The following is a 68480-nucleotide window of genomic DNA, read 5'->3' on the forward strand; positions in this document are numbered from 1 at the left end:
GGAGCAAAATGCTGGCAGGATGGCCCCAGGCCTAGTCTCTCCACATTCTGTAGCCCTGCCATTGGGCATAGCAATAGCCTCACAGAGAGGCAGCTATGCAGGTTTCTATGTCAGCTCTCTGTTCTGAGTGTTTCCAAGCCTGCTGCCTTCCTCCAGACCTCCTGTTCAGTAACCTTTCCTTCAACCTGTCCCACATAGCCAAATCCTCCATAGCACAGTCAGCTCCCACCCCTTCCTACAAATCTCTCTCGAGCTCACTCCTGTCAAAACTTCTGCTCATCTCTCACCTTGCCCTTCATTGCCTTTTCCCTGGGCTCCTGCAAGCCAGTGGAGCTGATTCTTTTCTTTCCCTAGTATCTAGCATGATGGGAAGTACTCAGTGATGTTTTTCTTAAATATATGAATATGACCTAATTTAGTATGCTTCAAACTTGCTCACTTATAAGACTTGCCTGGAGCAATTGTTTAAAATGTGCATTTCTTGGAAACTAAGACCACAATGAAATATCACTCTTTACCTGTTGGAGAAGCTGTTGCCAGAAATAGGAAAGGTTCCTGATAGCTGAGATCCAGCAAAAAGGAAACTCTTGCACACTGTTGATGGGATATAAATTAATACACATATTTTGGGGACAAAACCTGGAGATTCTTCAAAACCAAGAAGAGAAATTGCAATTTCTTACTTCTAGATGTGAAATTGTATTTGGAAGCTACATCTGCATCTCTTGTTCATTGTAGTTCTATTCATAAGAGTTAAGACATGGAACCAAACTAAGTGTCCATGAACTGATTCATGGACAAGAGAAAATAGTACTCATATACAACACAGTGTGGTTCTGCCTTAATAAAGAAAGAAATCCTGTCATTTGTGACAACCAGGGTGAGCCTGGGAGGTCATTATGTGATATGAAATAAGCCAGGCAATAGAGATATAAATACTGCCTGATCTCACTTAAATACAAAATCTTAAACAGTTGAACTCATAGAACTGGAAAATATAATAGCAGTTAACAAGTCTAGGAGTTGGAAACATTAAAAAGATGCTAGCAAAAGGATGCAACTTTCTATTAGAAAAAGAAAGGTATTGTTTCATATCCTGGAGTTCATTTTGTTTAGCCTCATACCTGATAAATGTAACTGTAACCCCTCTGTACAGCACCCAAACAATAAAATAAAATTTAATTAAAAAAGAGAAAGGTCAAGAGATCATATATCACTATGATTATAGTTAACAGCAACACACTATGTGCTTGAAAATTGCTAAATGAGTAGACTTTAGAGTCCTCATCATAAAAAGTGATAAGTGAGATGATGGTTTAATCCCTTGATTGAGACAATTCCCAATATATAATCAAAGTGTCATTACAACATATCCATATATATGTCATTTACTTGTCAATTAAAAGTAAGTGGAAAGATCCATTTCTATGTCAGACCTGCTGACTCAGCAAACAGGAAGTGGAGCCAGGGACTACATACCAAGTTTTTCAGGTGATTCTTTGATCAGAGAATAAGTTAGTCCAACTCCATAGTAACCAAGGGTGTATAACCCAATCTCCTGGAAGCTTTTCAAAGCAGGCAAGTCTATTTTCCTCTTCTCTTCCCTCAGAGATTCTGATTCATATAATTCAGGGTGTGTTTTCTTTCAACTTTCATGATCCTTACAGTTCCCTTTTCTATGCCTGCTTCCTCTTGAAACTCATTTCTCATTGCTTCATAGTTATGTACTACAATAATCCCCAACTTCCTGCTCTCACCTCAGAAAAGAAGTAACCAATCGTAAATACCCAGTCTTACAATTGTGAACCCAAAACAATGTCAATGACATAATGGTGTCTAGCAGAATTGTTCAGTTGAATCAAAAGTTCTATTCTCTTATCCATATTCATTTCCCCACCAAAGTAGTGTCTGGCTCTGCCATGTTTCCAAGCTTACTCTTTTGGTTGAATTCTCAGACACCTGTGTTCTTGTCCATCTCACACTGGAATCCACACTAGAATCCACAGAGTAAGCATTCCCTGGCGAATGACAGACACCCAATAAGACCATTTTTGCTGAAGATGAATCTTTGATCTCCTTTGACTGGATACGTGAACACTACCCTTGCAGAAAATACTTCCACAGCACACCTGCTAGGTGCCTAGTATATTTTCTAGAATACCTCTTCCCTCAGAATATTGCAAACATTGCACTGGGATGTATTATCATAGGTAAACACACACTAGTATATCTAGTTAACTCAGAACTCTGTAAGAGTGAAAGAAGGGAGGGAAGACGAAGAGAGGTGAAAGCAGGGTGTCGATAAGGCACTCTGTAATATGAGGGCAGAGATAGCGGACCAAGCCAGGAAAGGCAGATCTATAGCTTAACATGTAATGCTTTCGCCAAGACTAGAGAATGGAATTGGACATTTGATTCACATAATTTCCAACTTCTTGTTCTTCCTTAACCTGATCATATGTTGATTATTGTTGCTTTTTGAAATTAAATTTAATTTTAAAGGTGATGTACAGCAGGATTATAGTTATATAGGTAAGGAAATAAGTACATTTCTTGTCGAACATTGTTACTCACTCCCTTGTCTTTCCCACTCCCCCTCGTCCTCAGTCCCCCTCCCCCATTGTTATTGTTTCTTTTCTTTTTTATTTTTTTTTGCCAGTCCTGGGCTTGAGCTCAGGGCCTGAGCACTGTCCTTGGACTTTCTCAAGGCTAGAGCTCTACCACTTGAGCCTCAGCACCACTTCTGGCTTTTTTCTATGTATGTGGTACCAAGGAATCAAACCTGGGTCTTCATGCATGCTAGGCAAGCACTTTAACCACTAGGCCAAACTCCCGGCCCTGTTATTGTTTCTTATCCTTGCTCTTCTACGGCCCTTCATTCACTCTCTCAGAAGTACTGTTTCCATGATTCTTTTCCCTCAACTATTTTTTCCCTTAGGATTTTCTTCACTATTCAAACTGTCCTTGGCAGAGAAGGAAAGGGCAAGAAAAAAAAAAAACTGTGATTCATTAATTGTCAGTTCTGTCATTGATTTGTGATTGTTTGTATCTATAAGAGGAAGAAACAGAGTTGGAGAAAAGGGAAGAAGGGGGAGGGAGGGAGCAGGAAAGGAGGGAAAAGAGAGAGGGGTAGGGTGGAAAAATCAGAGAGGTCAATTCATTCTATCTTTTCCTTATAGACAATTAGGAGTTTGTTGTTTTATGCAGTGACATAAAAGGGGGCTTGGATTTACTTCTTTCCTTTCTCTTTTCCCTTTTGTTTTTTCCTACCTCCCTTTTCTCAAAGTCTCTTTGAATTGCAAGAAAGGAGAAACAATCTGCCATTGTGTTTAATTTGCACACAAGCTGCCAAGCTGGCTGCCAGCTTTAGTCCTAATGTGATCAAAAATGGTTGCGTTACAAAGCCACTGAAAAAACCGGTTTTCTACAGGAAATAGAAATTTATTAAAATCAGACCTCCCTAAATACCCTGGCTGTTAGGCAGGCAGTTTGCCAGATCTGCCAGGCTGGCAAGAGGAGGTGGCAGGCAGATGGGGCAGATGTGATCTCCAAGCTGGGAGGGAGGTGGGAGCGCTGACATCTCCCAGGCTGAGGTAGGGAGGAATAATGCAGCACTGGAGAGGGGTTAACACACACACACACACACACAGAAGAGTCCACTGAGTCCTCTAGAAGCACAATTGCAATTCCTACCCATGCCATGCCTATATTTTCTGGCAAGAGAAATTTGTCAATGCTACTACAGGCTTCAAAGTACACTTCTATTTATCTCTGATTGTTTCTTACATTGTTTTTCCTTGAGACAAGAAGGGTCTTGGGACAATCATCTCAGCAGAGCATCTTAACCTCTCTGTGCTTCTTCCAAGTTTTTATTTTGTCTGTCACGGGGCTTGAACTCAGTGCCTTGGTGCTGTCTCTGAGCTCTTTCGCTCAAGGCTAGCATTCTGCTGCGTTGAGCCACAGTTCCAATTCTGGTTTTCTGGGTATTAATTGGAGATAAGAGTATGATGGACTTTCCTGCCTGGGCTGGCTTTGAACTGAGATCCTTGGATCTCAGCCTCCTGAGTACCTAGGATTATAGGTGTGAGCCACCAGCACACAGCTTTGGACTGGTTGTTATCCCACAAAATTGTGAACTGGGGAGATTCCCTGAAAAATCTGGCCATCGTCATCTTCTCTTCCTTGGGATGGCACATCAGAGCCACTGGCTGCCTCTACATAACGATGAGATCACTCCTGAGCATCAAGCAGAAGGAGCCCTGCTTTCCAGGGAAAATATCCAGCACTCACTAGAGACTCACCTAAACCACAATTGCTCTAGGTGCTTTAGGTTGTTAATCCTCACACATCCTCTAGGACTGTTATCTTCATCTCACAGATTAGGGAGCCAGGGCACAGCAAGGCCAAGCTTCTTGCCCAGTGTCAGAGTGGGATGGTGCTGGGCTGTCAATCCAGGAAGTGTGACTCCAGAGCAGTGCTATACAGCCTGAGTGCTGTCTTGTGGGAAGGAAGGTTTGAAAATTTGCTTTTCAGAATATTAGTACCTAGCAATATATGAAAGATAGATGCACAAAAGTAATGAGGGACAGGGAAAAGCAATTAGATTTCTATTTTGGGGCCATGAAGAATCATGCTTATGATCAAGCCTCTCACTGAGATAAAAAAGGACTCTACTGCCTGGGTTTGGCTTTGAACCATGATCCTCATATTTCAGCTTTTTTTTTTGTCAATTGTGGGACTTGAACTCTGGGCCTGGGGTTGTCCCTGAGCTCTTCAGCTCAAGGCTACTTCCCTACCCCTTGAGCCACAGTGCCACTTCCTGTTTTCTGGTGGTTAATTGGAGGGAAGAGTCTCACAGACTTTTGTGCCTGAGATGGCTTTGAACCGTGATCCTCAGATCTCAGCCTCTTGAATAGTTAGGATTACAGGCATGAATCACCGCCACCAGCAATTTCAGCCTATTGAGTAGTTAGAATTATAGGCATGAGCCATTGGTGCCTGGCTGAATTTTTTTTAGTCATTTTGCCTGTGAAATCCTCAAATGACTAAACCACATTTCATCCCATCTCCAAGTTCTTAATTCTCCATTCTAATAAATGGCTCTGCAAACCCAGAAACACTGACCCTTTTCCTTGATTCCAATTCATTACCAAGTCTCCCCCAATTGGGCTTTTCTACAACCCTTTAGTCATCTTTCTGCCCACCATTGGCTGGACCCTATTACTCTACACCTGGGTGCTTATCTCAAGCTTGACCTGGCTTGTGCCTCTTTTTCTTACCTTATTTTTCTTATCTCTTGCTCACCAACTCTGTGACACAGTTATACTGAACTATTTTCAGCTTTTGCCAGGTGTCCTGTCACCTGTCTCATGCAGGTCACTAGGCAAGCTATTTCCTTAGTCCATACATTTTTCCAATTGTCCTCTTTGCCTGGGTAGCTTCTTCATGACTTAGCTTGAATACTTCTCCTCTTAAATCTGGATTCATGTCAGGACACCCAAGCCAGATTGAACTTCCTCTATCCCATGGCTTATCTTATTCCTCTGTGTTCCCTGTGAATTATAAACTCAATGAGGACAGAGATTACCTCTAGAAAAGCACTCAATAAATATGAATAAATAAGTGAAAAATCACTCAATAAATATGAATAAATAAGCAATCCAAAAATTCATATGAATAATAAAAGACCCTGTATAGCAAAAACAATCCTTAGCAGAAAGAACAGCACTGGAGGAATGTCAATATCAAACTTCAGACTCTTTTACAGAACTGTAGTAATAAAAACATCTTGGTACTGGCACAAGAACAGGCCTGAGGACCAATGGAATAGAACTGAAAACCCAGAAATCAACCCATAGACCTATGGCCACTTAATCTTTGATAAGAAAGCCAAAAAAAATAGGATGGAAGAAAGACAGCCTCTTCAACAAATGGTGCTGGCAGAATTGGTTAAGCACCTATAGAAAACTAAAGTTGGATCCCTGTATGTCACCCTGCACCAGAGTTAATTCTAAATGGATAAAAACCTTTAGGTAAAAGCAGATACCCTGAAAACTTTATAGGAAGGAATGGAAGATACACTAGGTCTTCTTGGCACAGGTTGAAACTTTCTTAATAAAGGCCCAGAAACATAACAAATTAAAGAAAGCTTGAACAAACCAATTGAATTAAACTGCAGAGTTTCTGTATGACAAAGGACATAGCTAGCATGTTAAATAGAAAGCCCACAGAGTGGGAGAAGATCTTCACTAGCCACACAACAGACAAAGGCCTCATATCTAAAATATACCTACAGCTCAAAAAATGAATCTCTCAAAAAACAAATCCTCAAAGAAACAGCCCATTAAAAGGTGGGCTAAAGACTTAAAGAGAGACTTCTCTGAAGAAGAAATAAGAATGGCCTATAGACACATGAAGAACTGCTCGACATCTCTGGCCATAAAAGTAATGCAAATTAAAACAACCTTGAGATTTCACCTCACTCCAGGTAGAATGGTCATTATCAAGAAATCTAATAAATAACAGATGCTGGTAGGGATATTGCCAGTGTAGCTTCACTACACTGCTGGTGGGAGTGTAAACTTGTTCAACCACTCTGGAAACAAGTATGGTGGTTCTTCAAAAGACTAAACATAGAGCTCCCCTATGACCCAGCAATCCCACTACTAGGCATTTACCCAAATGTCCAGAAACAAGGGCATACTAAAGTCACTAGCACAACGATGTTCATTGCAGCATTATTTACCATAATGAAGATATGGAACCAACTCAGATGCCCCTCAGTTGATGAGTGGATCAACAGATGTGGTATTTATATACAATGGAATTCTATGCTGCCATCAGAAAGAATGACATGGTCCCATTTGTAAGGAAATGGAAAGACTTGGGAAAAATCATATTAAATGAAGTAAGCCAGACCCAAAGAAACATAGGTTCCATGGTTTCCCTCATTTGTAATAATTGGTACACATCTAGGACTCTCCTAGCAGAGGATTACAGTAGCTCAAAACCTAGATACATATGGACATAGAGGATGAGGCTAAGCAAAATGAACTCCAGGATAGGGAAACAAGAGGTTTATCTTTGTGACTGCTATTCTTAATGTACTATGTAAAGTTATTTCTTTTCTCTTTTTTCCCCCTTATAGTTTATCTCATGTTGTTACTATATCTGACTTTGCTACCTGATGTATTATATATACATTTGTTTATTTGAAATAGGGAAGGGAGGAGAAAAATGAAGTGATTGGGAGGGAGTGCAGGGATTGAAAATGGGAGAAAAATTGGAGAAAGGGTATAAACATCCAAAAAGCAATATACCCATTACCTGATGAATGTAATTGAACCCTTCTATATGTTATCCCAACAGTAAAATACAACTTAAACACATGCATAAATGTTATACATAGGAGTGTGATTTAACATGAGGATGAGCTCATGTTTTACCATTGGTCTCCAGTTAAGTGAACACAGTTCCTTCTTCTGTGATCCCCTAAAGGTATAATCACTGGTCAGTACAGAGAAAGGAAGACATGATCTTTTACTTCCTGAAGAATAAAGTGTTCTTTATTATGCATTCTGTATTCTTTCCTTTGCAGGTACCTTTATTCAAATGCTGAACGAACAAAAGCAATTCAAAGGCCTACCTCAGTCTCATGCTACTGCGGCCAGAGCCAGCCATGGTGAGTTCTTCAAAAGACCAAACAGAGAGCTCCCCTATGACCCAGCAATCCCACTACTAGGCATTTACCCAAATGTCCAGAAACAAGGGCATACTAAAGTCACTAGCACAATGATGTTCATTGCAGCATTATTTACCATGGTCATATCCATTCCCATACATTTCCTAGTACAACAGCCCCAAAGAGCGACGTACCTGTGTACAGTGTACTGCAGAATGACTCGAAATCTCCCATGAAGAATCACGGCCATCTGCTTTCTTCTGTCTTCTGTCCACCTCACTTCACTGAAGAGAAAAATTTCAACCAACAGTCAAACACATATCAAATGTCTAGTATATGTCAAACTCTCTTCAAGGGAAAGGGACATTGCCATGAGAAAATCACAGTCTTTATAAAACACAAATTCTAGAGGGAGGGGCAGTGAAGGAACCATTTCTACATCTGGTTATTCTGATTATTCAGATTGATTTTTGCCTCTTTGCTATACTCATTTTAATATTTTTGGGTGTAGACCCAGTCACATACTTCTTTTAAACTGGAAGACAAACTGAATATGAAAGATTATATCTTCTTGGATTTATGTTTCTCAAGTCTCTTCAAGAAATTCATACTTTTACTATATTAATAATCTGTGCATTTATTTTTGCTAGAATGAGACAGGGAATCACTTAGATGCTTTGATCAAGACACCACTGTATGTCTTTGTCAGTTAAGAAAAAGTTCTCTGTTCTCTTCTACTTGACTAGATTGAGAGCTTGAGAACATTTTTTAGATTACCCTTAATATGAATCTTCCTTGAATTTTGGCCAAATTACTACACTCAACTCCAAGTTAAAGATGAAAGAAGAGCCATTGAACTCCGAATCTCTCTACACAAATTAGAGGTTTCTATCTGGATCAAGGGTGATAGATTTTAACTTCTGTCACTAGGGCTGCTGAAGGAGAACCAGAACTGGAGTGTCAGAGAGTTCATGGAGAGAGAGAGAAGGGGGGGTGGGATTGTTCCTCAGTTCAGAGATTCCCTAATACAATAAAGCCTTGAGGACTGAATCCTCTCACCATACCAGAGCTCCATGACGCAGAAGTTTACCATGTGTAGATAATTAGCCAAATTGTCCTGATATCATGAGCAACCTCAAGGCCCTGTCGCAGTCTCTTGTGCTCTGGTCCCGCAGTTTCCATTGGCTGCTGACATGAGGGCTTCTCTTTCTGGGGCTATCTGGGCCTGACCAGCCTGCTAGCTGCCATCTGTCTTCCTGTGGTGTGAGGATACTCTAGGAAGTGGTAACAAGCTGTCTAAGCCATCGAAGTCATTCTGAAGTACAGAAAGGGCCTAATCACCTTATAGTCCATTTGGTGCTATTTAATGAATAAACAAACAATTGCTTAGAGGAACCTTGTTTGAGAATCAATTCTTTTCTTTTTTGCCAGTCCTGTGGCTTGAACTAAGGGCCTAAGCACTGTCCCTGAACTTCTTTTTGCTCAAGGCTAGCATTCTTCTACTTGAGCCACAGCACCACTTTGGGCTATTTCTGTTTGTGGTACTAAGGAATTGAACCAAGGGCTTCACGCATGCTAGGCAAGCACTCTACCACTAAGCCACAATCCCAGCCCTCATTTCTATATTTCTTAGTTTCACAGAAAAAAAATTAAAACTCTGCTTTTTAAGATTCACTGGCAGTTTGGGGTTTTGGCATTAAAGACATTGAGTTACCTTAAAATGGGCCTTTGTGCCAGCGCACAGGTAGGTAGTAGCACTGTTCTCTTTCGCTTCTCTCTTTTCTTTCCATCTAGAACGCAGAGATGAAGTCTGGAGCTTTTACAGGCATCTTAACATCATAGGCCAAAGGCACAGAGACAAAAAATTGACACTAAAAATGATAGGAGATGGGGAAAAAAAGTTGTTTCTTTTCCTCCCAGTATTTGGGATCAAACTCATACATGCTAGGTAGGCCCCCTACCACAGAGCTCTATCCCTCACCCTTTCTTTTGTATTTTGTCTCTGAGATGGTGTCTCATTCAGTGTGAATGGACTTTGAAGAAAATCCTCCCACCTTTGCTTCCTTAGTAGCGGGGATTACAGGTGGGCGCTATCACACCCAGCTAAAAGGTCTTTGACAACACTGATGATCAACTAGCATAGCTCACCTTGTGGTTCCTTGTTTAGTGAGGAAAATGAGCTGCTGCTGCTTCCTCCTCCTCCTCCTCCTCCTCCTCCTCCTCCTCCTCCTCCTCCTCCTCCTCCTCTTCTTCTTCTTCTTCTTCTTCTTCTTCTTCTTCTTCTTCTTCTTCTTCTTCTTCTTCTTCTTCTTCTTCTTCTCTTAAACACTGGGCCTGAGCTCTTCACCGCTAGACTAGCACTCTAACACTTGAGCCACAGCACCACTTCCGGTTTTCTGGTGGTTAATTGGAGATAAGAATCTCAAAGACTTTTGAGTTTGGGCTGGATTTGAACCAAGATCCTCAGATCTCAGCCTTCTAAGTAGCTAGATTATAGGCGTGAGCCCCTGATGCCTTGCATGAGCTTCTGTTTTTTTTTACTGTTCAATTAGGTCTTCTCCTATTTTTAGCTTAATATAAGAGGAAGTCTTAGCAGCTACACAGAATTATTTAAATATTTGTGAACATCAAAGTAATACTATCTTATGTGTGTGTGAGAGAGTGAGTGGGTGCTACTATTGGGACTTGAACTCAGAACCTGGTCACTTTCCCTTTGCTTTTCTGCACAAGGATAGCATTCTACCACTTGAACCTCCACTTGTGGCTTCTTTCTGATTAATTGGATTAATTGGATTTAACTGCCCAGGCTGACTTCCTTGATCCTCAGATCATAGTCTCCTGAGTAACTACGGTTATATATGTAAGCCAGTGGTGCCCAGCTAATTAAAGGAATAATATCTTATTAACAGTCTTCACTGATGTTACTTGTGTCTATTTTAGACATATTCTAATGTAGTTGTCAAACAAACACTGAATCTGATCAATACTTTAGGCAATTTCCTTTTGAAATGGATAACAACTTGTGAACTCACCTAACAGTATGGATTTCTCCCCTGAGAACATTTCTATCCATGACAAATTGCTTCCACACATACCCTGAAAACTTTATAGGAAGGGATAGGAGATACACTAGGTCTCCTTGGCACAGATCAAAATTTTCTTAATAAAGACCCAGAAACACAACAAATTAAAGAAAGTTTGGATAAATGGGACTTTATTAAACTGCAGAGTTTCTATATGGCAAAGAACATAGCTAGCAAGTTAAATAGAAAGCCCACAGAGTGGGAGAAGATCTTCACTAGCCATACAACAGACAAGGGCCTCATATCTAAAACATATCAACAGCTAAAAAAATTGAATCTATCCAAACCAATCTTCAAAGAAACAACCATCTCATTAAAAGATGGGCCAAAGACTTAAAGAGAAACTTACCTGAAGAAGAAATAAGAATGGCCTATAGACACGTGAAGAACTGCTCGACATCTCTGGCCATAAAAGAAATGCAAATCTTGGCCAAGACATGTGAAAGGGTATCAATGTATGTGAATTAATGCACCTTCTATCTGGCAAATATCATGTAACTCTTTTATTAATTACAATAAAAATATAAAAAATAAAAGAAATGCAAATCAAAAAATGAATAAAATGCTTTCACTTCTAATGTTACTTGAATGTATGATTATCTTATAGCAGATAAATTTGAGGTTTGGGAAGTATTTGTAATATGTTTTGAAGGAAGATTAAAAAAAGACATGCAAATCAAAACAACTTTGAGATTCCACCTCACTCCAGTTGGAATGGCAATGATCAAGAAATTTAATAACAGATGCTGGTGGGGATGTGACCAGGAAGGATTGCTACTACACTGTTGGTAGGATTGTAAACTCATTGAACCACTATGGAAAGCAGTATGGTGTTTCCTCAAAAAACTAAACATAGAGCTCCCCTATAACCCAGCAATTCCACTCCTTGTCATTTACTCAAATGTCCAGAAACAAGGACACACTAAAGCCACTAGCACAATGATGTTCACTGCAGCACTATTTACCATAACAAAGATATGGAACCAACCCAGATGTCCCTCAGTTGATGAGTGGAACAACAAGATGTGGTATTTATACACAATGGAATTCTATGCTGCCATCAGAAAGAATGACATCACCCAGACTTGGAAAAATCATATTAAGTGAAGTAATCCAGCCCCAAAGGAACATAGACTCAATGGTTTCCATAATAATTAGTACACACCTAGGACTCTCCTAGCAGAAGATTACAATGGAGCAAAACCTGGATACATAAGGCCATATAAGATGAGGCTAAATGAAAGGATCTTCAGAATATGGAAATAAGAGTTTTATATTGTGTGATCGTTGTTCTTAATGTACACTAAGAACATTAATGTTTATTAATATACATCTTAATGTACAAGAAAAATAACATTATTTTCTTTTCTTGTTGCCCTTTGGTTAATCTCATATTGTTACAGTATCTGACTTTTTTAGCTGGTATAGTGTATATACATTTATTTGTTTTTTTTGAAATAGTAATGGGAAGGGGGAAATAAAATGATTGGAAGGGGGTCAAGGGAAGGAAATGGGGACAAAAACATAAGGGGTATCAATGTGTAAGAAGTAATGCACCTTCTATTTGGCGAATATAACTGTAACCCCTCTGTACATTACAATGATAATAATAAAAAGAATTGCTTTTATGAGCTGGTTATGGGTGGTTCGTGCCTATCTCAGGAGGCTGAGATCTGAGGATCACAGTTTTAAAGTCAGCTGAGGCAGGAAAGTCCATGAGACTCCTATGTCCCAGAAAACCAGTCATGGAGTTGTGACTCAAAGTGGTAGAGCCCTAGCCTTGAGCAAAAAAGCACAGAGACAGCACCCAGACCCTGAGCTCAGCCCCATTTCTGATGTGGAAAACAGTAAAATTGCATCCATGAATAAGTTATCCAGACATGAAAAAAAAATTCAGCAAAGCAAAAACCCTCAGGTAATCAGACTGGAGGCTGTAATTTTATTAGTTGAAATATAATTCAGCTTATAAATGGAAGCATTCTTGGTTATCAGATGATCACTTTTCATTTGGATTTCAGCCTAATCTCTAGAATTTGAAGCTTGAGAAGCAGAGCAGGTAGAGAGTTCAAACATTGCAGCTCAAAACCAGTAGGGCTGGGTTATGTGGGACAGACAGCACAAGGGCAGAAACACGTAACACTCACCCTCAGATCTACCAAGGGATATGGAGCAGCAAATGAATGCCAGCTGTTCTGATCTTTGCTGATGAAAACCTCAAATCATTTGCTTCTGCATCTGGGAATCAGATTAGTCCCAAAGTCCCTGCAAGGGTAGTTAAAGAGTGTCACTGAATATTTAGATAAGATTTGAGATCTCACTCTCTGGAGACAGCAACTTAATTGTAATCCTTGCTCTCAAGGAGAAAAAGAAGCAAAAAGAAAAAAAAAAACTGCAAGGCTACCCTTAGTTAACTGCCAGGCAAACATATATGCCATATGCTCACCTACCCTCAACTCATTTCACATGGCTCCTTGGCTCCTCAAGGCAATCCATGGCCTTGAAGTGAGAAGTAAGGGGTGAAGATAAGTAGGGGTAAGGCCCCTTCACCCCTAGAGAACTTCCTCCCTCCTCAGGCAGGAGGCCCAGCAGCTCTTGGTGAGGAACTGTGGTCTGGAAGTTATTAAAGGAACGCCAGCCTCTCGATCTATGGGGTAAGACGGGCTGTTTCTGTGTGGTTCTGCCCGGGCTATGGGGAGACCTCTGACTTCTCCAGTTTAGGTCTTTGCTTTTTATTTGTATGGATTGGATTATTTTCCTTCTCAGAAACCTTTTCCCAGTATGGACTGAGGAGGGAGAGCAAGTTGCCCTCATGAAAGACCAGTCTTGGTGCTTGGTTTCTTGAGCAACAGTGCCCCTTAGGACTTGAGCACGCAAAATGGCTAATTGGCGCCACCTGGTGGCAACGGAAAGGCTAAACAATTAAGGGGAATATTTTAAAAACCCTGTTCAGTCTTAAGACTGTAAGGTAAATCCAGACATCTTAGAAAATGTTTCAAAGTGCAGTTTCTTGCCTCTTTTCTCAATCTCCCTGAAATCATCTGTTCCAGGCACAATCTGGGGCCTCTGGCTTCAACTTTAGAATTGACTCTTGTACAACGCAGGTTATGCAAACAGTCACACAAAGGTTTTTCTACCTTGTGACACTGCCATTTTCAGCTGCATCCCTTATTGCCTGTGATGAGCACATGAGAAAAAAATCTCAGACTCCAGTGAGACTCTTGAGTCAGCTAGGTTATTTGGAAATCACTCACCAAGTTGAGTGATGGTGGTTCATGTCTATAATCCTACCTAATCAGTAGCCTGAGATTCGCAAAAACAACCAAACCAAACCAAACCAACCAACCAAACAAACATACAAAAACTAACCAGTAAGCTGGGCAATGGTGGTTCACACCTGTAATCCTAGCTAATCAAGAGGTTTAGATTGGAGGATTGAGGTTTGAAGGAAGAACAAGCAGGTACGTCCATGAGACTCTGTTCTCCAGTTACCCACTGAAAAGCCAGAAATTGAGCTGTGGCTCAAATGTAGAGCATCTGCTTTGAACACAATGCCCAGGCCATGATTTCAAGCCCAAGTACCGACACACACACAAGCAGCCACCACCAACAGCAACAACTTACACATTAATGGTCTTCAAGACAGGCCTCCTGATTATGAAGTTCTTTCACATTGTAGCAAATCAATTTGGGGGAGGAAGTAAAGTTTGTCTTTTATTGTTTGTTTTTCTTTCCGTGCTGGGGAACCAAGAACTCTGTGAATATTGGGAAATGCTGTACTATTAAACTATCTCTCACTCTGAGATGTGTTTTTATTTTTAGAATAGTGTATGTAAATATAAAACTATGTAAGTACAGAGCACTTACTATGAGTCAGGGACTATGCTTAGCACTTCATAAATATTAATGTACTGATGTGTTTATTTGGTTTTCTCAACAATAGCAGCCAAGGGGGCTATTATTATCTGGCCTTCACTTGCCGATACCAGTATGGAGGCAGGATTGAGTACCGTGTCCAGAGCCCCCAATTGTAATCATATGGCAGGTCCAGGCATTCTGGAGGCAGAATCTCCATTCCTCTTTACCTTCCCATGTGGTTACCCTCCAGCGAAAGAGAAGAACAGTCCTCAATTGGAGTTTCAAACAAACATTTCTCTTTTAGTCTACATATATATTTAGAATATATTTTGTTTGCACCTAAATATAGAAAACATATAACCATCGAAAAGGAATGAAAATGTTCTCTGATACACTAGACAAATGTTCTATTTCCACATGGAATTACTTTAGAAACCAAAAGCAGAAAGATCTTTGGAAAATATCCAAATATTTGGAAATAGCATAAAACAACTTCTCAATAACACATTGATCAAAGAAGAATCAAAGGAAGTTAGAAGCAATTTGAGATGAATGAAAATACAATATGTGAAAAATCAGTTGGGAAGCTGCCAGAGCAGAGCTGAGAGAGGAATACTCTCAGTTTTCCTTATCCAAAATGCCTGTATGTTTCTGATTTGGGATGTTTTCTGGTTTCAGACTATTGTCATAGACTTTATCAGTTGTGCTTCTCTGATAAGAAAATCCCCATCTCAAATGCTCTGAGATGCAACATTTTTGAACATTCAAAACATTTTGAATTTCTCTACTCAAGGGTGGAGAGAAATTCAGAGGTCAGGATGATCACTGCTTAAGTCAAGTCCAGGAACAAAGTTCAAAAGACCGCCATCTCAGCAAATAATCTAAACATGGTGGGCATGCCATCTTCCCAGCTACAGGTTTGGATAGGCAGGTGAACTGTGATCTAAGGCCAGCTCTGGGGAAAAAAGTATGAGGCTCCATTTGAAAGATAAGTAGAAGCAAAAGAAGACTGAGGTGTAGATCAAATGCAAACTATTTGCCTAAGCCATTGTGAGATGCTAAATTCAAAGGAAATCTTATTTCTGATTTTTTTTTTGGGCCAGCCCTGGGTATTTCGCTCAGAGCTTGAGCACTGTCCTTGGGTTTTCTCAAGACTAGACCCCTACCACTTGAGCCACAGCATCACGTCCAGCTTTTCTATGTATGTGGTATTGAGGAATCAAACCTGGGTCTTCGTGCACGCTAGACAAGCACCCTACCATTATAATGGGCCAAACTCCCAGCCTCTGATTTTTTTTTTTGATGAAATATATCAAATGAAGAAGGTCTCAAATCAGTGACATCAGGTTCTAGTTTAAGAAACTGGGGGTGGAGGAAAAGGGGAGAAAAAGCTGAATTGAAAGTAAACAAATATTACAATGGGAAGCAAGAAAATAGAAACAATAAAGAAAATAAGTAAAACCAAAACTAGGTTGTTTTTTTAATTTTAAAAAATCAGAAAAACTAAGCCTTTACTCAGATTGATGAAAAGGGGAAAGATGTTACTACAGACTTTATTGATATTCAAAGGAAAAGCCAAACCAGGTGTCGATGGCTCACACCTACAATCCCAGCCATTGAGATCTGAGGTTTATGGTTCTAAGCCAGTCTGGGCAAGAAAGTCCATGAGACTTTTATCTCCCCCCAAAAGACTAGAATGGCACTGTTGTTCAAGCAGTAAGGCATGAACCTTGAGCAAAAGAAGCTAAGGGAGAGTGCCCAGGGCTGGAGTTCTAACCCCAGGACCCACACCAAAGGGAGGGGGGAAGATGACCTAGCTGTAGTGACACATGCTAGGGATCCCAGCACTGAGGAGACAGAGACAGGGAGCCTGGAGCTGAAGGCCACCCTGGGTTACATAGTGAGATCCTATCTCAAAACAACAAAGACAGGGCTGGGAGTTTAGTCTAGTGCTAGAGTGCTTGCCTAGCATGCTCGAAGACCAGAGTTCAATTGTTCAGGGGCTCAAATAGTAGAGCTCAAGCCTTGAGAAAGCCTCCAGTTCAAGGCCCAGGACTGGCCACAAAACCCCAGAAAGACAATAAGGAACTATTACCAACATCATTATGTCAAACATGTTAACACACACACACACACACACACACACACACACACACATTCCCATTGAGTTACTGAGGGAGGACTTTGCTTGGCATGGGGGTATTTAGAGAAAAATGTGTGGGGCTGATGCAGCATAGAGTTCAGGAGGTGAACAGGATTTAGCCAGGCACAGATGGGGAAAAGTTCTGTAGGTAGAGACAAAGGTTGAGCAATGGTAGGGGGGTGGGGAAGAACAAGGTATGCGTAGCACGGATTCAACACAATGGGGTTCAGTGTGTCCCCACAAAAACTCATTCCTTGACATCCCCATCCCAAATCGATGGTATGTGGAGATGCAGCCTCTGGGGAGTTGTGGAGTGGAGCCCTCACAAATGGATTCTACATGGAACATTAAATGGGGGGGGGGAAAAGCACCCTCCCCCACTGGCCACAGAAGTTATAATGAACATAGCTCTTTATGGACCCAGATGTGATGTCATCTTGAGCCTTCTCCTTGAGTTTGGACTTCTAAATGTCTGGAGCTGTGAGAAGCCCATCCTTCCTTTCTCTAACTCTTCTGTTTGTGGCATTTTCTTCGGAGGTGCACGGATGGAGAGTCGTGGTAGAGGGCAGAGCGTGGGTGTGGATATTATCTAATTAGGCCTGGGTTCCCTAAAGAATCTTTTTTTTTTTCTGAAGAATTTTAGGAAGGTGATCGATGTCTTCAGAGTAAGGTATAATCTCATCTACAGACCTGAAACACTTCGGAGAATCTGTGGATGCATGAGTTATTGTATTGAAGCTACAAAACTCTTATTTGCTAAACATACTCATGCAGGAACTCCCCACGATGCACTTGTGATGTCTGAACTCACCAAGGCAGATTTAAGACATCTTAGTTACCCAGGGAAGTGCCAAGAGACTAGTAGAGTGTTTTTCTTTTCTTTTTTTCACTTGAGTTCAAATCGGTTAGCCTAGAAATAAGAGAGAGACCCATTACTAGATCCACAGTCCTGTCTGTAGGCTTGTGTGGTATTTATTCGGGGCTATCTGTGGGTAAAGAGGTCTAAATAAATCTCTCTGGGGGGTATAGAAATAGACAATCATAGGGCAAGACAGACAATAGACTATTTGAGTTTGGACAATATGGAAATTATTGCTTATCCTAGTAAATCTTAATAGAGTATGAGCAGTGTAGGTACAAAAGTGAGCGCAGCCTAATGGGAGAGTGCTGGCCTAACATGCGTGAAGCTCTAGGATGGATTCCTTGGAACCACATACACAGAAAACACCGGAAATGCTATGGCTTAAGTGGCAGAGCTCTAGACTTGACCAAGAAGTGTCCAAGGCCCAGTGTCCAGTACCCAGGCCCTGGGTTCAAGCCCCAGGACTAGCAAAAGAAAAAGAAAAAAGAAAAAAAGAGCATATGACAGATGGATATGAATAAATGAGACTGGAGAGATATGAGTGAGATATAGTCTGGCAGATATATGATATGATATGAGATATGAGTGAGATATAGTGAGGCAGAGCCTCAGGACCAAAGGCAGAATCATATTGCGGAATAGGAAACACTCAGGGACACTGACAGATTGAGACCAGAATGCATCAAGAGTGGGAGCTGAGGGGCTGGGAGTATGCCCTAGTGGTAGAGTGCTTACCTGGCAGGCATGAAGCCCTAGGTTTGGTTTCTCAGTACCACATACACAGAAAAAAACTGGAAGTGATGCTGTGGCTTAAGTGGTAGAGTGCTAGCCTTGAGAAAGCTCAAGGACAGTGCCCACACCCTGAGTTCAAGCCCCAAGACTGGCAAGGAAAAAAAAAAAGAAAAGAAAAAAAAGAAAGAGTGGGAGATGATAAAGCTGGATGTATATGATGGCACAGTTAGACAAGGTCAAGGAAAAAACGGAAACGAAGTATTAGTGTGTCATGGTTTTAGTCCTCGGTCCCTCCCGACCTGCAAGAGGGATAGAGAGAACACGCCCCAACCAGGACAAGCAGAGAAAGGAGAGGGCAGACTGACTGACTGCCAGCACCCAACCCTCCCTCGCAGGAGGACAATCAGATGCCTCAGGCAGACCGGTCAAGGCAGGAACTCGTTTATTGAGGAAGTACATTCAGCTAATATAGGATGCAGGAGCCTATCAGCACAAAGGTGGGCAGGGCAAGGGGAGGTAGGTAAAGAAGGGGAATCAGGTGCTGTCCCAGAGGGCGGAAGGGTTTGGGGCCTATCCCAAGGTAGCCTTACTTTATATCACAAACCACAGCCACTCCTGCCAACCGGGCAGGTTGGGTCCCAAAACCAGGGACTGAGCACTGGGCCATGAGTTAGGCCTCTTTTTACAGCATAGGTTTCCATTTCCCTGATGTGATGTGCCCCACATTGGTGGATGACAGCATTTCCTTCTTTACATGTGGAAGAGACCAGAGCAGGCCAGGATAGATAAACATACAGAACTCTCTATTTGGTTAGGAACTATGAAGCCATGGATCTCTCAGGGACTCCTCTCTTTTTTTTCTTTTTTGTCAGTTGTGAGGCTTGAACTCTGAACTTGGGCACTGTCCCTGAGCTCTTCAGTCACAGTGCCACTTCGTTTTCTGGTGGTTAATTGGAGATAAAAATCTAATGGACTTTCTTGTTTAGGCTGGCTTTGAACTGCTATCCTCACATCTCAGCCCCCTGAGTAGCTAGGATTACAGACATGAGCCACTGGACCCTGCAGTTGCCCCCCTTTTGACCCAACCCCAGCTGGCCCAGCCTTCTTCTGATCCAGCCTTCTCTCAACTCACCTCCTGCCAAGCACCTAAAGGAGCGTATAATAATACCACCACCAATGGGGATGCAACAGCAACAACCGAGACAGCCCCTGGCTGGACTGACTGAGTTCCAAACAAATGAATTTGAGCTCAAAAATGCAGAGCAGCCGAGCATCAGTAGCTCATGCTGATCATTCTAGCTACTCAGGAAGCTGAGATTTGAGGATCTTGGGCCAGCCAGGGCAGAAAAGTCCCTGTGAGACTCTTATCTCCATTTAACCACTCAAAAACCGTAAGTGGAGCTGTGGTTGAAATAGTACAGAACTATCCCTGAGCACAAAGAGGCTCAGAGACAGCTCCCAAGCCCTGAGGTCAAGCCCAATGACTGACAAAGAAAAAAAATGTGGAGTAAGATATTTACTGATACATACTTGTATTTTTTCTAAAATCAAGGTAAAACCAACATAAAACAAAAATCCAAGAAGCTGAGCTGAAAGTGATTCATTTTTTTTTTTATATCCTGGAGTTGCATTCTCATTCTAAAGAGCCCTCATCCAGGCTGGCACTCCAGTCAACAAGATCCTGCACTTCCTCCTCCCACCTCTCCTGAGGGCTGTCCCAGGCCTGGTCTTGGTTTCCTCTCTTCCTTCTGTCACTCTTTTGGTCTACTGTTTCAGAAGTAATGCCACTAGATGATTCTAATTCTGATGTAGAAGTATCTGTGGTGGGAAATAGAAAAAAAAAAAAGAAGCGAATGGAGTTAGCAGGAAAAAATGATGGAAAGCATGGTGGTAGCTGAATGCTGACAGTCATCTGAGTGATTTCAAGTAAGCTTTAGAAAGTTTTCCAAATTTCATGCTTACAATGATCTTTATCACAACTCATTCTTTCTTTGCTGCTGAATCTTTTCCTTCTTGGCTAATTCGTTCATTGGATTTATATTTACCACCTACCCACTGACTTGTATTTTAGGGAAAGATGTCTGTGAAGTGTAATGGCAAAAAGGTAGGGACTTCGATGCTGTTTTAGTAAAGTAAGTTATAAGGGTTCACATTCTAATTACCTTACATTTTTCTAGATCTTTCTCCAAGGCATATCCTAGAGAGTCCCTACTTTATAATGTGTTTAATTTTAATCCTGGAATAATCTGGATAGTAAAATCTAATATTAAATTTTGTCATGATCTGTAGGATCTAGGTAATGCCAAGGGTTTTTTGGTTGTTGTTGTTTTGTTTTTCTTTTTACATTTGTTTATCAGTTTGGGTTCAGTCAGGAAAACAGCATAATAAGTAATAAAATAGAGCTTTTAAGGGATGATGGCATGGCTTAGTGACAGAATCACCTGCCCAGCAAGTGCAAGGTCCTGAGTTCAAACCCCCTAGTACAACCAACAAGAAAAAAGTGAAGGATTTAATGGAGAAACTAAAGATTATTCAGATATGAGTGGACTCGGGGAAGTGGGGTAATGGAATGTCTGAGATAATAAAGACCATCTGCAGGTACATTATTCTGGTTCACCCACAGGGGGCTAGGAAGTCAGTCAGGCATTAATACATACAGAACTACTCAAAAATTCTTTCTTTCATTTTTAAATAGTTTGGTACTTAGCCTTAAATTTTAAAGCATATTTAACCAATTACAAAGGGAAGTATATTTGAAAGTATAAGAAACCCAATTTTTAGGGGTTTCAACTCTTATGTGAGTGGCTTACTAAATTAATTTTGATAGTTGAAATAAGCATTCAGAGAGAACATACATCTTAAGACTCATACATTCAAACTTATTTGAGCTGAATGAAAATTTCAATTTATCGTTATGAATCATAATTTAGTCCTAAACAAACAACAACAACCAGCACAACAACAAAAAAAATCCTCAAACAATCTGAAGCTAATTTACTTGGAGTTGGGCAGACAGATAATCTTTCGACCCTATAGCTGACTTCTTGAGGCATACTATTTTCTCTAGCAAGCCGATATTTGGTGGTAGCAAACCTGCAAAGAAAACAAGAAGAAAAATCTTAATTCCTAAAAGAATTTTAGGAAGCATGTTTTGGGACGTGTACATTCTATCTGAGCAAAATATATCAGCTAAATGCAATGGAAAAGATAACTAAAACGCAGGCTTTAAATAATGGGTTTAAACATGGTGAATTTCTCACTGTTCAATAATAGGTAGGATGATATTAGTTTAACATGTGCTTCCCAAAAGAATAGTAATCAAAAGGGCAAATAGCAACCTAGGGAAATTTCTTCAAAAGAAATCATATTTTAGGCCAGAAAGCAAACTTTAACAAATATTAAAAAATCGAAATAATTTCTTGTGCATCATTAGCTCATGCAGAATAAAGTTGGAAATCAATAACAAGAAACGATATACAAACATATGGCTATTGAACAATATACATTTGAATAATCAGTGTGTCAGGAAAGAAATCAGAGAGGACATCTTTAGAAATTGTAGAATCAAATGTAAAGGAGACACAGCTTACCTGAACCTTAGGATGCAGAAATTGCCTGCAGTTTCAAAAGAAAAGGCTATAGATATGAGTGCCAACATTAAAAATGAAGAGGCCAGGAACTGGTGGCTCACATCTGGAATGCTAACTTAGGAGGTTGAGATTTTAAGACTTGTGATTTGAATAAAATCAAACAGTGCAGATAAATCCAAGAGATGCTTATTTCCAATTAACTAGCAAAAAGCCATTAATAGAAGTACAGCTCAAGTTATAGAATGCTAGCTAACTAAAAGAGAACATAAGTTCTTGAGTTCAAGCCCTAGTACCAGCACAAAAACAAAATAAAACAAAATGTAGAAAGATCTCAAATAACAAGGTACCTGATGTTTTCTTTTTAACAAGAACAAGCAAAACCCCTAGTGATGAAAAGAAATAATAAAAACAAGGATGAAAATTAGTAAAACAGACACTAAAAGAATACAAAGGATCAATGAAACAAATAGGTTCTTTGAAAAGATAAAACAAGATGATAAAACTTCAGCCAAACTAGACAAAAGGAAGTGAAGACCTCCATCCATCTCGAATTAATTTTTTAAAAGAGATAATTACAACAAATGTCACTGAAATGCAGAGGTTCAGTAGGGATTTTTTTTTGTGTGTGGGTCACGGGGTTTGAACTTGGCCTCGGCACTGTCCGTGAGCTCTTCAGCTCAAGGCTACTGCCCTACCCTTGTGCCAAGCCCCACTTCCCATTTTCTAGAGGTTAACTGGAGATAAGAGTCCCAGGTCCTTTTATGCTGGGGTTGGCTTTGAACCTTGATCCTCAGATCTCAGCCTCCTGAGTAGCTAGGATTACAGGCCTAACTCATCAGCCCTCAGCTCTAAAACTCACTCTTTAACACAAATATTACTATGATATCAAAACCAGATAAAGAGACAACAAAAATGAATACTACAGACCAATTTCCCTGATGAACATAAGTGTCCAATTTCTCAATAAAGTACTTGCCAACTGAACTCCATAATACATTAAAAAGATAATACACCACGATCAAGTTAATGTTATTCCAGTCTTTCAAGGATAATTCAGCATATTTGAATCAAAATCCAGGACAAAAATCTCACGATCCTTTGATAGACATAGAAAGACTGTTGACTAAATTCAACATCACTTTACGATAAAAGTCCAAAGGAAACGAGGAATAGGAGGCTATGTCTTCTCATTATAAAGCCTATACATGACAAACTTATGAGCAACATTATACATATACACTAGGGGAAAACTTAAAGCTTTTCCTCTGGAGTTGGGAATGAGACAAGAATGTCAACTCTTACCAGTCTTGTTTAATTATATGGCTTGAATTCTTAGCTCCCTGCTTCTAACATCCAAGCAGAGACAAAATGAATTGCCAGGCAGAATTATTCTTATTTGCTTGTCACATTTCACTTTTTCAGAGCTTTGTGAATTCTAGGCATATGTTCTACCACCAAGACACCCTCATCCAGAAATTATTTTTGAAGGGATTTTAAAAAATCTTTGTGTATATTGTTTCTTCTATCTTTTATTTTTATTTTTCTATTGAATCTCCTATCATTGACCATAATAGAAGAAACTTCTAATGCTCTTTCTTTGACCACAAGATGGCACTCAAGGTTAATCTTTAGAGAATTAAAAAAAGCTAGCCTTTCTCTATGCAAACTTAGGAAAACAGTGTTTGAATTAAATTACCCTGAAAACATAACACAAATATACATTAAGTGAATGGAGTCAGACTATGTGACTGAATAGGCAAACCAAATATACACACATTAAGAGAAAGATTTCTTACAATTTTTGTAATCTAAAAACATACAAAATCAACCCTAAAGCATTTTAGAAATAATACATACCAACTTTCTATTTAAAAGACAGGACAGCTTGGCACTGGTGGCTCCTGCCCCTAATCCTAGCTAATCAGGAGGCTGAGATCTGAGGATCTCTGTTCAAAGGGAAGTCCTGGAGACTCTTATCTCCAATTAAGCACCAGAAAGCAGGAAGTAGAGCTGTGGCTCTCAGTGTTAGAGCACTAACTAGCCGTGAGCAAAAAGAGCTCAGAGACAGTGCCCGTATTGAGTTCAAACCCCAAGACTGACAAAAAAAGACATTAAGACCAAATTATATTTTACAAATAAAACAAAATTTTATATTAGTATTTGATATAGAACAATTTTTAACAAAGGAAAAAAAGAACATTGTTGAATAACAAAATGTAATACTGACATATACAAACAAATTCATCCACAAAATGTAGATTTGTGGGGACACCTGCATTTTGTACAAATGAGGAAGAACTTGCTTATCATCAATAACTCTGGGCAAACCACTTAATCCTTTTTGTGCCTCTGTGTTGATTTTTGGCAAACCAGAGATGATATCTATCTCCAGGTCTATAAAATACTTTAATGGGTAATGTCATGAGAGGCAAGCCAATGGAACAGAGCAGCAAGGAGCCTGATCTTGAAGCTGTGCCAGCAGTGCAAGTCAAGGGTGGTGATGTGGCATGGAAGTTGATTAGGTGTAGCTTTGAAGGCAGTTATGGCTATTTTTGTGTGTTATGCAGCAGGTGGCTAGCGGTACATAGAGTGGAGAATGCCTTGGGGTATGGTTGGTACTTCTCAGATATCTCTCAGTCAGCGTTCTATCACTGTGACAAAACACCTAAGGTACTCAATTTATAAGGAAGGATTTATTTGGGCTCACAGTCTCAGTGGATGGTCACTTGGTACCACAATTCTGGGCCTATGGCAAGGTCCTAGAACATCATGAGTGTGGAGAACTTCTAATCTCAGGAAGTAAGAGGCAGAAAGGAAGGGACAGAGTTTTGCCTGATGTCCCTTTCAACCGTATGCCCTAATGATCTTATGTTTTCCTCCTAGGCTTCACCTCTTAAACATTCTCTAACCGTCCATTAGTGCCAGGCCTTGATCACATAACCTTCTGAGGGGACACTGAAGACCAGGGTTATAACAACCCTGTATGAAGAAGAGAAATATACTTTTCTAAGATTACATTGAGTAGAAGGCTTCACCAGAATTAATAACTTTGGAAAGCACTCCTGCTGCCAAGGCTTAGACTACTGATACATATTTTTCTGTTATCACATAAAAAATTCACCATGGAGTATGACACACAGTTTTACATGTGCATGAACAAGAGCACTGAAAAGAACAACTGTCGTTACTTTATCGAGAGGAAATCAATGTAAACTATTGATTAGATTCAAGATTTATATTTTGCCATTTCTCAAAAATGTAGCATTTGCATGAACACCCAATCAAAATAATAGGAAAGGAAAAAGAGACCTTAGATGTAAACACTAAAACCAATGATTGGTTAATGAATATTTATGAGTTGATTTTGATGACAGTGAATTTCTATTCATAGTAACTCAGATGCGCTGAATTCAAGAGTTTGCATAAAATATTCATGATAGTCATTTAGACCTCAATCCTTATTTCTGACTAAAACCTAGAATTCTTAATACAGAAAAATAATTCCTACATTATCCTCAGAATGGATCTGAGCCAGGTGTCAGCATTCAGGAAGCTGAAATAGGAAAGCATTGAGTTCAAGACCAGCTGGACCCATGTAGTGAAACTGTGTCAAAAATTCAAGGGGCCAAGAGTGTAGTCTAGTGGTAGAATGCTTGTGTAGCATGCCTGAAGCTATGGGTTCAATTTCTTGGTGCCACATATGCAGAAAAAGCCAGAAGTGATGCTGTGGCCCAAGCCCCATGACTGACAACAATAATGATAATTATAATATTTCAAGAAAGAATGGACATTGAATGACTATAGCCAGCCCTTTTTCTAAAATCACCTGCTTTTGCATTTAATCCCTTCTTAAATGAGGAAAGATAATAGCTACGTATTTTCAGTGAACATTAACTGAATGCCTACTTTTTGTCATGGGCTATGCTAAATGTGGAGAATGCAAGGCTATACTAATGCCATTGCTCTGGGCACTTGAACTAACAGATGAATTTCCACATCGTAGGTGCTAAGAGAGAAGGAGCAGAGGACTGCAGGACAGGAGGAATACAGAAGCAAGAATAAGGACACAGGAAGGCAGGACAGAAACTACAGGAAGAAGAGGGGCTAGAGCTGAGCTGCTTGGGCACATGGGGACCGAGGAAAAGGAAAAAGCAACATTGGCACAATTGGAATAAGTGTGGGTCAAGGTGGAGAGTGTTTTTGAAACAAGGAAATTGTACATTTTTAAAAACATTTCTATCAGAAATGTTTAACCTCTGAAAGTTGGGAAATATGAGCTCATGTGCCCTCTCTTTGGGACTTAGTATTTGTTGAATGCTCTGTGCTAACATCGTATGATTTTAAATATATGATCTTACTCATGAGATTCAATGTCATACAACTTGGCAAAGGTAGGTAATAGCTTTGTTTGACAGATGAGGAAAAATGTTCAGAAAGGGTAAGAATTTCTTCAAAACCTCTGATTCTAAAGCCCCCATGTCTTTGTAAGCCTTTTTCCAAAGAAAGCCGCGGTAGAAAACACATGATTCACAGAGGTTCCTGCGGAGAATTGCTATATACTAGACATCTTATGAAGCACCTTGCATATTTGGATTTTTTTGTAGGCTCACAACCTCTTTGGGAGGTATGTCTGCTTATTAAGTGCCATTTTTTCAAATAACACTGCCACAGAGTTATGACTGGCCAGGATTCAGATCCAGGTGGTCCAGTTTCAGGCTCCTGACTTAAAGTCTTCTCGAGTCTGTCTCTTAACTCAAACCAAATCCCAACTCTATTCTACCAGCCATGGCCACAATAACAAAGATATGGCAGATAAAAAGCACAAGTGGAAAAGAGATCGTAAGTCCCTACATATTAGAGAAAACAATCAACATGGTTCAAGAAGTGACTGATGACAGCGGAAAAATGGCAAGGCAGTGAGAGGAGTGTGGGTCACTGGGGGAAGACAGTTTTCACACAGTGCAGAGTATTTTTAATGTGCAGCTGCTCATTTTGTTGAACAGATGCTGCAAGCACAGTATCTTCAAATATGGATTCAAAACAAATGTGTTGGGCGTAATGGGACATTCCTATAGTCCCTGTATTTGAGAGTGGCAGAAGCATCAAGAGTTCCAGACCAGCCAGAATTACATAGCAAATTCAAGGTTACCCTGAGATATATAGAAAGGACCTCAAAAAAACAAGGGTTGGAGATGTAGCTCGGGACTTGCAAAGGACATGCAATACCCTGGGGTCTGAGCACAGGCAGGCAGGCAGACAGGCAGGAAAAAGAAGGAAGGAAGGAAAGATAGGTGCATTATGTGGCAAATACATGTAGACAATTATTTGCTTATAAAGATTTCTAAGTATTTTCTACTTGAGCCAAGTGTTTTTATCTAACACTTGTGTTGACAAACACAAGAATTGTGGTAACTATCAGAAACCAATTTAGGTTTCATTCTTCATTTTTTTTTGGTGGGTGGGGCTTGAACTCAGCCTAGGCACTGTCCCTGAGCTCTTCAGCTCAAGGCTACTGCCCTATCCCTGGGCCTACCCTTGAGCCAAGCCCCACTTCCAATTTTTTAGAGGTTAATTGAAGATAAGAGTCCCAGGTCCTTTTGTGCCCGGGCTGGCTTTGAACCTTGATCCTCAGATCTCAGCCTCCTTAGTAGCTAGGGAATATAGGCATAAGCCACCACGCCCAGCCTTAAAAATTTTTTGTTATTATACTTCCACCTATTTGCACACTCAAATATTTATTCCACAACAAAATGCAAACAAATGTACATATTTTCTTAACCTTATTTAGAACGTGTTTTTGACTAATCAATTCCATACAAGAAGCCAGTATCATTGGACCCAAATATATTCTTGTCAGCCACCAGATGGCATAAGGTGTGAAAGATTTGCTCTGACAGGGTTGCTACGCACATGATAATTTGACCTACAACTTCAAAATAATGTCTTTGGAAACATGCTCTAGCACTCAAACCACTCACAATTATTTTAGCCAGATGCAGATAAGTTGAAAATGACACAGTTTCGTTTTGTTTTTTTCTAAATTTTTGGGTTCTATGGAACATTGGCATTACATAATTTAGCAACGATCAAACAAACAAAACAAAGCAATTCTGTTAAAGGTAATAAAAAAGGAAGTCACATTGAGGAAAAATTAACCTTATGGTCTAAGTAGGCTTCTCAAACTCTAAAAGAAACTTGAAGCCTGCCTTCCAAGGAGAAAAAAAATACTTGTATTCCTTTACATTTTACTTAATAAAAAAAACTTTTAGTCTGCCCATAATTTATTCTGAAAAGTTATCTCATGAAAAAGCTGTTTTCTACTTTTCTTACAAAAAAATAAAACAAGCCAGGTGCTAGTGGCTCATGCCTGTAATCCTAGCCTGTAATCTTAGGAAGCTGAGATCTGAGGATCAGAGTTCAGGCAAGAAAGTCTGTGAGACGCTTTATCTCCAATAAACTTCTCAGAAAAAGTAAAGTGCTAGCCTTGAACACAAAGAGAGACCTGAGCTCAAGCCCTAGGACTAGCAAAACCAACAATAAGAACAAACAAACACACAAACAAACAGTTGTAGCTGGGTGTCAGTGGTTTATAACTGTAATCTTAGTTTCTCAAAAGGGTGAGACATGAAGGTGGCAACTCAAAGTCAGAATAAAAGTGTGAGATTCACATCCAGTGACGCAGCAAAAGATGGAAGTGGAGCTGTGGTTCAACTAGTAGAATGCTAGCCATTGAGTGAAAAAGCCAAGTAAGAGTCCCTGAGTTCAGGCCCCTGTATCAACACATCAACACACACCACACACACACACACACACACACACACACACACACACACACACACACACACACACAAATAAATAAATAAATAAAAAGTTGCAGAAATAAAAGTAAGAACAATCAACTGAAGCACCAAATATGAAGTTGCAAGTTAAAGGGAAGGAAAATCTATTTTAAGAGTGACTTTTTCCAGACAGGAGCACAGCCTACTGGTAGAGTGCTTGCCTCGCATGCACAAAGCCCTGGGTTTGATTCCTTAATATCATATGTACAGAAAAAGCCAGAAGTGATGCTGTGGCTCAAGTAGTAGAGCTGTAGCCTTGAGAAAGCCAAAAGAAAGTTCCCAGGTCCTGAGTTCCAGCCCCAGAATTAGCAAAAAAAAAGAAAAAAGAGTGACTTTTCCACAAAGCACCAGCTGAGCAGCAAACTAAGTTCAAGGCCTCGAGTTCCAATCTCAGTATTAGGAAAAAGCCTAAGTGGGTTACCTGTAATGCCAACTGCTTAAAGAGGTGGCAGTGAGGAAGACTACAGCTCAAGGCCAGCAATGAACCAAAAACTACTGAGACTGACATCCCAACAAATACGCCAGATATGATAGAATGCATCTAGAACCCCAAATCCAATCAGATAGAGAAATAGGTAGGTGGATCTAGGTTTGTGGCCATTGATGGGCAAAAACCCATAACTCCCTCTGAAAAATAAGATAATAAAAAGAACTAAGGGCATGGTTCAAGTGATAGAGCACCTCTCTAAGCAAGATTGAGGCTTTGAGTTCAAACTGCAGTTAACACTAATTTTTAAAATATAATGAAAAGCTATGCATTGTTATTACCAAAAGTTCAGCTAGCTTATAGAAAGTCGAATAACAAACATTTCAAAGTCATGGAAGCAAGAGTCTAGGATTTCTTACTTCAACTTCCATTCTTTAGGACAATGCAGATCCATTTTCTTCCATTTGTAATACTTTCCAAGGAAATTTGGATCTTCAAGCACTGAAATTAGAAGATTGAGAAGAGAAGCTATAAATACATTCCTTAAGTTAGAAATCAAAAACAATTCACTTCTTATTGCGTCAGACATACGGCAATCACATCAAGTATATAGCTTGAGTCATGATTCACTGGGCAGAGACTTCCCAAACTTCTTCCTTTATATTGGAGCTTTGTAATATTTAATATTGCTTGAAATAAGTAGACTGTGACTTGGAAATTGTTTTCATTACAATGACATTCATTTCTATATCATTTATGTTATTAGATAACATTTATGGTAAACAACTATTTGGGATGGAATTCCTACTGGTTTAAATAGCCCACACTAAAATGGAGTCCATCATGCTAAATGCCTGGAAGTCAAGTAGAAACTTTAAGGAAGCAGGAAAATGCCTAAGCAGAACAGTTTCTCCCAATACAGGAAATTCATAGCATCCCATCAGAAGGGGCCTGCTAAAACTGAATACACTGCTACCTCTAGAGGAACACTTACTTATGCTTTAAGTGAGATGCTACCCAGTTCAAGAACTGATAATTAAAGCCAACAAGAGTTTTACATATGTCTATGTTTTGGTGGGACTTTTTTTAAGCAAATAGTAATAAAGTATTAGATAATTTATATTAAAACATAGATATTATCATTGAACAATTTTCTAATTTAGCCCTACGAATAGAAAAAGGTATTTGGGGATTGAAAGTCACATCACAGATTTCCTTTTTCTTCTTTGCTGAGGATAACCCCAGGGCCATCTACATGGGAGGCCAAGCACTCTTATGACTCATCTACACCAGGGAATTTTTATTGTCTCCTCAGGTGGTTCTAATGGCAGCCAAGACTGCCACTACAGTGGAGACAGACACATGGCCTCCTGCATCTCAGTGCATGTGGGGCACACTTGCCCTCCCTGTGGGCTCAAGGAGTCACAGAATGAAAAGTCTCTAAGGGTGAAAGCAAGCATCCTGGTGATGCTTCAGGCTGTCTGGCTTTTCCTGATGACAGCAGACAAACACGAGGAAGCCTATGCTCAGTCCTGCAGAGCACACTGGTGTGAGGAACTCTCTTCCTCTCACATAAACATTTCCTTATGGGGATCACATTCTGTTGTGAAGGAGACATTCTTATAACCATATGCATTTGTTCCTTCCCTGCCAGACCTTTTACTTGACCTTCGTTAGTGATGGCCAGAAAATAGTGCATTCATGGTGTGCTTCCTCACAGGAGGGCCTGTGATTGGGAACCAAAAATTGCCTGTGCATTCTTCGGTCTGAATGTCAATTGTGCACTATACTGAGATAATTTGTAGTCACATTATAAAGGCAAGATAGAATGATATAACAAATGTTGAGTTAAAAGATCTGGCTTAGGTTGGAAGTTTGGCCTAGTGGTAGTGTTTGCCTAGCATGCACGAAGACCTGGGTTCGAGTCCTTGGTACTACATACATAGAAAAAAGCCAGAAGTGGTGCTGTGGCTCAAGTGGTAGAGTTCTAGCCTTGAGGAAACCCACGGATAGTGCTCAGGCCCTGAGTTCAAGGCCCAGGACTGGGGAAAAAAATCTGGCTTATGTCCCTGGACTACAGTTTTGTTTTTTTTTTAATGAAGAATTGGCTTATTTCTTGAACTCTGTGTGCTAGATTATGTTCTAAGTACATTGACTCTGTGAGGTATTATGATTCTCTATGAGTTGTTGTGATTCTACTTGGATCTTATAGACAAGAAAATAGGGCCACAGATAGGTAAGTAAGGAAGCTTATCTCATTGATAAGCATGGTGATTTACCTATAATCCGAGCTACTTGAAAGGAAAAGGTTAAGAGGCTTATGATTTGAGGCCACCCTGGACAAAGAGAAAGTGAGACTCAATCTCAATAAAACAAGGTATGATGGAATGAGCCGGCAATCCCAGCTATACGCAAGGCTTAAATAGTAGGGTCATAATCCAGGCTAACCCAGGCTAAAATGGAAGATCTTATGAGAAAAATAAAGTAAAGCTAAAAGATCTGAGGATGTAGCTCAAGTGGTAGAAAACTCAAACTCCAGGTCAAAAGCATTAACAAAACATACTTTATGCCATATAGATTGTTAATGTCAGAGCCAGGATTAAACTCTAGCAATCTTGCTGTGGAAGTTATTTTCTTTACTAATACATGATACTCTTGTTCACATATATAGTCTTAGTTAAATTACATAGTAATCTCTGATCTTTGTTTTCCTTTCTGTAAAATAGGGTAATACTACTAATGTCCATGTCACAGGATTAGTATACCACTGGGCACAAGATACATTCTACATTCAGTAAATAGCAGTGGATAAATAAAATTATACTCAAGCCAAGGCACAGGAGGCTCATGCTTATAATCTTAGCGCCTGAGGAGGCTGATACCTGAGGATCTTGATTCAAAACCAGTCCAGGCAGGAAAGTCCATGAGACTCTTATCTGCAATTAATCACCAAAGAGCCAGAAGTAGAGCTGTGGCTCAAGAAGCAGCATGCTGGTCTTGAACAAAAAAGCTCAAGGACAGCACCCAAGCCCTGAGCTCAAGCCCCAGAACTGGCACCATAAAACAATTTCCCCTCCAAAAAGGAGAACCCTAAATGTGATCACATAAAAGACAGCAAAAGAATTTTTAACCCAAATCAAACATTAGTATTCAATGTTCATAAAACAAAATGATTTTGAGCCAGGTGCTGGTAGCTCACACCTGTAATTTTAGTTACTCAAGAAACTGAGATCTGAGGATCTCAGTTGGAAACCAGCAAGGACAGGAATGTCCATGAGCCTTTTATTTCCAATTAACTACTAGAAAACCAGAAGTGGTGCTATGGCTCAAGTGGTAGAGTGTTAGTCTTGGGCACAGTGTCCAGGCCCTGAGTTCAAGCTCCAGGACCCGCAAAATAACAGTAACAATAGTAATAATAAATATTTTAAAATATATACATTGAGTTTAATAACCTTACTGATATGAATGTAGCCATAGAAAATGAAGTTATTGCAAGTTTCCTTTTTTTAAATTTCTGAGTTGTTGAAGAAGCATTCTACAATGTAAAAGCTTCATCTTTATTACTGCCAGGAAATTAGCCATTCAGAAAGATAGTATTGGATTTCACCCAGCTGAGCTATCAAAAACCAAAATGGCCAGCAACACATGGGAAGTTTAATATTTAATATTTTTGAAAGAAGTATTGGTTATTATTGAAGGAAAGCTCTTGAAACTTTCCCATAACAATCCCAACAAAAAATGGGGCAGAGGTTGTGAAATCTGGCACAAAGTTTCAAAGTCTCAGAAATTCTTAGCTAGAGAATTACCAAGCTATTGTCTTTACAGAATGGGGTAAGCTCTGTGCTAGGTTAGTGACAGAGAAGCAACAAAACTAAAGGCTTTAGGACTCATACTCTTAGGGAAGAAACTATAGTTCATGAACATTATTTCCTTTCATTTTTTAATTACTCTGAATTGGAAGACAATCACTCCAAATCTCTTTGTCTTTAGGTAATGCTTTTATTCTTACTTTTTTTGGCTAAGAATTCAGTGCTCCTGCACTATTCTAATAAGTGCCAGCTTATGATAAGCTAACTGAAGGTTTTCTTTGACTCAGTTTCTAAAGTGTATCCAGTAATGTCACTGAGTTTGTGCAATGAGGGCCTGGGCTGGGCCTACAACTGAGCTGTCAGTGTCTCCCTTATAGCAGTTATTCAAATGTGTTTGCTGAATAGCCTAAGCGGTGCCCACCATGTACCTCTGAAATGAAAATATTCATGTATTCTAATCCTGGAAAAAAGGAAATTCTTTGTTCTGAAATAATTGCTAAAGTCTGTGTACCTAAAACATGAGCACATGTAACAATAACAACAACTGTTATAGGTAGTGCTGGGGTTCGAACTCAAGGCCTGTGCCTTCGACTCTGATTTTTTGCTGGTGAATTTAGGTATGAAATCTCATAGATTTTTTTTTCCTTCAAACTACAGTCCTTCAGATCTCAGCTTCTTGAATAGCTAGGATTACAAGCCTGAGCCATGGGCACACTGCACTTAGACTTTTGGTTGATCATTAATCTATAGTGAGAATAGCATAGCATAATCACAAATTTGACCTCCTGAAGGAACATGAGATTTCTTCTTTATCAATGTACATTAACCATACAAAGTAGAAGTGGAGGAGAAAGGTATTCCTAACATTGTGAGTAAAGAAAGCTTAATAAGAGAGACTAAAAGGTATAGAAAACTTCTAAAGGGTTGGCCTATTGAAGACAATGTCAAAATGGTGACCTATTTGTAATCAAAAGATGGGGTGGAAAGGACGAGAGAATGAAAGAATTCATGTGGGAATGCCTGCAATATGACATGCCTCTAATAGGTGTAGGTGAAATTTTCCGTGAACAGCCGTAAATGTGCATGCAGAATTCCAAAGAACCATCTGGCTGGAAAAGTACCCTTTAGTCTCATGGCAGGGGTAGAAAGGATTGGAACAGGACTTCTGGTTGTAATAGAGTGTTTAGGAAAAAAGAAGAAAAAGCAAAGCTGTAGAGTGTCATGTAAGTCAAGAACATAGCCAATGAGAACACAGGAAAGGATTGACCAGTCATCACTGCATCTGGGGATCACAAAGTTATGGCTCATTTCTGTTCACCAGCTTGCTGAGGCAAAAATCACATTCCAGCATAGCCTCCTGTGATCCATAGCATGAAATCATATCCTACAGATCAAGTCAACACAAGCAGCAAGTTGTCCCCTCTGCCATTCTGTCTTCATGGTTTCTGTTTCTAACACACAATGACAGTCACTTAGATCGACATGACTGAATGGCCCTAGACTCTTACATTTCCTGGCTCAGAGGACAACTTCAGCCATGAAGCCTCCTTTACAGGGTAAAGGGAGTTAAGTAAACCTTACAAATTTCAAAACTTCACCTTTTATTTCCCCAATTGCCTATTCTCTTTTCTAATTTTTAACCAGATTTCAGTCTAGGGCTTTAGCCAAAAGAGGATCTAAATTACTAGTTGTTGAATGACAAGTATGGCATCAACAGAGATGTTACCTCTCTGAAATAGCAGGTCTGTGTCTATAGTCTTCGAAAGCAACACAAGCTGAAGATGTTGCACAGATTAAAATATACTAAAAGTACATAGGTTGTGGCTAGATCACCTTACATGTATTTCTGTGGTGCTCTGTGGCTTTGGATGTGGCGATTTCAGACCACATCTTGTAGTAATCTTGAAATGTGACTACTGGAATGTTTCCGAAACTATAAACAAAAATCAGACAATAGGTACTTTGGTTTTTTTAATCATTTTTTTATCAGAATGGTCTCTTCAGTTAATATCTTGTCATGAAACATTTCATTGACACACAAATTCCAATATACTTTTCTTTTTGCAGAGACTAGGGCTTTAACTCAAGGTGCCATGCTCTCATCTGGCATTTTTGTTGCCAGTCCTGGGGTTTGAACTCAGGGTCTGGGCACTTTTCTTCAGCGTTTTTGCTCAAGGCTAGTGCTCTACCACCTGAGCCTCAGCATCACTTTTGGCTTTTTCTGTGTATGTGGTGCCTAGGAATCAAACTCAGGTTTTTGTGCATGCAAAGCAAGCACTCTTACCACTAGGCCACCCTCCAGGCCTCATTTGGCATTTTTGCTCAGGGTCAGTCTCTACCATTTATATCATGCCACCTGTCTGGTATTTTTTGCTATTAACTGGAGATGGAGTCTGGAAGACTTTTCTGCCCAGGCTGACTTCCAACTGTGATTCTCCAATCTCAGCTGGCCAAAAGGCTAGGATTACAAGCACAAGCCATCAGCACCAATTCACTAATAAGTGAATCCAACACAAATTCAACCTCTGATGAAGACAAACCAAAGGAAGAAAACCTGCCCAATTCAGTTTTCAGCAATAAAAGTAAATATTCTTCTATGTGTATATTATGAAAAGAAAAGAAAGTTTAGGATGTCTATCTTTGATGACCAACTCTAAAAAGAATGTTAACTTAAATGTTATGTATATACATTTCCTCATTCTATAAGGAATGATTTCCCTGCATTACCTGTCCAACTTTTTTTTTTTTTTTTTGCCAGTCCTGGGCTTGAGCTCAGGGCCTGAGCACTGTCCTTGGACTTTCTCAAGGCTAGAGCTCTACCACTTGAGCCTCAGCACCACTTCCGGCTTTTTTCTATGTATGTGGTACCGAGGAATCAAACCCGGGTCTTCATGCATGCTAGGCAAGCACTTTAACCACCAGGCCAAACTCCCGGCCCAGGAGGCTGTCCAACTTTTTATAGTATTACATTTTTTCTTTCTTATTAGGAGGAGAGAATAAAAACATGAGACTGAAAAATAATCTGTTTCTAATATCCCAGCTTCTACATTTCCTTCTCTTAATTTTTCTTACTATGTAATAATGAATAGAACAAAGGCTATTAAGTATTTAAAAAATGAAACACTGACTCACATCTGTAATCCTAGCTACTTAAGAGGCTGAGATCTGAAGATCACTGTTCAAAGCCAGCATGAGAAGAAAATCTAGGATACTCTTAGGATTAATTAACCAACAAAAATTTTAAGCAGAACTGTGGTTCAAGTAATAAGATACTAACTAGCCTTGATCAAAAGAGCTAAGGGATAGTGCCCAGGTCCCGAGTTCAGGCCCTGGAGTTCAAGCCTGAGCACCAGCATGCACACAAAATAAACACATATATTAAGAACTTAATGATTAAAAAAGAGAGCTTCTAGCCTCTTAAATGCATAGCAAGTATTTTTTTATCACAATTTTTTTTGAACACAGAGATTTTGAACTTTCAAGAAGTTCAAAAAGGTTACTTAGAGATATTTTTCAGACACATGAAATCACCAATTAACTGATTTAAACAGATACTTATGCATCAGAATATAATGAGCCTTACAGGGTTTCTCCAATTTAAGTTCCTTAGTCATAGGAAGAGCAGATCCTTTTTCAGTTAGAGTAAGTACATTAGCATTAATTTTTATGATCAAAAGAACCTTAAGGTAAACATTTGAAATGAATGTAGCAATACCTAAGGATCTAAGTACACTCATTTGTTTAAATAACAATTAAACACCTGACTTAAGACTAACATTTTTTAAAATGTGTCATTACTTTTTTCAACCACATTTAAGGAAAGCCCTAAAACTTCATGAAGATCAATGAATCATGCTATTATTGTTTCAAGAGCTGCCTGTGGTGTTTCACACCACTAAACGATATACTAAACTAACATTAATTTGCCATTGAGAAGTTTCTGCATTTGGCAATTCAGGTAACAGTATGAAAGGCAACATTGTATCTCCAGCATGAAAAAGCTTGTGATCAATTTGCTGTCACAGGTCATTTGGCAGACAACAATGACCTTAGAGGAAGGAAACTGTCAACACACTGTCTCCTGAAAAAAAAACCCACCATCTTCAGTCACAATTGTCCTCATTGTTTTTTGTCTGTTTGACTATGACCCCTGGCCCTCTCCTTTCCCAGGGGTATCCTGTTCAATTTCAAACAGCCTTCAGGAGCTTTCTTTTCTTTCTTTCAGAATAATTAAAAATATTACCCTACAAGGTATAAAAACTTTAGTTAGCTTGACTATACACAGCAGAATATCTTAAAGCCTTGAGAACACTTTTATTTTCAATTCTACAAAGGAAGCAGCCATTTAAGAGACTAGTGTTCAGAATAGCAATATTATAAATACTATTCAGCTTATAGGGATATATCTAGTATGAAATCCAAGTGTCTACAGCATCAACCATTAACAAAGATTTATTGAATGTTATCAGTGTTGTTTGAAATAGGAAAATGTAGAAGACATAATTCGTAAGTGAATATTAGAGCTTATTATCCTGTTGGGAAAATACATACCTAGATTTATGAAAAAGAGTGTCTATCTGAAAAAAACTGAGTGTTACATGGTTTAACATTTTGATATTGTACTACATTACCAGATACTTCTTCCACAGTGACAATAAGCAAAAATCATTGGAGGAGAGAATTACTTTCTAACTTTTATTTGGGAGGCAGCAAGGAAAAAGTCACGGGTACAAATCTGAAAAAAAGGAGTAGCCAGGTGCTCTAGTGGCTCACACCTGTAATCCTAGCTACTCAGGAGGCTGAGATCTGATGATCATGGTTCAAAACCAATCAGGGCAGAAAAAAAATCTGTGAGAGGGCTGGGAGTTTGACCTAGTGGTAAAATGCTTGCCTAGTATGCACAGGCTCAATTCCTTGGTACCACATACATGGAAAAAGGTGGAAGTGGTGCTGTGGTTCAAATGGAGCTCAAGGACAGTGCCCAGGCCCTGAGTTCAAGTCCCAGAACTGGCTAAAAAAAATGAGGCATCTTAGACAGAGGACCCAGCATCACCACAGCCTTCTCGGGAAGGAATAAGGCATGAGCAGGCATATACAGGAGAGGGTGTGTTGTGTTTATTGGGGGAAAGGATGAATGTGGAGAAACTGGAGTGAGTAGAAGGGGAGGGGTGGGGAGGGAAGGAGAATGGACAGGACAGGGGGAGGAAATAGATCTAAGATAGTGCTAAGGAATCTACACCTGACAGGGTATGAAGACCAAATAGTATTCTCAATTCCAAACACTAGGTTCACTGTTAATAGAAAGCATCAGGAGGGTCTGAAGTAAAATATGAGTTTAATTTTAGACATGGGCCTTACGTGATGAGAGGATAGACAAGTCAAAGTGACCTTTAGGGGTGTGATTGAGAAATGGGGAGCGAGAAAGAGAGATTTGGGTCAAATCAACATGCAGGCTGATAGATGAGGCCTGAGGGAAAAAATCACCCGAAAAGAGTGTTTAGAAAAGAAAGCATGGGCACTACCTCCTAGTTAAGGGGAGCCAGTGAGGAAAAGAAGGTTTCACTAAAGGAAAAAAAATAACAGTTGTGCTGTTTTCTGGAAGCAGTGTTGCATGGAGGGAGAAGGAGTGTGGTGGGTGCATGCATAAGCATGGGGGGAGTGGTTTAACCCCAGTGCTTGAACTCATGAACAACTCTGGTTGGAGCCTTCTCACCATCATGGCCTACGCCTTGGTATCTCAATGGAGATGGCAGGATCTAGACTCACTAAACTAAAAAATAAAAATCAAAGTAAAACTTTCATCTTCTGTTCTTCTTAAACACATTATTTGTATCTTCTTATATTATAGATATTTCATGATAGGTTGATATCAAACCTTTCAAATAAATTCAATGCAAAATGACAAACAAGGATTGGGAGAGAGAATGAGAGGAGAGAAACAATATTCACATAACTTAATATATATTATTTTATCCTAAGTAATCACTTATTGGTATTGATGTACTGCCATACTGAATTCATAAGTGAAACCTTATCATCCAGATTATAGGGATGCATATATATATATGCATATATATATGGGGTTTCGGGTTATTTGGGCTTTGGTGAGGGGTCTTGAAACATATGCCTATCCAATAAGTGGGATATCTGTCTGCAGCAGAATGTGCAAAACATGTGTGTTTCCCTTGGCTAGAAGGCTCTCTTCACCTACTTTACAGGTGAGCTTCTACTCTGCCTTTCCACTTCCCTCCTAACACCTTTCCAAGGCTTAGAAAGCCATTTCTTCCTCTATTATTTCCTCTTTCCCTTTCATACACTATATTCTATTTAAAAGTAAAATATAAGCAATAAATAGATATGGCTCAATAGGACATTTAAAAAAGAAGCTTCATGCCTATAATCTCAGCTACTCAGGAGGTAGAGAATGAGAGGAGGATCATAGCTCCAAGCGAGCCTAAGCATATCAGTTAGCAAAAGGCATCAACTCATGTTGATGAGTGTGTGTGCCTGGAGTTTGTGTGTCTAATCCCAGACACAGGTAGGAGGACTGTGAGACCCTATCTGAAAAATAACTAAAGCAAAAAGGAGTGAGTGCCTCTCAAATGGTAGAGCATCTATCTAGAAAGCACAAGATCCTGAGTTCAAATGTTAGCATTCTCTAAAAGGAGAAAGGAAGGGAGGGAGGAAGAGAGGGAAAAAGGGAGAGGGAGGAAGAAGATAGGTTCAGAGATAGATAACTTGGTGAAAAAATTAAGTCTTTTAACAGGATTCCGAGGCCACATTAAAAGCCACAGGGGAAGAAGTTTCTGCTCAATATGACCCACTTTCACTGAATCTGACCTTAACATTCCTCAAATTCCTGCTGTGACTTTTCAGCTGTGTCCTCTGTTGGAAGAGGTTCTCTCTGTTAGTGTTCAGGGACCAATAGTCAGTCCTGCTCCCTATCCTGTTCCCTCTTCAGAAGAGTGTAACTCTCATGAGGTTAGGAACAGAAATGACCCAGGTGAGTCTCCTGCACTTGGACACAATGGGCAGCACAGAACGTAAGTCCAGTGGATGTTTATTTAAGAAGCCCTAAACACATAAGTACAATTTCCCAAGAAATTGAACCTGCCCATCATTGTAACTGTTGTCCTGTAGGTCCTGGCAGATATACTAGCTGACTAGTACAGCTATGTGCTGGGCTGCCCATGAAGGGTGTTGCTGTACATTAACAATGTATTTCAGTGACAGCAGTGCCTCTAGTGGCACAGGCACAGACCCTTCAAGGCGTGTCCAGTGCCATTTTACAAATAGGAGCCACTAAGGTAAGGTTATCTAGTTTTTGTTTATAAAAGACTAATCAACGTAACCTGAACTAAATCAAGCTGTATTTTGACACTAGTTTGGTTTTTGACATGTGACTAGCTGCCAAAGCTGACGAGAAAGTAAAAGAAAGTAAATGCTGCATAACCATACCTGAGACTCCAGACCTATACCTTGTTCAAGGAATTCAAGACCCAGGCCACGGTGTTGGGTTATGGCTTCTACACAGATGCTTACAGTTCTCCAGAGAGTGCTGGGCACGTGGGCTCACACCTGTAATCCTAGCAACTCAGGAGGCTGAGATCTGAGGATTGTGATTCAAAGCCAGCCCATGCACTAAAAAGTTCATGAGACTCCAATTAACAACCAGAAAACTGGAAGTGACACTGTGGCTCAAGAGGTGGAGTGGTAGCCTTGAGCTGAAATGCTCAGGGACAGAGCCCAGGCCCAAAGTTCAAGTCCCACGACTAACAGCAAAAAAAATAAAAAGAAAAAGCTTAATTTTCCTGAGAAAGCTCATTTTTTCCTCCTACATTGCTTAGATTGCTGTTATATAACAATAAGCTGTACTCATACTGCAATGACTACATTTTCTCCCCTTAATACTCAAAATAGATCAAGCACCAGTGGCTCGCCTCCATAATCCTAGCTACTCAGGAGACAGAGGAACATGATTCAAAACCAGCACCATTTAAAGCTGGAAGAAGAGCTGTAGTTCAAGGGGTAAAGCATTAGTCTTGAATGAAAAAGTTAAGGGATAGTGCCCAGACCCTGAGTTTAAGCACCTCTACTCTCTACCAACACACATGCACACACACACACACACACACACACACACACACACAAACAAACACAAACACATACACACACACTCTAAAGGAATAGGTTATTTCATACAAATATATTTAATTAACTTCAATAAAAGAAACTTAATAGTTTCCTACATTCTTTCTAAAAACATTGTAAAGGGGGACTATAAGAGATACAAACATTTGGGCTAGGAGTGTGGCTTAGTGGTAAGAGTGCTTGCATAGCATGCACAAAGCCCTGGCTGGGTCCAATTCTTTGGTACCACATACATAGTAAAAGCCAGAACTGGAGCTGTGGCTCAAGTGGTAGAGCATTAGTCTTGAGAAAGTTCAAGGACAGTGCCTAGGCCCTATGTCCAAACCCAGGACAGAGAGAGAGGGGGTTGGAGAGGGAGGGAGGAGGAGAGGGAGGGGGAGAGGGAGGGAGGGAGATATTCCCTTTGATAAATTAAATAAGTTATTTCCCGGAGGCAGTGGCTAATGCCTGTAATCCTAGCTACTCAGGAGGTTGAGATCTGAGGATTGTGCTTCAAAGTCAGCTGGGGCTCAAAGTCCTTGAGACTCTTATCTCCAATTAACCACCAGAAGACAGGAAGTGATGCTATGGCTCAAGGGGTAGAACGGTAGCCTGGAGCTGAAGAGCTCAGGAACAGTGCCGAGGCCCAGAGTTCAAGTCCTATGACCGATAAAAACTAAGTTATTACAGAAAATTTTAAGTCAGTCTTTTTTAGTAAATAAGTTGATAGTGTATCAAAGAAAACTTACCTCAATTTATTGGGCTTTGCAGGTAACTCTTGGTTTTCATCTTCCTCTGCAAAAAGAAAATGTAAAGAGTTTCTGGATTTTGTGGAGATTGGCTACATGGTTTTACATGCACTTTTTTCAAAGCCTCAATAAAATGGTAATAAAGAAATAAAAATAAGGCATAAAATCACAAAGAAAGCAAAAGAAAGATGACAAGAAAAAAATTCAAGATGGAAAGCAGATGTCAAGTGGTAACTGTCGCAGGAGGTCCTAGAAATTTGAAACCTGAGTGCCTGATGTAGGAGGCTAATAAAACAGCACAGGAATGGAAGGTACCAATGAACTCTGAAAGGAGTTGTGAGAGGCAGATCATAGACCCCAAAGACTTACACTCTCACTTTTGCAATCAGACATTTACTGGGCCGTGCTGGAGGGGGAATACATGACCTCTGGAGACATAGCCAGAGAAGCTACTGGACACAGGACAGGAGTATAGTAAGGGACAGCACACAGGGAATAAATCAAATAAACCACATTGGTCAGAAAGATTTCTGACCCTCACCCCTTATGTACTTTTCAGATTTTTAGAGAATCAATTCACCCCTCCCCCCTTCCTCCTTCTTCTACTACCTTTCCCATAAGGTTGAAAATTCTTCTGTGTGTGTGTGTGTGTGTGTGTGTGTGTGTGTGTGTGTGTGTGTGTGTGCAGGCACATGCATATGTTCTCCCGTGTTAGGGCTTCAACTTAAAGTCTCATGTTCTCACAAGATGGTTTCACTCAAGACTGGAACTCTACCACTTGAAACATACTTTCTCTACTTTCAGCATTTTGCTGATTAATTTGAGATTTTTTTTTTTTTTTTGCCAAGGCTGGCTTTGAAGCTTGGTCCTTCAATATCAGCCTTCTGAGCAGCCAGGATATAGACATATTCTCCCAATGCTCCATTTGGCCAAAGAGTTTTAAAAATTATATAAGCCTTATGGTTAAAATATAAAAAATAACCATAGTAGACAGAAGATAAATATTTGGTCATACATGAACTTACAAGTCATAATTCACAAATTTAAAGGAAGCAACAAAAGACATAGAGTGCCTATGAAATTCCTCTGTAACAAATTAGAAAGTACAAGTAATCAGAACCTAGAAAGCCAATAGTTGCTATGCTCTGGTTCCTTCTAGGCCTTTTCTTCCTCCAAATTATCCTAAACTGAGGTTCTTGAATAGCCCCTTTTCCAATTCCTGACAGCAAGCAAGAAGCATCAACCTTGAAAAGTGGCCAGTTAATACTAAGTCTTCAGTTATAGATGATTTCCTTTATGATAGGGTGTTTTTACTCTATTATAATCGGGTCTTATCCATTCTTCTAAGCAGTTTGAATTATTAGATAATTCTCCCTCCAATTTGGCTGCTGAGGCTAGATGGACTTTACCATTAAAGATGCTGCACTTATGGCCACCTTCGCTTCAGAAAAGGTTGTTAGGCATCCAGCTGACAACAGTCCAGACTGGTACACTGGCAAGTGAACAGGAGTACTAAAACCAGTACTACCAAGATAGTGTTCGGCAGCTTGGGGCATGTGTAAAAGAAAGACAGAGGCCAAGTCACAAGCATAGGAGTCTGTCAGGATGTGGAAAACCCTCAGGCCACTACCAATTGGGTTTGAGCTCAAAGTTTGTATCTTCTTGCCAGTACATCAAGTAGAAGACCTAGCTAGCTCACAGTCTTAACAGGCACAACACATTTCAGGAAAACATGAAGGAACAAAAGACGTTTGTATGTCTGCATATTAAAAATTCATCCTTCATCTTAGGATAAAAATGCAATTCCAGACAACTGATTATGAAAAAAAAGCCCACAGTATATTATGATATCCTGTTATAAATTAGGGCCAAGCATACAAATTCAGAAATTCAGTGTCTAGAATTTATAAAACCTAGGGAAGATATACCTGATCGTAAGCTCCAATGTTAGCCCTATTTGAGTTTTTTGGAGCAACATAAGAAGAACAAAATCTTTTCTTTTTTAATGTAGGTTTATTGTAATTAATAGAAGGGTTACATTATATTTGTCAGATAGAATGTGCATTACTTAACAGACATTGCTACCCCTCTTTTCTATGGGAAATTGCTTCACATTTTGAAAATAGTCTTTGTTGATGCTTTGTTTTCTTTTGGCCCTGGAACTTGAATTCAGGTCTCTGGTACAGTCCCTGAGCTTCTGTGCTCCAGTCTCACCATCTACCACTTGAGCCACAGCTCTATTTCTGGCTTTTTGAGGGAGGGGTAGCTAACTGAAGATAAGTGACTCACAGACTTTCTTGCCCATGCTAGCTTTGAACTGTGATACTCAGATCTCAGTCTCCTAGTGGCTAGGATTATAGGTGTGAGCCATCAATGTCCAGCTCTGAAAAGAGATTTTATCATTGTCATTGATCTTTCCTTCCATTGGCTAAATATAGGCAATTTCATTAGCTATAGGAAATGTGAAGTGCTAAGGTGAACATATTCCTATTCTAAACCCCTGTAAGGTAAAATGACTATAGCCCAGACTTAGTAGAAGGGTACTTTGAATTCTTGGTTTACATTAAACCAGTATTTCCCCAGGAGAATTTTCACAAACTAATTTCAGCTGCCAAGTTAGCTTTCACTAATCTTAAATTTGTTCTCCCTACAGGACTCTCTCTCTTCATCCTGCTACATTTGGAAACAGAGGAAGAATGGGAAGGACCCTTGCTCATCCCTTCCTCCTCGAAGTCCTCACTAAGGAAGAGGCCTGGGAACCAGATGTTGATTCTATTTTGAGTAAATGGTGAGGTAAAGCCTGCATCTTCATTTATGTGTTCTTCCTCATTCAGACATGCTACTAGTGTTTATTCACCATCTCCTGTCAGGCATTGCACCAGACTCTGACGCTATGGTTCTAGCTATAATTAATGGCGCCAGAGATGGTCTAATTAGCTACCCCATGTTTCTTGTTTATACAATGAATTAGCTGTTTCTGTGTTGAGTTGTCCAAAAAAATTGTGACAATAACTCTTCCTACAGATTTCCTAGCTCTTTTGAATAATGATTTAAAATGAGTATGAGAGAAATTCTTGGAATCTCCTAGCAGAGGCATTTTCCAAGTGGTTAATTGATTCCTGTTGTAGTTTTTCATGCAATTCCCTGTAGAGGTACAACTATGCAATTAAGAGCAAATAAGCTTTCGGCCACTTTTTCATTCTTGATGCACAACAGCTGTCTCTGCCCTATGTGGGCACCCTTCCCCATCAAGTGATGGAAAATCAGTGTCTTCATGGCACCCCAGGCACCCACTCCCAGGCTAGACAAGGTGGGAGCTCTTGAGAGCTTTGTATATTCACAAGGACTCACCAGGGAAATCAGACATAGTAGAAGGAGTGAATATGATCAAAGCACATTGTAAGAATATCACAATTAAGTCCCTTTGTACAATTAATATACACAAATAATAATGACAACAAGAAAAACAAGATTCATAAGGGTGCCACTAGTCAAATGCCAAAGGTATCCAAAAAATAAAAACATCAGACAATAAAGCAGAAGATTGGAGAGCTCTGAGTGCTGCTTCCACAGGAATTATAAGAAGGCATATCTGGGGAGGGAACTTTTCCAGAAGAAAATGCTGAATATTTGCTAAGAGGGGAGTAGGCCTGGGATTAGTAATGTGTGAGCTATTGCAGGTGAAGTCTAGGAAATATCCATTATAGATATGAGTTGAAATTAGATGTCTTATTATGATGTGTAGATGAGTTTCCATTAGTGCCATCTATCCATAACATAAAAGGTAACATGTAAAATTTCTGATGAGCCAGGCTCATGCCTATAATATTAGCTACTCAGGAGGTTGAGATCTGAGGACCATGGTTCAAAGCCAGCATGGGCAGGAAAGTCCATGAGACTCTTATTTTCAATAAAGTACTCAAAAAAAGTGGTGGAAGTGGCTCTTGGCTCAAGTAGTAGAATGCTAGTCTTAAGCATGAAGAGACTGAAGGTCAATGCCCAGGACCTGAGTTTAAGCCATAGGACCCACAATAGACAGAGAGAGAGAGAGAGAGAGAGAGAGAGAGAGAGAGAGAGAGAGAGAGAGAGAGAGAGAGAGAGAGAGAGAGAGAGAGAGAGAGAGAATGAAAAGATCTCTGATCATCTTTCATTAAAGGATCATACTGGTTGGTTTTATAATTACAGTAGGGAAGATCTTATAATTCCTGGGCTGGGATTTGGCCTAGTGATAGAGTGCATACCTACCATGTTTGAGAAAGCTCAAGGACAGTGCTCATGCTCTGAGTTCAAGGTCCAGATTGGCAAAAATTTTAATTGCTGAAATGGATATAGATTCAAGTCTACCTGTAATCATAGCTGTTCAGATGGTAGAGATGGGAAGATTATGGTTTGAGTCAGGTAGAACACTAAAGTGCCAAAGACCCAATCAGTAAATAACTCAATCAGTAAATAACTCAATCAGTAAATAATTGAGCACAGTGGTGCATGCCTGCCAGATAGATGGGAAGCATAAAGAGAGAGGTCATAGTCCAGGCTGACCTGTGCATATACATAAAACTCTACCCAAAAAATAGCTGTGGCAAAAACAGTCAGTGGAGTGCCTCAAGTTCTAGCAAGAACAAGGTCCTGAGTTCAAATCCCAATACTGAAAAGAAAAACAACAAAAAACCCAAAACACATCCAGAATTTAGGGCATATTAAATCCACTAGCACAACAATATTCATTGCAGCATTATTCACCATAGCAAAGATATGGAACCAACTTAGATGTCCCTCAGTTGATGAGTGGATCAACAAGTTGTGGTATTTGTATACAATGGAATTCTATGCTACTGTCAGAAAAAACGACATCGACCCATTTGTTAGGAAATGGAAAGACTTAGAAAAAAATCATATTAAGTGAAGTAAGCCAGACTCAAAGGAACTTAGGCTCAATGGTTTCCCTCATTTGTCATAATCAGTAGAAACCTTGGGCTCTCCCAGCAGAGATCTGCAATAGAGCAAAACCTTGATAAATAAGGCCATATAGTATGAAGCTAATTGAAAGGACCTCCAGGATATTGAAACAAAAGCCATATAATGAATGACTGTTTTGTCCTTAATGTACTATGTTATCTCTCATCTCCTTTGCTGTCCCTTGGGTATCTCCTATTGTTACAGTATCTCACTTTGTTATCTGATATATTGAATTTATTTGTATTTGGTTATTTGAAATTTGATAGGGAAGGGGGGAAAACCAAGATGGGGGGTGGGGAGGAGGGTAATGGGTACCAAGACATGTGAAAGGGTATCAATGTATGTGAATTAATGCACCTTCTATCTGGCAAATATCATGTAACCCTTTTATTAATTACAATAAAAAATTAAAAAAAAACCAAAACAGAATGTAATTAAATATTTCCTTATAAAATAACTATTTGCTAAGTCATTTGTTATAAATGTTTAATTTATACATGCTAAAGAGTAATACATAATGTGAAATTGCTGAGAACAACAATGTATAATGTAAGAATCAGTGTTTAATGCATAAATGCTAAAGAACACTGCATAATGTATAATTGCCCAAGAACAACATTTCTTACCTTGTACTGGCTCCTGGAAAAGTTTATGAATTATTTTTCTGTACATGTTTTCATTTCTATACAGAATTCGGGTAGCTTCCAAATTTACTGGATTTTCTAGCATTGGGTTAGAAAGCATAACCTAAAAGAAAACATACAATAGGCACTTTTTCAAGTTTGTCTTCAAAGGAAAACACAAACCAATACATACAATTCCCTACAAGTATTTATGAAATGATTCCTATGCATTGAGCTGGAGATAGACAGAAAGACAACATGAGATAGTCACTATTCTGAAGAAACTCTTGATCTAGATTGGTTTTAATACCGTATACTCACAAATCAAACGCTAGGATCAAAGCAAATGTTCTTTCCGGCACCATTTGTTCCTATCACATAAATTTAAATTGGATTTTTATGGAAGAGAAACTAAACACTAAGAAACGCCAAAAAATTTCCATTACATAGGGTAAAAAATAAAATCTACACATCTTAACACAAGACCACATCAAATCACGGGTAAACAAAAACATGTATGAAGGCTTGCAGATATTTCACAATCATTAAAAGGTAATTTAGTATTCATAGCTGTCTTCTTTTGCTGCTTTAATCACTTACCACACATTTAGCAGCTTAAGAAAATGCAAATTCATGTATTTTTAAATTTATTTTATTCTTGTTTCAGAGGTGATATACAGTGGGGATACATTTATATATGTCAGGCAATAAGCACATTTCCTTTTATACAGTGTCATCTATTCCCTCAATTCTCTCCCATTCTCTCCCTCCCATCTCCACCCACGAGCTGCAGAGTTCACTTTCATCATTGTACAGTGCACTCCACTGCTGTACTTTCTTATCCTTTTACTTCTGATTCTGTTGCCCTACGCTTATCCTCCCATAGATGTGCACATGAGTACACTGTATATAAGGTAAAGAATACAGAATCATCAGGAAAAGAAAAAAAACAAAGAAAAATGTCCTTTGCTTCCATATTTTGGAGTTCATTTATATATATGAATGAAGAGGTGCTAGGGTATTGCACCTTTATGATTCTCTCCTAAAACTATCCTCTGTTTGATCCACTATTCTGTACAATTTGTCACATGCCAGTGTGTTTTAGATCTAAGCTTCGCATATCAAGGAGAATATGTGCTGGTTGTCTCTCTGAAGTGAGTTTGGCTTACTTCACCTAACACGAATTGTTCTAGTTCCATCCATTTCCCTGCAAGTGACATTATTTTATTCCTTCTAATGGCTGTGTAAAATTCCATTGTATATAGGAACCACAGTTTTTTGGATCCACTCATCTATTGTGGGCATCTGACTATTTCCATATCTTGGCTGTTGTGATTAGTTATGGAGGTGAGCATGGCTGTGCAAGTATCCTTATCATATCCTGGGTTATGATACTCAGGGTAGATGCCAAGAGGTGGTATGGCTGAGTCATAGGGAATGTCCATGTTTCACTTTTTGAGGAACCTCCAGACAGCCTTCGAGAGTGGTTGTACTAGTTTACACTTGCAGTTGTTAGAATTCAAAATGTTAGTCAGTCTAACTGGGGTAAGATGGTATCTCAGGGTTGTTTTGATTTGGAAAATGCAAAATTTATTATCTTATATTTCTGCAGTGAAAATCCAGGATGGGTGGACTAGTGTCTTTTTTTCTCCCCAGACTTAAGAAAATAGTCTAGGTGTCAGTCAGCTGGCTGGGTTTTTATCAGAAGGTTCTGGCAGGGCGAGTCTGCTTCTCAGATTCTTATGGGGGTTGGAAGAAGTTAGTTCCTTGCAGTTATAAGACTTGGGTCTCATTTTCTGCTAGCTGGCCCAAGGCTTGTTTCCAATCTTCGTACTTTACTCTTAGCTCAGAGCAGTTGCAGTGAGATAAAGCTTCTTTTTTCATATATTTTTATTATAATTAATAGAAGGGTTACATGATATCTGCCAGACAGATGGTGCATTAATTCCCATACATTGATACCCTTTCACATGTCCTGGTCCCCATTTCCCTCCCCCCCACCCTCACCCCTCATTTTGTTTTCCCCCTTCCCTATCCAATTTCAAATAACCAAATACAAATATATATAGATACATAAGGTAAAAAAGTGAGATACTGTAACAATATGAGATAACCAAGGGACAGCAAAAGAGATGAGAGATAACATAGTACCTTAAGGACAACAATCATTCATTAAATGGCTTATGTTTCTATATCCTAGAGATCCTTTCATTTAGCGTCCTACTATATGGCCTTTGGTATCAAGGTTTTGCTCTATTGCAAATCTCTGCTAGGAGAGCCCAAGGTTTCTACTGATTATGACAAGTGAGGGAAACCATTGAGCCTAAGTTCCTTCGAGTCTGGCTTACTTCACTTAATCTGATCTTTTCGAAGTCTTTCCATTTCCTAACAAATGGGGCAAGCTAAGCTTTCATTCATAACTGAGGGAACAATAAAAACATTCCATTCCAAGGAAAAGCTTCAACATTATGTAGCAACAAAACCAACACTACAGAAAATTCTCAAAGATGTTCTACACATGGAAAACCAACACAAATGTAATACAGAGAAAGACATGGCACCTAAAACTCATAACATCTAAGTACCACAAAAACTATCGAGATAAAGCTTCTTATGCTGAAATCTCTCTGACCTCCCCTTCTGCCTCATTCCTTTTCCTCCATTATATTCTCTGACTTTCCTGCTTTCATTTTGGGAGTTCATGATTTCTTTGCATAATCTCCCACAACATTCTTAAGATCAGCTAATTAATCACTACAAGTCTTCTGTAAGTCTTTGAACAGTAGTACCTCAATTAGTGTTTGCACCAATAACTGGAGGAGGGAAATCTTGGGGGAGTGCCTTAAAATTCTGCCCACGCTGAGCACTGCTGGCTATACCTGAATCCTAGCTACTCAGGGGTCTGAGGTCTGGGGATCATGGTTCAAAGCCAGCCCATCTAGGCAAGAAAGTCTGTGGGACATTTATCTTCAATTAACTACCCAAAAGCCAGAGGTGGAACTATGGCTCATGTGACAGAGTGCTATCCTTGAGCAGAGAAGGTGGAGGGAAAATGCCCAGGCATTGCATTCGAACTCCAGTACCATATCACACACAAAAAGTTTCTGCCTGTTATACTGTCTGTACACTTAGATCAAACAGGTGATCAATGGCAACAAAAAGTTGTTTGGCTAGACCACACTTTCTTGATCAGGCACCTCAAAATTTTCTTGGCCCCGTTGCCAATATTTATTCAATAATTCCATTTTAAGACATTTTTAAATCAAAACATTGTGGCCAATTTTAATAAGAAGAAACAAAACATTTATAAAGTAATGATGACCAATATTCATTTATTTGCATTTATTTTATGATAACTTTATCCTCATGCCATAAGTTTTTGTTTCTTCAGTTTCTTTTGGGATATCTTTTCCTTTTGAGCAACTTCCTCATCTGGTTTAGGAACACTTTGCCCATTTTCAGTAAGGATCATCTCAATGTAGCACGGGGAGTTCATGTATGGATTGATCCTACCGTGGGCTTTGTAAGTTCAGCAGAGCATCTTGGGTGCTTTGTTCACCTGGATGTATTCAATAACCAGGTTGTCTACATCTAAACCCTTCAGTTCAGCATTACTCTGCATTCTTAAGCATGTGCAGCAGAAACTCAGCACTCTTTTAGGGCCACGGACCCTGTGTTCAACCTCACTGTTTTGCGTGGGCACACCTGCCAACTCTACCATTGTAAAGCAGGAATGGCATACATTGCTTCTTTAAAGTTGCATCTTTCAGACACTTTGTAGCTTTTCGGATATGCATACCCCTGATGGCCTGGGCTGTTTCTCTGGTGTTCTTAAAGTGAACAAGAAGATTTGAGCCTCTTGACTTGCATGATTTTGTATAGAGTTTTCTGGATCTAGAGAGTAGCAAACCACTCTCAAGGTCACCTCAGGCCACTTACAGGAAGAGGAAGACATTTTATATACTAACATACTGACTATAGAATAAAATATGGTTAAAGATACAACTACCATATGGATTACTACTCAAATATCTAGATGTAGATGCAGGCCAGAATGTGAGTTGTGACTTCAAAGCTAAGGAGAATCTGGTGTGGGGATGCATGCGTATGATCCCAGCACTTGGGGAAGCTGAGGCAGGGAGGACAGTGAGTTTGAGATCAGCCTGGCCTACATAGGGAGACTTTGTCTTCAAATAAAAGAAAAACATTAAAAAAACAAAGCTATGAAAATTATAGCCAGCTTTCATTAATGAAAGTAATCATCTCACATCTGGTATTTCAAAGGCAACAAGAATTTTCTGTTGGTACTGGACTTTTCCTGTTTGGAAAACACATTTGGGCTATATTTCCAAGAATACTATGATTGCTTAAATAAGGACTCATTGGGGATTGCATTATATCTTTCAAAAGTGGGCAAGAACCAGATGAAACTTACCTTCAAGAACAAATTTTTGGTAATTGGCTGGAGAGATAATCTTACGCAGCAAGCACATCTGGTAAGGTTTATTCAATATTCTCCTCATTAGCCACTGTGCCTAAGACCTACACCTATGATGTATACCCTGCCATTATATGTATTTAATAATTTGGAGAGCAAGCATGTGAGTGCATATTAAAACAGATAAATCAGGCATTCTGCCAAAATAGTTTTTTAAAAAGAGATGCAATTTTTAAATTATCTACATGTGGGTATAAAATAGTAAAAAGCTCTCCAAGAGAAGAAGAGAAACAGAAAAATCAAATTCTTCAGTGAACATCTGTACCAATAGCTACATCTTATAAGACCCAGCTAAGCACAGCTTATGCTTATGCATTGGGTATTGATATTTACATTTGAACTGTATAGGGAAATGCAAACTTTCAAAGAAATTAAGATTGTAAGCCAGTTACCAGTGGCTCACACCTATCATCCTAGACACTCAAGAGGCTAAGGACCACGGTTTGAAACTAGCCCAAGCAGGATACTCTAAGAGCCTCTTATCTCCAATAAACTACTTAAAAATGGCAGAATTGGCACTGAGGCTCAAGTGGTAAGAGTGCTCGCCTTGAACAAAAGAAACTCTGGGACAGGACTGGCACACGCATGCACACACACACACAGGTGAACAAAGATTAGAAGGAAATAACAGTAGAGTTAGGGTTTTTCTTTATTATTATTAATGATTTTCTTTCACAGCATCTTAAAATCTTCTGTGATGTGGATATATTGGTTTCATTCATATATTTTCAAAAGACAAACTGTTATTTATTGGCTTCTCATGTTATATTTGATCGCTTTGTATTAGTGATTAGCAGTAAAAAACAATGATGCTATTAACTATTTACTGTTGAGTGCTTTTCTTGGACTAAGCACAGTTCTAAGCGTAGTATTCATTAATTAATGTCAACCTCACATGCAATAGCTATCTCCATGTCATTGCTAAAGCATTGAGGTATTGAGAGATGAAGAAATGTATCCAGTGGTCTCAGGTGAAAGAACTGTGAGATGAAGACAACAAATCTAATCTCAGAGCCGCCACTAAATTCTTATTCTTTACATTAAATTATGTTTCTATAGCTCAGAAACATTACTGGACCATTCCAGATTATCCTTATGAATTAGATTTTGGGACCATTCTGTTTTACTTTTCTTAGGGTAGACTTCAGTTCACGTGGAAGACAGAAATATGCCTCCGCTTAAAAGTCATTCAAAAGATCCACCCCAGATACCTGCATATTCCGCTTGCTTATTCCTTAAAGCTTTTGCTTAAAAGTGTTTTCACCAGAACACACCTACATACAACCAGATACTAAGTACATATTTGTAGGAGGAATGAATGTGTTGCATATTGGACCTTTTAAGAAGAATATATTTTACTCAGAACATTAAGATAGCTAACCAGAAAATTAACTACATATCTAGCCTTAATAATAAGTGATAGGCTTCATAGCCTAATTTCCTTGAGAAAATTCAATTAAGTCAAATGTTCATTCCTCAAATGTTCTAATCAATCAAATGTAATAATTTATTTCCAGACATATTGATGATAAGTAGCCCCCTAGATAGAATATTACTAAGCCTAATTCAAGTAGTTAAATCAATCACCACTGAAACAATTCAGTTTATCCTCAGATGAGAAACTAGGGCAAGAAACTAGGGTAAGACAGGATGGGAACATGTGTCTAAGGACCATAGCCTATAGTGATGTATTTAGGAACCAGGAATCTACCTCAGAAGGGAATATAATCCCTGGTTTAATTATTTCCTGGGTTTACTGTGAACTCTTACAAGATAGAGCTGCTTGTTAGCACTGTGGAAACACGGGATAAAGTTGAACATTTTAAGTTGTGATCACCCAGTTTACCTCCAAGATCCATGAGTGAGGAGCGATCTAAATGGTACCTTTAGTGAGTACTAGGAAGTGAGGTGAAGAGCCAAGAGAAAGTCCAAGACAATCTCTACAATGGAAACCATACAATTCTTTTCTTTAACAAAATGTGTATTTGGTTGTGAAAGGCTTCAACTATCCATTTTAACTTAAAATATTGTTTTATTTTTTAAACATTTAAGTGTACATTGTACATTTTAAGCTTTGTGCGTTGAATATCTAGAATACTTAAAGGTACTAAAGAAAGAATGGCCAAGTGCCAGTGGCACATCTGTACTCGTAACTACTGAGGACTACAGTTCAAAACCAGCCAGGGTAGGAAATTCTGTGAGATTCTTCTCTTTAAGTAACCAACCACCAAAAGCCAGAAGTAGAGCTGTAATTCAAGTAGTAGAGTGCCAGCCTTAAGCAAAATAATAATAATAATAACTAAAAAACAATTCCCAGACACTGAATTCAAGTCCTAGTACTATAACCACCCCCCCCCAATAAAAAGGAAGAAACAAGGTGCTGGTAGCTTACTCCTGTAATCCTAGTTACTTAGGAGGCTGAGCTCTGAGGATGTTTGTTTGAAGCCAGCCTGGACAGGAAAGTCTATGAGACTCTTATCTCCAGTTAGGCACCAGAAAATCCAAAGTGCTGCTGTGGCTCCAAGTGGTAGAGCTGCTAGCTTTGAGAGGAAAATGCTCAGGGACAGCATCTATGCTGTGAGTTCAAGCCCCACGACCACCATCACCAACAAAAGGAAGTGAGGAAGGGAAAGGGAAAGGGAAAAGAAAAAGGAAAAGGAAAGACAGGGGAAAAAGAAATAAAGCATTAGAAGACCATGGTGATCCCAGAAGGCAGAGACAGGAGAATCGAGAGGTCAAGCCATTTTGGGTTATAAAATGAGACTATGTCTTTAAAAGAAAAATAAGCAAAAAAATTCTCCATCTCTGTCTGTCCTTCTCACACTCACATCCATACACAAACACAGATAGATAAACCTTACAGAAAAGCTGTACTTACCTGCAATGCAAGCAAGATGCTGCTCAGCCTGTAACTTGAATCCCAACTAGCAAGGTCATCCAAAAAATCTATACTGGGCCGACCGGTATTTGAGTCTACTGTATTAAAATAACAGATTGATAATAAGGTATATACATATAATGAAATGACTATTTAAACTTATTTAAAAATAAAACTGATAAATTAAGGTAAAGATTGCATACATTTTTTCTTTCATTTCTTCTATCGAATGAGAAATCCTATGTCTGTCTGCAGTGTCCTCATCATGTTGTTTTAGCTGCTTCATAGGTAATTTTGTATTGAGCGTCAAAATAGTTTTAAGCTGAACACGCATGGCTTAGATCTATATAACTCTAAGTACTCAGAGGGCTGAGATCTGAGAACCACCTTCCAAAGCGATCTTGGGCAGTAAAATCTGAGGGTAGAGCCTTAGCAATGAGTGAAAAAGTTAAAGGACAGCACCCACATCATGAACTTAAGCCACAGTACTGATAACACACACACATACACACACACACACACATACACACACACACACACAAAATAATAACACACACTGCAGAAAAATAATAATGTATTTTTGCAAACTACATTAAAACACAAGAGAATATAAAGTAAAATATAAATGTTCCCCTGTCTGCCCTTCTTCAGTCATTACCAAGTGGTATAAATGAACACACGTACATATAAATAACCATATTCATGTGTTTATTATATGAGTGATATTTTATGTTTTGTTGTTCAGAGAGATTTTTCACTCAACAATACATTGTCAACATATTAACAGATGGAAATCTTTATCCCAAAGACATCTGAGCACCTGTTGTGTATCCGGAAATAAAGATTCAAGGGATATAGCCAAGTCTAGCTTTCAGAGATTTTCCTTGTTCTGTTTACAGGCAATGCAGATGATGCAGATTATTTCACTTAAAAACTCTATCCTAATGAACACAGAAATTATAATAGCTCTCTCACACCCTGAGTCCCACAAAGGTGATTGTGTTCAGAGTACACTTAACACATCTCTAGAATGATCACAGTTGCGGGGAGGGAGGAGAGAGGAGAAGGCCAACAATTATTAAAATTGCAAAAGTCAATTTTTTCAAATCTCTTTGTTTGGCTACAGAGGGTTTTAAAAGTTTATGAAGTTATGATGGTATGCTTTTCCAATAGTTTCTGGATTTTATCACTCATAGAAGGACCCTCCTCAACAAGCCTATAAAATTATATTAGATTGTCTTCTTTCTGAGCATTAAAAATTTTGATTTGTGATCCTTCAAGAAATCACTTAGTGTATAACCAAGTGCAGAAATCTTTCTTGCATTTCTCTAAAACTTTAATTTGTCTAGTATACCACTTTTTTTAAAGTAATGAAAAACCAGATTCAACCAACGTAGTGAATTATACGGGATGGTTAAGTGCATTATTGAACATTTTGAAATGATCTTTTGAGGAATGTTTGATGGTGCAGGAAAAATGCTGTACAATTTTAAATGTAATTCATCAATGATATACAAAAGTGTATATAGGAAAAAAAAGATTGGTAAGATGTTGAAAATAGTATCTCTTTGCATTAGACATCAAGGTGACAGTCATTTCTGCCTTTTTATTTTCTCCAATGACCATTCCCACTTTTATAATTACAATCTAGTTGTTATAAAGAAACATGAGGGCTGGGAGTTTGGTCTAGTGGTAGAGTGCTTGCCTAGCATGCATGAAGACCTGGGTTCGATTCCTCAGTACCACATACATAGAAAAAAGCTGGAAATGGTGCTGAGGCTCAAGTGGTAGAGCTCTAGCCTTGAGAAAGTCCAAGGACAGTGCTCAGGCCCTGAGCTCAAGCCCAGGACTGGCAAAAATAAAAAATAAAAAATAAATAAAGAAACATGATTAGTAGACAGTACCACTAGAAATACAGAGTCCCAGTTATAAAACAGGTTTTAGGGTTATATGCATATATACACAATCAAACTGTTTAATGTATGGTATTCTCTGGGGAGGATTTGCGAGGTGCAATCCCTTTGAATAATTAACCATTTAACAAAATGAATATCAGGAAGCTAAAACATGTCCAGTTTGAGGAAAGCAAGGATTAAGGGAAAGGGAGAGGATAAATGGAGAGAGAAATAGTGGGAAAATATAATCATAGTTCTCAATGTACATCAATGAAAAGGTAAACTGAGGGAATCGGTGGGGTTGGAAAGGTGGGGGAGGGGAGAATGATGGGAGCATGGACAATGATCAAGATGCATTGTACAAATGGATTGATATGTTGACTTCAAACAACAACTCGCTTTGTCAAAGAATTTAAAGATTAACACAAAACCATAGAAAACAAGCTTGTTTGTTCCTTACCATTTGGATGAAAAGGAATGGTTTTAAATCTCACAGCTGGAGGTTTATGGTTATACTCAGATGGAAATTTTAATTCCAGTTGGTAAATCAATCCTGTGATATAGAGAAACAGGTTGACCAAAGTGCCATGTGCTTTATCTCTAACCTGATTAATATTGGAGTTTCTCCTATAGTAAAGCGTCCCATGATTTTCTCAGGTAAATTGCTTTATAGTGCATAGGCCCCTGCCAAGCGTAGAAGCGACACAACTTAATTGCTTTAGTTTCAGCCCTTTTCCTCCCACCTCTTTCCATCCACTACCCCAGTCCCTCTAATGCTGGCTCTCATGTTGAATGAATTCACCCTTCCCAGAATCTGTTCTACCCATTTGTGCCCACCTTCTCCTTGTACACTTGGAAAACTCTTACACATTCTTCAGGATTCAACTAGAGTGTTACTTCCTCAGAAAGCCCTTCCTGACTTGTGCCAAAATTCATAGTAGCACATATTATATGTGATTGTCATTATCAGCTAGTCTCCCCTATCTCACTCAATAATCTTTTTAATCTGGTGCTGAAATAACACATGGTCACTTCAGTTAATAGAAGAATTTGCCTTAAGATAATCTGGGGAAAATTATAGAGGGGAAAAAGAAGAAAATAACTCTAGGACTTCCAAGTCAATAGGATTTTTTTCATAGGCATTTTCTGATCTCATAGAAGAATGCTAGAAAATATTCTCAGTTGATACTCTTCATTGTGTTTTCTTCTTAACATTGGAGCCCAGGCCTGTGGCTCAGTGATAAATTACTTATTTAGAATGTGTGTGGCCCTGTATTTGGTCTTTAGTACCAAACACACACACACACACACACACACACACACACACACACACACACACACACACACAATTAAGATTTGACATACAGGCAAATACTTAAAATGGCAAATGAAAAATGGCAAATAATATCTGAGAACTTTTAAACTTCTGGATAAAAAGTATCTGAATACTTCTAGAGAACTGATACGATGTAAACTTATACGTTTAAAGAATTCCAGGAAATTATATACTGCAATATAATATATACATAATTATATAAGTACAATATACTTATTCAAATTATATTAATACAAGATATTAATGACATGCAAACTAAAAAAAGAAACAGATTAGGTTTGAAAACATATACCTTCCCACATTGAATCCTTTAAACCTTCAATTTCAGCTTCCCATTTCAACATATTGTCACTTACAGGAAAGGCAGAAATACCCTTTAATTTAAAAACAAAATCAAAAAAGACGGGTTATTTATTACAGTTTTGAAAATCAGTTACCAGGTTACACTGAATTTCAAAAACATTTTTTCTTGATTATTTACTTTTTTCTTGGTATGAGGAACTGTTATATATCTGATTGCTATATGTCTTCTTGCATAGAACTTCTTAAGGTTTCCTCAAAGAAATATAGACAAAAGAACTTTAAGATAAGGTGTAGACATGGAACTTGGGTCAAGACTGAGTATGTGTAAGTCAATAGCCAATTTAATTGGAAAAGAAAACACATGTTTCTTTAAATATTAAAACGATTTTGATACTAGGTTGAAAAACATGAAAAACAATTTCACTGAAAGAAACTTACATATAAAATAAATTTTCCATACACTTAAGTAATTGTAGTAGAAAGAATGCATTTCCTAGGAAACCTATAAAATATGCTGGAGAGTACATGAGTATATTCACATGTTCCTTAGCAGATAGTTATTAAGCACCGAGAGACACTTGTCTGTGTGAACATCATATCTACTTTACTTATGTTGTCTATATTTATATGTTCTCTTTATTGGATTTTCTTTCCCCAAAGCACAACTAAGTTCCAAATGAGTGGAAACAATGTCAAATCCATGCCCCTGCAATAGTTGTTGATGGACTCAATAACTGTTCTAACATTTCTAGTGTACAGTGGTGTGTGTGTGTGTGTGTGTGTGTGTGTGTGTGTGTCTGTGTGTGTCTATGTGTGCATGTGTATGTGTGCTAGTACTGGGGCTTGAACTCAGGGCTCCATTCTCTTGCTTGGCTTTTTTACTCAAGGTTGGAATTCTATTACTTGAGTGAAACTGCCACTTCCAGGTTTTTGTTTACTAATTGGAGATAAGAGTCTCATGGACTTCTCAGACCAGGCTGGCTTTGAACCTGTATCCTCAGATCTCAGTAGGTGGGACTATCAGATGAGCCATTGATGCCGGGCCTTTTAATCCTCTTATAAGTAGAAGTGAGAACAGAACACCACCAGAGCTCAGAGTGCACCTGTTCAGACAGTCTGTGTTTACACCCTCCTTTGTGTATGCATTTCCTCCTGTTCTTTTCTTCGAGTACCTTCCTCTCTTCCACTCTCATCTGTAAGTTAACTATGGCACCAATGATCACCAAAAGTTCTTGCTGGTGTTTATTTGTTGTTCTGGTAAAAAAGCCACTAGGCAGTAAGTTACAGGACACAAGAGAAAAGGCCGAGAGTCAGAAAACCTTGTAAATGGAATCCTGGAACCAAATCTTTATGGAAACTTTTGGAGCCTTAAGTTTTTGGTTGAATAAAATGAAATACTACTTAGTTTATAGTAGTATTATTGAAAATAATCCTGCACTGACTACATGACAGAGCTTGAAACTCAGGACCTAACTTCCAAAAGGTACTCAGTACTGTTAGCCATTATCATCTTGAAATCATAATTATTTGTGTATAGTGTGTGTGTGTGTGTGTGTGTGTGTGTGTGTGTTACTAGGGCTTGAACTTAGGACCTGAATCTATATCTGGACTCTTTCTGCTTAAGTCTACCACTTGTATCACAGCTGCACATTCAGCTTTCTGGTGCTTAATTGGAGATAAGAGTTTCATGGACTTTGCTGCCCAGGGTTGGTTTCCAACCCTGACCCTCAGATGTCGCGATGCCTAGCCCTCTAGTAATTATCATCATGAAACAAATTCATTAAATAGCAGTGCAGTTGTAGCAAACTAGTTTCCATTAAACGATTTTTAGAAGCATGGCTTTAAGCTGCTTCTTTAAAATGTTCACTCAGAACTTACCACATAATTGTTCCGCTTCAACTCTTGGAAGTCTCTTTCCAGCAAGATGTAAGCTGCAGAGTGCATACCTGCGTGCGAACGCTCCAGGGCTTGATGGAGATTTCCCGTTACCTCCCGTCACCTAGTTAACGAGCTGTAATCCTAAAATGCTCCGGAGATGAATACCTTCTGAGTTTGGAGTAACTTTCTTCGTTTCTCCTAGGAGGAAATGAGGGGGTCTTAACTCATCTGTGGCGCAGCAGTCACTGCGGTGACAGTCCACACTTGTTAAAGAAACTTCAGTGGGCAATGGAGACAGCCCCGTGCTATTGGTGCGTGGAGAGGGAGTGAAAAGTCTAAGCCCTGCCGGTGGTCGGGTCCCCTTCGCAGGTGTAAAGCGGACCTTGCTTAACCCGGAGGAAGGAAATCGGTTGCCAGGCAACAGACTTCCTAAGGGAAAGGAGAAAGAAGGTGGGGGTGTGGCCGCCTCTCATCCCATCAGAAGCCGGATGCTGGCCTCTGGTTACCGCCACAGCCAGTCCATGGGCAGTTTCACTTCGACCGGCCAGTAATGCTGGAGTTTAGGACAAGACCCCATCCTTCCCTCCTATTCCTTCTCTCCTTCCTTCTCAATCCGTCCCCCCCACCCCCCGGAGCATGGTCTCTACACTCCTCTCGTGGAGGGTCTGCGCTGAGGTCCCAGGATCCAGGGTGTGGGACCCAGAAACTTTCACATGAAGATTATCTTTATTTTTCTTTGCTTTTACCTTTTTTTTTTTTAAAAAAAAAAAACCCTTTCTACCCAAATAATGTTCTGTCCCAGTTCATTTTTCTAAAATGAACACCTGAAATCACTTGGCTCCTCTTTTTCTGAGTTTTCTCTGCCAACCACTCACCATGACATGTGGCCTTTATAACACCTCAAGACTTAGCGTCAGCACCCAAGTTCACAACTTTGTCATCACTTGTCAAGCTAGGGAACAACTTTGTGCTGTGTTGCCTGCCTCCAAGGCTTGCCTGTTGTAGTATTTACTGTATTTAAACAAACATGTGCTGGGATAATTCTCTGCTTAAGGGTTTCTTTTCACCTCTCAGCCTATCCTATTTCCATCATCATCAGTTAAAAATGGGTTGACTTCTAGAGATATGTAGGTCCAGTGAGAGAAATCGTGAGCAAATTTACATGTGTGCATTTGCGTATGTGTGTGCTCATGGACATATATTAGTTTTGGATCTGAATCTATGAAGTTCACCAATTTTAACTAATTTTTCTTAAGCAGAAAGCTTAAGGAATCATGCAATACAGAATTAAACCTGAGCTGCTTAGCATGGCAAGGCAGAGTCTTTTCTACGCTGTTCCTCTCTTCCTCTTAATTTATTGATCCCTCCCCCACTCCTCCTCCTCCTTCTCCTCCTTCTTATCCTCCTCCTTCCTTCTTCCTCATTCTTGGTGGTACTGGGGATTACATTCAGGACCTCAAGCTTCTTAGGCAAATGCTCTACCACTTGAGCCATGTCCATAGTCCTTACGCTTTTAGTTTAGTTTTTTTTTTCCCAAATAGGATCTTGATCACTTTGTCAGAGATGGCTTCAAATGGTGAGACTCCTATCTGTACTTCTGGAGTGTCTAGAATTACAAGTGTGGCTTCTTTCCTCTTTTTAAAAATCTGACTGTCAACTCTTATACATCTGAAACACATAAATTCTTCTTTGAAGCTTTCCTGAACCATCTGGATGGGTTGTGTTCTAGTTTAACCTGGAGCTATCTTTATATATTATTCCCATATAACTGTGAAATTATCTGTTCATGTGATTTTCCCACTAGAACATAATTTATTTAAGGGCATCATGACTACATTCTAGTCCCAAATACCTGACTGAAGTGACCTAAGCAGGATAAAATAGTTAGAGAGTCAGATGAGAAATCTTCCATGAGAGAATGAGCCATAAGCAAAGGAACTGGACAATGCAGTAATATGGAGAGGTGTGAGGTCTATGGAAGTTTGACAAGTCCCAAAACATATAGAAGATTCAAGTCAGAAGGAGAATGACAGAGGGCGTGCCCCGAAGCAAAAAGACTGGTTAAGAGTAAGAGTCACCAAAGCAGAAAAGCCTTAGAGCTGCAGTCAGGGCACCAAAATGAAAAGTAAATTATAAATCCCCCATCACTTGTGTAACTGAGGAAACTGAGAGGTTAGGACACTTGGGATGTTTGGAAAAGGCATCTTGTATGGGCTGACATTGTAATGTTTAAAGCTGCAGATAAGCATGGTTATAGTTCTACTTGCTGGCTGGCACCTGGCTTACGGGAAACGTGCTTTTGTTACAGAGGTTCCTGAGCTGGAAATGGGACTGGGGCTTTGGTGAGAAGAAGGAGCAAGAGAAAATGAATGTGTGTGTGTGTGTGTGTGTGTGTGTGTGTGTGTGTGTGTGTATGTGTGTGTGTCTAGCATCTGGCATACATGTAGCAGCTAGGTAAGTTTACTTCTATGATTAATATCACCAGCTGTTCAGATAGCTTAGTCATTTGAAATTTATAACTAGAGGACTATCTGAAAATATATCTGTATGCATGGAATCATTTTTTATTAATGCAAATATTAGCTTTACAAACTTTTCAAATATTACTGATGTTCCGATCTTTCCATGCTCTACCCCTAAACCATGACCTGATCTGTCTGTTCATTAGATTTGTTAGGGTGCTTGGGTTGTTTTTTTTTTTTGATATGCCAGAAGAATCTGGAAAAAAATAAAGTCCTACTTACAATACTTCTACTATGTTTATTTAATATCTGGTGGTGAAAAGAAGGTACTCTCAAAACCAATCTGGGTTATATTTTATAGAAGCCTATGTGGATAGCCCTTGAAGAAGTAAGTTATTTAGATTTCCAATGACTATATTTTTTTCTGTATCTGTTTTTGTGAAGCGATGATACTTACAGGATGATTGTGAGAATGAAAAGCAATAGTATCTGCCAAAGGTTCAATCACTGACTAGCATCAAGTGTACAACAGCCAACAGTTTTCACGCGTTTGATATTGTTTTAGGTGCTTTATGGAAATTAATGGCATCCTTACAAAACTAGGAACTAGGTACTCTTACATTTCTAATTTACAGATGTGGGAAACTGAAGCCCAAAGACAATAAATAGGCTTTTTGCTTAAGGTCACCACAGCATTTGAGATGCAGCAGAGGCTAAATGCAAACCTGACATCGAGCCGCAGAGCCAATGTTTTGACCACTAGGCTATATGGCCTCACAAATGTCTTACACTGTGTGAAGTGAAGCCCTGAGCCTTTTGAAATATATTACTGAGTAGTTCATAGCAATTGTCTGTGGATTTTGTTAATTGTTCTGTCTGTACTTCCATATGAGTCTTATACTACAGGGTAAATCCAGAAAGGCCAGACTGTGCTATAGAAGATAGGATGTCTACATATTTATTCACTAAATATGTACCAAATCTTCTCTTTTACCTTAGTCATTCATTCAAAACCATCTCTGAGCTTTGCAATTTCTATAGTTATTTTATTCTGTAATTTGCCCAAAGATAGTACTAACTGGTAAATTACTGTCTGCTGATTTTTAATACTTTTGTGCCTTCAAGTAGAGAGGCAGTTTCAGCAAGCCCGAGTGCCTGTTGAGCTTTGCTTGCAGTCTTTCTCCCTAAAACTACGGTCTGGAGGTTTGACCAAAGAAATGTTGCAGCATACTCACAGAGTAGGCAGAATCCTAAATTACCCCTTAGGATCTGTAAACCTTGTATAATCCTCAAGCCTGTGAAGATGTTGGATTTTGTTTATGTGATTGAGCTCTATGGTGTATTTTTAGAGAAAAGATCTTCCAGGCTGCATCTCAGTTTATCAGGATGGGCCTGGGTTCTTCAAGTAGACACAAATTCAAGGTACATATGAGATAGTCCAGATGAGGCAGATTCTCTGAAAATGAAGCCAGTGTGGTAAAGAATAAGTTATCTTCAGATGCTGAGAGTAGCGACTGGCTGAGGGTTAGAATTCTGGAGCCTCTCTCCAACCATTGCCACATACACATGAGCTCTGAAGTGGACCTCAATTCCTGCTCCAAACAGCTCACAATGTGAGACCTTGAGCAGAGAGTTTCATCAGGCCATGTCTGGGCCATACTGGACAGGCCTTCAGTTTTCTAATAAGCCTAGGCCTGAACCGCAGCACCTCTATTTGTACTTCAAAAGCACAACTGGAATGACCAGTGTGTATGCGTCTCATAAATTTTTATTCCATTGGGCTTGACCTTTGACCACAATCTTCCCAGTCTCTACTTCTTGAGAAGGTAGGATTACAGGCATGAGCCACTGTGCCCTAGCATAACTCAAAGTCTTTTTCATTGGGCTTGAATTTAGGATGAGGTGCTATCCCTGAGCTCTTTTGCTCAAGGCCAGTGCTCTAACTCTTTGAATCGTAGCTTCACTTCCAGTTTTCCGGTGGTCAATTAGAAATAAGAGTCTCATGAACTTTCCTATCCCAGATGGCTTTGAGCCTCAATCTTTAGATCTAAGTAGCTAGGAGCTAGGAGTGAGCTACTGGTGCCTGGCTTAATGCCACTTCTTTTCCAGAGCACAGGATTCTTGGCCAGGGCAAGTTGTATGGTAGAAAGCTGGCCACTTACTGATCTCAGTTTACCCAGGTTTAGTGTGTAAAGAAATAGAAATGGACACATATATATATATATATAAATATATTTATAAACACACACACACACACACACACACACACACACACACACACACACACAACTAGTTTGGAGCAAAATAGTCCAGGGACTGGTTCTGTGAATTATGTCATTTTTCTGGTTATTAGCGTGTGAATTTAGGCAGCATAAAGGGGTATCTGAGAGTCCATAATCTTTAAAGTTAAAGATCAAACTAACACTTACATATAGATTTTCATTTTCCTGTTGAGAAAGGCAGTGGATGGTATAATTGTCTGACATTTGCAGCATTACTGACGCTGTCTCTCGCTTTCAAACTAGGCATCCCCTCTCTACTCTTTTAAAAATAATTCTTTCCCTTAGGACTCCCAACAGATGTTTTCATTTTACTCAAACTAAAAGACTATTTTCCTCCTCCACCAGGAATATGTGCCAGCAGTACAAAGTGTTAACCTCATTTGGATTTGAACTCCCATCCTCAAGAGCAAAAGAAAGAGAGGCTCACCAAATGTAAGCTCCACTGTGAGTAGTGTTTTAAATCCCATTTTGACGTATGCTACGCTGTTAACTAGAAAATGAAGGGCAGCCACAAGCTTCTAGTAACTCTGGTTTCAAATCATATGATCTCTTCTTTGTCCTGAAGACCTTTTGATGTGCTTTCCCAATATTGAGTTTCTCTGCTTTTAATAATCTTATATTCCTTCCTCAATATAAATGTCATGGAAAATATTCAATGGTAATCTTCAAAGATCAAACAGGAAGAAAGAGGTGGGCTGTATAGTTCAGTGACTTGAATTCCTGAAATTTCTCATTTAAAAATTTTTATTTTCACTTAGAAAGCCCTCAGCTCAAGAAAGACTCCCTCTCTCTCCCTCCCTCCCCCCCTCTCTTTTTCTCTCTCTCTCTCCTTAAGGCTGAAACTGTGTGCTTCTCTAGATTTCAGGATGGCGTTCATTCTAAAAATGATAAAATCTCCAGCCCTAGAAGGCACTTGAGATGCAGGACCACTTTATCACAGTCTCTGTTTCTAAGCTACAGTGAAGAACTCAGGCTCCATACCTTTTGGCTTTTATTTCACCCTCTTTATGTGGTTTTGTGCCAGTACTGGGGGCTTGAACTCAGGGTCCTGAGTACTATTGTTTAACCTTTACAGCGCAAGGCTGGTACTCCACCACTTAAACCACAGCTCTACTTTTGGCTTCTTCTTAGTAAGTTGCAAATAAAAGTTTTACAGACTTTCCTGTCCTGGGTTGGCTTGAAACTGTAATTCTCAGATCTCAGTTTCCTGAGTAGCTAGGATTACAGGCCTGAGCCATCAGTATCCACCTACTACCTTTGTGCTCAATTTGGTGTCAGTAATGCCTTGGACAAAGGACCATTCAGGGTGAAAGCTGAGATAGTGCCTTGCAAACACAGGCAACAGTTGGTCACTGTAATTTTGGCACTGAGGAGCTATTTAGAGGGGGGATTACATAACAATTTGCTAAACGTTGTTTTACTTGCTCCAGGAGCATGGTTGTTGAAAAGCACCCCGTTTGTTTTCTATGGCAGGCTGATGCCCAACCCCCGTCGTCAAAGTAAGGAGAAGTCATGTGCAGAAGAAGCTCGAGGTGTCTGTGATGGGGGAATGCAGGTCTGCATGGGAACTTCACACGTGCTGAAGTGTTCAGGGAGTCAGATCTCTTTCACTTCATCTCTCCCACAGGAAAACCCCATGGGTTGAGAAATAGTGCATTTGCGTGACTTGTGAAGTGTGTGTGGATGGGTGTTTAGAGGTGCAGTTATGCCACGTTTCTTGTGCATGTATCAGCTCATTACACCTTCTCATGGTGCTTAGTTGTCCCTCCCCCAGGGGATGGGCTCAGAATTTGTGGGAGAGGCTTTGGGCTGTGGCAATCAGCTTGGAAAGGGTGTAAAAGATGACATATGGTTTGGGGACAGCTTGAAGCTGTTTTTATTTAGTATACATTTGCTAGGGGTGGCCTGAAGGGAGATGATGGAAATTATTGAAGAGCTAAGCCCACACCCACTTCTTGGGCACTCGGACCAACTGTTCTCTATTATGGGGCAGGCATGAAAAGTTAAATTGAATATTTTGTGCTGTTTATCACACTAAAGAATAATGCATCCCTTTGTAAAAATGGTTTGAAATGCAATGAATTGCAATGCTACCTTTTGAGCAATTATGAAGCACTACTTTTGTGTATTTATGTGGGTTTATATATTTATGCACACATATACATATATAAATCTATATATACATACATACATATATATATATACAGATATACTTTATTCTGTGCTCTTTCTAAATTTGAGACATTGATGTTAGAGAAAAATCATGAAATGTTATAGTCTGTATATTCGGAGAACTTTTTACCTGGTACTTTGCAGTTAACATGAATGATTTCATTTAAATCTCGTCACAATTCTATGGAATAGTTACTTGTTCAGGTGAAGAGACAGTAAGTTTCGTTTAGTAAGTTTCTGTGGCCACCAAAAAGTCAAGCAGAGATTTAAGCCTCAACTGTCTGATGTCAGAATTCATACTTTTTGTTTTTTGTTTAATTCCTCTTTGGCAGTGTTAGGGATCAAACCCTGAGCCTTAGACACAAGCTAAGCACAGGATTTACCACTGGGCTCCATCTCCAGCCCAGAATCCTTACTTTTAACCACAATGCTATACTTATACCATGTGATAGATAAGGATATAGAGTCTGGCTCACATGCAGTCAAAAGAATCTGGGCTTTATACATCCATTCTCTCATCCAGGTTCCAAGAAAGGGGAGCAGGATAGGCTAGATGATATGTCTGAGAAATTTATAGAAGCTCTTAAGAGAGATTTTTTGTTATTCTCTGAAGGTGGTCCTGAGAAGGTATAATTTCTCAGACAGCTGTGATAACAGCCAAGTTTGTCAACAATTGCTCTAGCACAAAGATCCAGCAGAAGAAGGTAATTTAGGTTGTTACGATGAAATTTTAGGGCCAGCTCCATGCCTTCTAACGGGTAGAGAATTAGAACCACGTCTTATAGTCAGATGCAGTCTCAGAATTTGTGTTGACAGAAATACTATGACCCATATCATGTCTGAGCTGTTACGTGTGTCCTGCACTGCTCCTGGGGCATGAACTCAGGGCCTGGAACCTGTCCTCAAGCTTCTGTGCTCAAGGCTAGCACTCCACCACTTGAGCCGCAGTCCTACTTCTGGCTTTTTTGGTGCTTTATTGGAGAGAAGAATCTCACACTTTCTAACCTGAGCTAGCCTTAAACCGTGATCCTCAGATCTCAGTCTCCCAAGTAGCTAAGATCACAAATGAATGCCATCAACACCTGGCAGTGAACACTTATCCTAGAGCTGTGAGAACAAACTGTCCTTCTGAGAGCCTAGAGCAGGTGTGTGCCACCCAGACGCCCCTCTGCTGACAGACATAAGTAAAACCTATTTGAAGGTCCCCAGGCTTCTAAGACTAGAAGAGCTTGGGCATAAATCAGTGCTTGCTGCTCAGTGCAGCTTGTTGTCTTGCTTTGTGTGTCTAAATTTACAT

The 68480-nt window shown here is 39.4% G+C and overlaps 1 protein-coding gene across 2 annotated transcripts; it reads right to left on the reverse strand.

Moving 5' to 3' along the window:
- Nucleotides 1-19960: 19960 nt before the first annotated feature.
- Ube2u (ubiquitin conjugating enzyme E2 U) lies at nt 19961-60682 on the reverse strand. 2 transcript variants are annotated; one of them, XM_090333726.1, is made up of 10 exons: nt 60268-60682; nt 58379-58460; nt 57211-57303; nt 54856-54950; nt 47483-47603; nt 41901-41946; nt 34860-34954; nt 29632-29713; nt 21355-21449; nt 19961-20174 (listed from the first exon to the last, which is right to left on the reverse strand). In XM_090333726.1, the coding sequence occupies exons 1-10, from the start codon at nt 60331-60333 to the stop codon at nt 19990-19992; spliced, it is 960 nt and encodes a 319-aa protein (XP_090189852.1). In that variant the 5' UTR covers nt 60334-60682; the 3' UTR covers nt 19961-19989. The 2 variants fall into 2 exon arrangements, with proteins under 2 accessions (XP_090189852.1, XP_090189851.1); XM_090333725.1 differs by having other exon boundaries at nt 54856-54953; nt 60268-60679.
- Between the last annotated feature and the right edge of the window lie 7798 nt (nt 60683-68480).

The sequence above is a fragment of the Megascapheus bottae genome, chromosome 6 (genome assembly GCF_031878675.1).
Source record: "Megascapheus bottae isolate mThoBot1 chromosome 6, mThoBot2.hap1, whole genome shotgun sequence".
NCBI classification, from domain to species: domain Eukaryota; kingdom Metazoa; phylum Chordata; class Mammalia; order Rodentia; family Geomyidae; genus Megascapheus; species Megascapheus bottae.

Coding starts and splice junctions, on each gene's coding strand:
- Ube2u (XM_090333725.1), bottom strand. CDS start 60,333: ATGCACTCTGCAGCTTACATCTTGCTGGAAAGAGACTTCCAAGAGTTG. Junction 54,954..57,210: donor CATTCCTTTTCATCCAAATG/GTAAGGAACAAA, acceptor ATTTTAATACAG/TAGACTCAAATACCGGTCGG. Junction 41,947..47,482: donor TTTCCAGGAGCCAGTACAAG/GTAAGAAATGTT, acceptor TTCTTTTTGCAG/AGGAAGATGAAAACCAAGAG.